The sequence below is a fragment of the Strongylocentrotus purpuratus genome, unplaced genomic scaffold (assembly GCF_000002235.5).
Source record: "Strongylocentrotus purpuratus isolate Spur 01 unplaced genomic scaffold, Spur_5.0 spur5_contig_844, whole genome shotgun sequence".
Taxonomy (NCBI): Eukaryota; Metazoa; Echinodermata; class Echinoidea; order Camarodonta; family Strongylocentrotidae; genus Strongylocentrotus; species Strongylocentrotus purpuratus.
The window spans coordinates 1,787,218-1,859,306 of NW_022145551.1; the positions used below are offsets into that span (position 1 = coordinate 1,787,218).

Here is a 72,089-nt window from a genome sequence, read left to right on the forward strand (position 1 = left end):
GAAATCAATAGGGTGGATTCACTATAAACAGTGCCCCCACTGGCATGCCATGAGAGGTTTTTATATATATTTAAACCGGTGCAGCGCAGCAAAACGCAAGCCACCGATCAAATTGACCAAAGTGATCCAAACTGTTTAAATTAATTCATTGAGATTGACATGTCCTGATATCAGTGGACTTTTCTGTATTGAATTTGGATTTTGAAAATTCCATCCAATTGATTCTGACTCAAATTTGGCCTGATTTTGGTAAAAATCAATACACATTTGCATTTTGGGCCAAAAAGTTACCAAAATTACTCCAAAATTCTTGTTGAGGGTGGTCAATTTGTCTATATTTTCAAGCATCAGGACAACTTCTCACAAAGAAAAAGCCCATCTAATCTCCTTAGATGATAATAATGATTGGAAAACTTTCCCCTGACCAAAGATGGCTGTAATGGGTTGGGCGAACTTGAAAAAGTCACCAAATTGGCCAAAATGTAGGTTCAGTAAGACAAATTTTTAAGCATTCAACATGGACAAATATGGATAATGTTAGGCCTCGGCCACAAATTCCATTATGAACACCGTAAGAATGATTATCAGACAATGGAAATTTGGGTAGACGATGGAAAAACGGAGATTCGTACGAAATTATCGTTCGTACAAACCTTTGTGACCGTAGCATTATTTTTCTCTTTTTCTTTTTTTTCCAGCTGCAGAAAACAGAAGATGTTCACATCCAAGTCCAGCCTGGGACATACGCCGTGACGGCCGGAGGCTGGGGCAGGGGCAAAGGTCAACAGACGCACGTCGTCCATGTCAACCAAGGTCAAAGTGTCAACCTTGATTTCACCATGTGACCTCGACTTGGTGAATCCACCAACGCCAGCTGATTGTATAGACTTTTTTTAGAAACTGATTGCGCTGGTGGTTTTATAAACTGATTATAATAATAATATCCCATGTTTATATAGCGCTCAATACATCGATCCAACGATGTGCCTAAGCACTTTACAGATATATTATTACCCCGGTCATCAGATTCAGGCTTACCCGCACACAATATTGCACATTTTCCACTCCCTGGGGAGCATTCCAGCCAGTTGCCATTTTACAAACGCACACTTGCTCGTCCAACCATATGAACTTCTGCATCCTACTGGGAGCCAGAAGAAAGCTTGTCTTATCGTCTTCCCCTGTCCCTGTATCTATCTGTGCATGTGATTAACCTAGCTGTGCAGTGTAAGAGGAAGGCTGCCATCTACTGTCGAACATCGTATTTGTGGTAGGGATAATCCTCTATGGAATTGAATTTCAATATGTGTGATACACACCTCTGGCATATAGTGGCGAAAATTAAGTATTGATGTTAATTTTGTAAAAGCTGTTTAAATCATGAATGAAATTCAGCAGTAATGTTTGTTCCACAAATAAGATTAGTAACCCTTATTCCTTCTGTTGTAATCCTATTTTTGCACAAAAGTAATGGTTTCCGACCCCTTAGTTGCAAAAATGTCTGATTTAAGAACAAAGTAGAGAACTTTTATTTGCAATCTTGTTTTCAATTAATCTTTTATCCACGTTTTTATAATCACCTCTATTAAAGTTTCTAGGCAGGAACTTGTTGTACCCTTTGTCAAAATTGAGTGAGTTGGTTCACTTTTGAATATATGTTATTTTAAGGCTACAAATGGCTCTCCATACTTTTTAAGTCAAACTTAGAGTTAAGTTCAACTTAGGATCTTTGTGAAACACCCCCCTGGTCATGCAATATTGTTGAGAAAAGAAACTGGCAGCAATCGGGAAACGCTGACTGTAAGCTTTTGGAATCATGCAAATTATCAGAATTTGACCCAATTGTGCTGAGAGTCCCATGTGCTCATGTACACAAACTTGTAGCCTGAAAGTTCAGTCCAAACATGTCAATTTTTTTCCTGTTATATAGAGTACCGAAGCTGTGACATACAAATCTATTTTTAGAATTTGTCAATGTTTGTCTTCATTTTCCGAAAGAGCATAACAAATAATGTCCGAATGTTGAAAAACAATTGAATATGTTAAGTATTGGCTGAGATATGACCATCTATATGGGAACTCAGTGTTATAGTGCTCTGGTTCCTAATGTTATGAATATGACTGCAGTTGAAGAGTCATCCTCTGCAGTGTTTTTGTTTTCTGTGAAATTCTTCCATGTTCAAATGAAAGGAATGGAAAAGCTTACACCATTTTCAATTTCCCACCTTTCCTAGAACTCACCCTTCTCTTGAATATATATTGGGTAACCTTGTTTGGGATTATTTCCCCTCGGTATTCTGTTTCTTAAAGGTAAAGACCAGTATTGGAAACGCCCACCTCTCAAAAAAAATGAAATGGAAGCTCTTATTACCAATCATGTGAAAGAATATGTTTTGATCCGAATTTTGCTGAGAAACCACTTACATTGATATATTTCGTAAATTATTATATCTATTTGGACCTGATATATATACATGTAACGCATGTGTCGCACACGTGTGCGTAGTCCCATATACATCTTTCTGTGTACAGTGCTTGTAACTTTACCAAGACTGGGCCAAATTTCTTATCATTTTGATGATTCCAGAACCTTGCAGTACTGTACACACCAACACTTATATGCTACATGATCAACCTTTTTTTACAATGCGATCGCATGACCATAACTGGTCTTTATCTTTAAGCCCTCCCTCCCCCCCCCCCCCCCCAATGCTTGCTTTAAGTGACAATGCACTCATGAGACACCATGCATGTGGGCATTGGAATTCAAGTGTAATGCAAGCATAACAATTTCAACAGAGATGGTGACATTTTCATGTTTTTCTTGAAAACAACAAGCCAAATAATAATAATATAGATCATTTAGGAGCGCTGAAAACAAAAAGTACTATATATACAAAAAGGACTTTTAAAGATAGTTAAATCGTAAGAAGTATGTTTTAAGGCCCCACTGTCCTACTTGTAGCTACTTGCTCCCTCTATATAGAAAACTTCCCAAATCGGTGCCTGTTGGTCCCCCATGATCCTCTCTTTCTTATGTTAGTTGAGAGCTGAGTTGATGAGATAGCCACCTGTCAGTGACCTGGCTGGATGGTCTAATCCCCTCTGGCCCAGTAGTATTGACAGTCTTTAAGGGGTCTTTATTGATAGAGGCAAGACAGCTCAATTCACCGATGGACAGTTAGATATTGTTCCATGAAGTTCAAGAACATGCTTTATACAAGCATAAGATTAACTTTTGTACAAAAAAAATGTAGATTTTAAAATGTGTATTAATTTTTAAAAATATATGCCTGTTTCTGTCTCGTTTGTTTATTTATTCATTCATTAATTGATTGATTTGTTTATTTGAATGAGATAGTGTTAATTTATATAATTGATACAATTGAATCAGTTTATACGAAGGCAAATGTGATTTTGTTTTGTTGTTGTTGAAACTCTGTTTGATTTGAGGTTGTTACTGAATGTGTTTTGAAGTTGATGCACCTACTAGTAGGTTAAGAGTGTTAAAATGTCAGTGAAAGTGAAAAGGAAAAGAGAGAGAGAGAGGGGAGGGCAGAGAAAGAGAGAGAGGAGGGCAGAGAGCGATAAAGAGAGCAAGATTTAGACGGAGAGGGGAGGAGAGAGAGAGAGAGAGAGGAAGAATGATAGATGGGGAGGGGGGGGGGTCTGGGGCTGAGGGGAATATATTACGGAGGCATTGGAGGAGTGGGAATAATAAACCGAAATATATTTTTGTTTTACGTTCATAGAGTTTAACAGAAAGAAACAATAGAGGCAAAGAGGTCGAATAAAAGATAAACGAAGAGAAAGGGAGCAATGTAAACAGAGAGAAGATCGAGTATGTTTCAAAAGATAAATACAAGAAGGCGAATTATTGAAATGGAGAATGAGAGAGATGCATGTAGAAAAACGGAAGAGGTGAGAGTGGGGCTTTCATATCAGAAAAACATTAGCATGATAAAGAGAGCAAAGAGTTGTTTTGCCTCAAAAATCCTTAAAGTTACTTTATTACAGTCTAGTGTTGCCACGATTAGATTAGATTATTGCTCTGTTGTATGGTCGAACAGATTTCATTCTCATACAACTAAGCTTCAAAAAATTCAAAAGAGGGCCGCAAGAATAATATTGAACAAGACATTATGACACACCGTCGGCTGATTTGTTCACAAGTCTTAAATGGATGACACTAGACAAGCGGTTTGAGCTAAATCGCGTTATGATGATATATAAATGCGTTCATAACTTAGCACCTTCTTACCTTCAGGTAGGCTTGTTAAATCCTAATGATGTACATGAGCATCATACAAGGCAAATAGACAGTGGATGTTTACGTGTGCCTAGATTTCACACTGATTGTTATAAGAGTAGCCCAATTGTTTCTTCTATATTTGAATGGAATAAGCTAGATAATTCGTTGAGAACGGCTTCCTCTGTCAATTCATTTTTATAAGAGATTGTTTAAACAAAGTTGTAATTTGTGAATGGCATGTGCATGTTCTGTAATATTTACATGACTTATTCACATAATTGCGACCTAATTAATATTTTCCTATTGACATTACTGTTTACTAGGTTAATGATATATGTTTATTTTGCAAACGAGTATTATTTGTGTAACTGTTCTGTATAAATGTTATAAACGATGTAAATATGTTCATTCAGGACCCCATAGAAGACCACTACTTGTTGGTGAATGGGCTACCCCGTCAAAAGATTAGAAATAAATAACTAAATAAATAAAATACCTCACTCTCTTTTTCTTTCTTTCTTCTTTCCTCTTCTGATACTCTCTCTCTCTCTCTCTACCCCCCCCCCTATCTCTTTCTTACACAGACGGACAGACACACAACCTAGTTATTTATTGATTATCTTCCGCTCATCCCCCTTTTTCATCTCTTTCTCTCTCTCTCTCTCTCTCTCTATCCCCCTCTCTCTATCTCACACAGATGGACAGTAGACACACACCCTAGTTATTTATATTTTATCTTCCGCTCACCCCCTTTTCCCCATCTCTCTCTCTCCCTCCCACTCTCTCTCTCTCTCTCTCTCTCTCACTCTCTCTCTATTTCAATGTTGATATAACCCCTCACTCTCATACACCCTCGCTCTCCTTCTCTCACATACACTCATACGCTCACACTCACACGCACCCACACAACAACAAGACAAACAAAAAACCAACGCAAACAAGCAAAACAACACAATAGATAACAATTTAAAGAAGATAAGATGTACCCCGACTTCAATAATTTGTCTAGGCGAACATATGGCTTTTGGCTTTGGGATATATTGAAGTTTTCCATTTGTCGAGTTCAAAAATCCCATAAATTTATGTTTTTGTCTTAAGCGCCTTCTACCTTGGGATATTACTCAAACAATAGGGACTTTTAGATTTGCACGTCGACAGCTTTGACTGCAACGTGTGACGTCATTTTAAGGCACTTCGCATGCGTTACGTCGTCTCAGTCGATGATCGAGAATGCGTCAACCTTGATTCTCCTAAATCTAGTACATACATAAATACATATTGATATTAATAGCGCCTTTACATGCTCAAGGTACTAGTATGCCGCGTGCGCATAACATATACAGTTCCTCAGGTAGACAAAGGAACATCCCTTCCCTGCTATTATGTAAAAATGTGTAGAACAGGTGTCACATGCATATTCACCTGTTCTACACATTTTTACATAATAGCAGTAAAGGGATGTTCTTTTGTTGAGGGTAGAATGAGGAACTGTATATTTTGTCTTCTTTCTTTGTCCGTGATGTTCATAGTGTTACTTCCTGCATGCATATATCGTCGAGTGCAATCTAAAAGATTTCTAATTGTAGTCAACATGGGCAGTTAAGTACGTTGACACGCATGATCAGTCGGCGTTCGTCGTGTTCTCGTCCACTCAATCTAAAAGTCCCTAATAAATTATGTTGACTTGCATACTACGAATGTCCTCTAAACAGAAAAGACGCTCCCGAGTCAAAGATGATGTTGGAAAGTTGTCCGGCGCTCCACCATTATAGTACCCATCCCTTTTAGTGAATACAACTTTCAACAATTCATTACTTTCTTACTTTTTGTCTTATTTCCTTCAAAATTTTCTTCGGTTTGCTTCTCTGATTTGTCTGCTTTTCACTTAGAATAGTTGTTAGGGTAGGATTTTTCTTTAAAAGTTGATACTTCTTTCTGAATAACAGTCTTAGCTGGCACTCATACTGTTTCCACACTGGCAATAATTTGCTTAACCCCGTACTATAGGTGGGGTTAAGGGGGGGGGGGTCTTAGCCCCACCTATAGTACGGGGTTAAGCCTATTCCACTTTCTGTTCAGACTGGTTTTTACCAAAGTGGGCTAAAGTTGGCTAACCCCACCTATAGTACGGGGTTAACTAACCCTGCAAAATAGCAGGGCTAACTCTGCAATTGTGGTGCTAACTCCTGCTAACCCCGCAATTGCGGTGCTAAGCAAATGAATGAGAACAGAAACGAAAAATAGTCCGGTACTATACGCAATGGAGCGTATCGCAGCTGGCCAGATGCGAAGTATGTCCAATCATAACATACACGATATCCGGGGTTAACGAAATGCAGTGAGAACAGCGGGAATTTTCTTATTCCGGAATAGGCGCTAGTACGGGACTAAAAACAGCGAGTGTGAAAAGCCAAAAAAATAGTCCGGGGTTAAGGATAGTACGGGGCTAAGCAAAGTACGGGGTTAAGCAAAACCAGTGTGAAAAGATAGCAACTGATACGTGTTTCCTCGAAATAACAGAACGAAACGTCATACATTGTACCATTTTCATAGGAAAACAATCGTTTCCGGTTATCTCTCTTTCTCTCTCTCCCCCCCCCCCCCCCCTCTCTCTCTCTCTCCCTCCCCCCCCCCCTCTCTCTCTCTCTCTCCCTCTCTACACAGGGTATTTTATCCCCTTTGCTTTTAAGAAATCCATTAACAAAAATTAATCATGAACTCTCTGATTGGACAATGATGTGTCATTCCTTCACGAGGGGCGGAGCCTAATAATATTTCCTCTGCAAATAGCATGTCCATACAATGAGAAATACGCATCCTTATAATAATGGAATGCTTCTAAACTCTTGGGAATAATCACATCGAGGTACTGAAGAGAGCACACTGCATGTGAACAAGGTGAAGCAGCATCATTGTTTTTTTCCAAAAAGGATTTGACAAAAGTTAATTTCCGCAGTACCATCCAGTAACAAGCTCAGGTAAACAAAATCTTTTAAATAACATCATATAATATATACAATTAACGACTAAATTATTCATTTCCTTATCGAGTGTTTTATAATTTTCTTTTAGTATGTGAAAATTGATTTGTCCCGATTTATGTTTCTTGATAATTTACATATACATGTATAAGGCCCTAATATAACCTGTCCACCCTTCATTCTTAAGTTAAGTCAAACCCACACAAATAAACATTATATTAACAATGGGTATGAGTATATTGTTTCTCTCTCTCTCTCTCTCTCTCTCTCTCTCTATATATATATATATGATACATAACACAAGTTGAAAATAAATAAATGATTCCGCCATGAAGCTGAATAAATGTCTTTGCGAAAATTCAAACATTCAGACGTTTCACGGAATGATTTATCTTCAACTGGTTAAACTGATTCATTTGTTGTTGTTGGAAGTATTCCGAAGCCCACTATTATTTTTTACTACAACATTATATATGATATATATATGTATGAATGTGTGTTCTGTGTATGGAGGTGTGTATCTGTGTGCAATTCGAAAGGAAATGAGGGAAGCGTCACATTTTCTTTCGCATTGTATTCATTTTCAGGAGAGTTGCCAAAACTGCCGTATATGTTGTTTTCGTACATTTACGTATATAATTTGGTATGGTATTTATTTCATTCCTCATAATAGATATATACAATACATACGTAGTATAGCCAATTGAAATTTGATATACACTGTCGCTCATAAAGGTGGAATATTTTGTTTAAATCCCAATTGATGGAATTATTTTAAAAATAATTTAAAAATAATAAATTTAGATAATAGTATACATTCTCGGATTGTATTGAATAATAATTTGCCAATGTGTGTTTTGCGTGACTGCTAAAGCATGTGTATGCTACTATGCTTATCAACTAGGGGACCTATGCCCTTAAGTCATAAATGACAGTAATGAGGATTAATGCCCCACAAAAGGGCACTAATATAGCACATCGACACGGTTTTGATCCTGGGGCCTCACAGTTACGAGGCCATTGCTTTGTCACTGAACCATGACTGTACGCAGCGGGGGCTAGGGTAGGGGGCAGTTTCCATAAATGAAAATAAAAACAGAAAATGCAATAAATTTTCAAAAAAATTTATTGCATTTTACCCCGGTTCCCAACATAAAAAATCTTCTGTGTGCCTATGCCTTGAGCCATAATGCATGGCCGTTCAGAGAATTTTTTTATGTTGGGGACCGGGGTAAAATGCAATAAATTATTGAAAATTTATTGCATTTTCTGTTTGTTTTTTTTAATTTATGGAAACTGCCCCCTACCCTAGCCCCCGCTGCGTACAGTCATGGTTCAGTGACACAACAATGGCCTCGTAACTGTGAGGCCCCAGGATCAAAACCGTGTCGATGTGCTATATTAGTGCCCCTTTGTGGGGCATTATCCTCATTACTGTCATTTATGACTTGAGGGCGTAGGTCACCTATTTAATAAGCATAGTAGCATACACATGATTTAGCAGTCCCGCAAAACACACATTGGCAAATTATTATTCAATAAAATCTGAGAATGTATACTATTATCTAGGTCTATTATTTCTAAATAATTTTTAAAATAATTCCATAAATTGGGGTAAAACTAAAATATTCCACCTTTATGAGCGACAGTGTATATAGGGACAGCGAATCTACATGTAGTTGTTCCAATATTATGACGTAAATTTTAAATCATTCCAACAGTATGACGCATATCATTCAAACACAATGATAAAATCTTTAAATTCATCGTGATTTAAAGTTTCAAGTTTATTTCAGTGAAAATATTTAAACGATAAACTGAGTGAGTCAGAAAAAATGTCTCACTTTTTAAAGTTGTATTGTTTGAAGTATGAATATTTAATCATGGGTTTCATGTAATGTTTTGATAGAGTTATCCTCCCAGTACATTTAGGTACCATTTTCATACTGGGAGGATAACTCTATCAAGAGATATCATGAAACCCATGATTAAATATTCATATTTCAAACGATACAACTTTTAAAAAGTGGGACATTTTTCTGACTCGTAGAACGTTATAACAACAAAAACGGCAGCAACTGAAAATTTTCTCCCGATGCTGGCATGTAACGGTTTATATCACAATATATATGTATTTTAAATTGTAATCTTGTATATGCCTGTGCATTTCAGATTATTGCTGCAAACCATGTTGTTTAATACATATGGAATTTTGAAAGTTGTAATCACTCTACATTCATTTTTTTAAATAACACAGTTTTTATAACATCATCCCCAAATCGGTTTAAAAAGAATGTCACAAGTAGCAATTATTATGGATGGATAACCTATTATACTAACCTTTTTGCAATTGAGCTTTTGAAATTATTTATTTAAGCTCGATTTGACAAATTATCATGCAATTTGTTCCACTTATTGTGGGAGGTATGTATTCATTATCGTGCACTGTGACGGCTTACATTAGAACCATGGGGGCAAGGTAAATACATAGATGTTTATTGATAATTAATTTCTGTCTGTGCGTGTATGTGCACGTGTCATGCGCATTGCTTTCGAGGTCGTATGAAGCGAGCCAAGGGTATTTTATTGGAATAAAAGATATTAGTTTTCCGAATTCATGAGTGAAGTACGTTTTAATGAGTAGTGATCATAATGCATGTCCGGGTTCACACAAAAGCGGTCTATTTTTATAGGTATATTAAAATTTGCCCGTGTACGGTTTATATCTCCAAATGCATAGTATACATGCTAAAGCTGTGAAATTGTCTTCAAACAGTTCGGGGGGAAGGGAAAAAACCCCAAATGAATTTTCTTTTCGTTTCTGTAGTTATGATGGACGTGACCGGCAACTTCTATATCCTGTTACAGTTTGCTCCGGACCGACATAGCCTTGGTCTAATTATGTTTTTGCCTATTCATTGCAACCAAAAGGTTGGAAATCAAATGCAAATAAAAGATAAAAAGCGATAAATAACAATGGTAGAAATAATTTAGGGGTGATATATACTGAATTTATATAGAGTAAACAAACTATGTGGCATATGAATAAATGAATTAATAACAACGTGGTTAGCTCGCTGCGAATGAATGAGTTCAGGTAGAGATGACAATTTTGAGGTTTCTCAGTGCATTTAATAACCGGAACAAATGACCTCATGTTCTAAATATGAATATTTTTATGCTATATTTCCATTATAATCATTTCAAAATCTTCAGGTACATGTTTACATCAGGTCATAAGTACTATATATGTACATGATCAGTCTTTTCTAAATGGCTCTAGGCACTTTTTTCATAGGTCGACTTTATCAACCTCCTAAATAATTCAAACAGTGTGAGTCCAAAAAAAATTTACACCTAGAAAATTGCTAATTATTTAAAAGATCATCTATGAACAGTAAATTATTATACATCTTATGAAAGAGTGTTTTATCCCAAATCATTTTGGTATTATTTTTGTGTGGTATGTGTTCACGCTTGGATGAACAGGGGGTATTGTTTGCGAGAGTGCAAAAATCGACTTGCGCCAAAGTTGCTTATATGATGTCTGAATAAAACAATTGGGATTTGGGTTTTAATTCGGTCTTTGCAGATCCAAATAACATCCCTTACAAAATTAATCATGCCACACATATCAAATATCTAATATCAAATATCAACGAACTTCTGTGCGCGTGTATGTGACTTTGCTTCTGCAAAAAAGCATATCCAATGCATTTTATTGGATACATTTTAATTCATTCCCTAACTCCGCTAATTCCAACAGAATACATACTGTATATAGGCATCACTTTGGCGCAAGTCGATTTTTGCACTCTCGCAAACAATGCCTCCTGTTCATCCAAGCGTGAACACATACCACACAAATATGATACCAAATGATTTGGGATAAAACACTCTTTCATAACATGTATAATAATTTACTGTTCAAAGAAGATTTTTTTAAATAATTAGCAATTTTCTAGGTGTAAACGTTTTTTGGACTAACATGGTATAGGCCTACAGTCTTCGAAATATATTAGACCAGATCCATGTTATGTACATCATTTGTCGAATTGGTAGAGTCCAACCAATTTACTATAAAAAGCCGATATGTCTTACAAGAAACCACTGTCACCATCTTAATCATTATCACCATCCTCATCAAAATCATCATCATCATCATCACCATCATCATCATCATCATCATCATCTAAAATTACCCGTCTCTTCATGTAGAGCTAGTTTGTGAAACATATCCTGCTCCGGATGTATCACTGTATGAACACGACACAGAATTAAAGTTAATCTTGGTCGAACCAAGTGTTACGAAGGTGTATGAACATAATATTCTTTCATAACGTATTGATTAAGATAGTTGTGACATGCGAAAGCGAGAACAGCTTTAGGTTAAATCATGGAGCTCCTAGGAGGTTTTCTCTCTTCCATAATTTATGTGGGCGAGGGAACTATTCGAGGTTTTATGAAATGATTGAACAATCAGGGGGCGTTTCACAAAACTTGTCATCAGTGACAAATGACAGTTTTTGTTATAAGCTACTAAAATCCTTGCTTCTGTTTGGCTATCAGCAGATTTGTCACTGATTTTTTTTTTTTTTTTTGTCATTGAAAAAAGGCTTTGTAAAACGCCCCCATCCCCCCCCCCCCCCCCTGGAGCTCGCTGACGTAATGATCTATCTGAAACTACCTTTATATAATTATATATACATATATTTTGTATACGTTTTTATCATATGGTTACTTACGCATTGGTAGATATGTCAACAAAAACTGCGGTATATAAATGCGTCATTAGAATATTTTGTTTTGTGAATATATGTTTCGATTCTGGTAACTTGTTTATTATGGATGGATAACCTATTATACTAACCTTTTTGCAATTGAGCTTTTGAAATTATTTATTTATGCTTGATCTGACAAATGATCATGCAATTTGTTCCACTTATTGTGGGAGGTATCTTGCACTGTGACGACTTACATTAGAACGTATTCGATTTATAAAAAATATGAAACCATTTAAACAAGAATTGGCAAAATGGCAAAAGACATCCACATTTTAATATGATTATGGTATGATATAACTCTTCTTTTTCTCCTCTTTTTATATATTTTATCATATCTTCTTCTTGTTTTCTCTTGTTGGTTTGTTATTGTGGTTATATGTTGCTGTTGTTGTTGTTGTTGTTGTTTTTTTTTTTTTTTTTAATAACTTTTTACTTTTTGCTTCAATAGGATATATGGCATTTACATATTTGTATCATATACATTTTACTAATTTCGTTATTCTCTATGTTCAAATCCTTTTATATAACCTGGTTTGCAATTTTAGTTTGTTAAAATCGTATTTTGTAACTTTCTATATTTATTTATATTTTTATATTTGTATCATATACATTTTAATCATTTCGTTATTCTTTATAATCAAATCCTTATTTATAACCTGGTTTGCAATTTTTTGTTTGTTAAAATCGAATTTTGTAATTTTCTATATTTATTTATATTTTGATATGTTGATGAAATGTATATACTTGTTTGTGTCATGAAGGGCCTCAACGAAAACCAGTATTTGTTTGCTGATTGGGCTACCCTTCTTTTTAAAGATGTGTTATAAATAAATAAATAAAAAAAAACCATGGGGACAAGGTAAATACATAGATGTTTATTGATATTAATTTCTGTCTGTGCGTGTATGTGCACGTGTCATGCGCATTGCTTTCGAGGTCGTATGAAGCGAGCCAAGGGTATTTTATTGGAATAAAAGATATTAGTTTTCCGAATTCATGAGTGAAGTACGTTTTAATGAGTAGTGATCATAATGCATGTCCGGGTTCACACAAAAGCGGTCTATTTTTATAGGTATATCAAAATTTGCCCGTGTACGGTTTATATCTCCAAATGCATAGTATACATGCTAAAGCTGTGAAATTGTCTTCAAACAGTTCGGGGGGAAGGGAAAAACCCCCAAATGAATTTTCTTTTCGTTTCTGTAGTTATGATGGACGTGACCGGCAACTTCTATATCCTGTTACAGTTTGCTCCGGACCGACATAGCCTTGGTCTAATTATGTTTTTGCCTATTCATTGCAACCAAAAGGTTGGAAATCAAATGCAAATAAAAGATAAAAAGCGATAAATAACAATGGTAGAAATAATTTAGGGGTGATATATACTGAATTTATATAGAGTAAACAAACTATGTGGCATATGAATAAATAATGAATAAATGAATTAAAAACAACGTGGTTAGCTCGCTGCGAATGAATGAGTTCAGGTAGAGATGAACATTTTGAGGTTTCTCAGTGCATTTAATAACCGGAACAAATGACCTCATATTCTAAATATGAATATTTTTATGCTATATTTCCATTATAATCATTTCAAAATCTTCAGGTACATGTTTACATCAGGTCATAAGTACTATATATGTACATGATCAGTCTTTTCTAAATGGCTCTAGGCACTTTTTTCACAGGTCGACTTTATCAAACCTCCTTAATAATTCAAACATTGTGAGTCCAAAAAAAATTACACTTAGAAAATTGCTAATTATTTAAAAGATCATCTATGAACAGTAAATTATTATTTGAATTATTTGAATTGAAACTAGAGTTAGGGTTAGGGTTAGGGTAATATACCGGTTTTTGATATGTCCTGTTAATGTATACATTTAGGGTTACATATAATATTTGATATGATTTTTTTGATTTTATTTCTGCATTTTTGCAATTTATATAATAACAAAATAACAAAGAACATATAAACGTAAAGTATAATACAAAATATACATACAATGATAACTTTTCATGTACATTTTTTTTTTTTTTTTTTTTTTTTTTTTTTACATATGTACATATAATAACGAAACTTAACATATTATTATGAATTTAAAGTATTATCCAAACTATCAGTTGAAAAAAGTGCAGGAGACCGCAATCATAAGCGAAGCTTGACTTGGATGGCGGCCTCAAAAAGAAAAAAAAATCTTAAGGTAAAACTTAAAATTAAAAAATGTTTAAACGTTCTTTGTGTTTGAGTTTGTGAGTTTGTGAGTGTGCTGTGCAAGTGTGTGTGTAAGCGTGTGTGTGTGTGTGTGTGTGTGTGCATATGCGCGCAAGCGTGCGTGTTGTTATGTGTAGCGAATAGTGTATGTGCACGTAACTCTCTGTTGGATAGTGGAATGGAAACAAAATGTAGCCTTTCCAATAAAGGAAACCAAGAATACGAAATAGAATACGAAATTTGCAAACATGAGTTGCAATTAATGTGACCAAAATTTGAGATATGTATGATAATTGCCTACAGCATGTTGAAATCAATTATGTAGGTACTTCGATATAAAAGATTTTTTAAGAGATGCTTTAAAAGAATAGAGAGATGAACAATGCCTTATTGAATTTGGTAAGGAGTTCCAAACATCTGGTCCATGATGTCTTACTGACTTTTGGGCTAAAATTATTTTAGGATTTTCTAAGTGATAATTTGTTGAACAACGGGTGGGATATGTGTGAATGTTTGAGTTCAAACTGTAAATGTTGTGAAATAAGGATGGTAGTTGATTATGAGAATATTTATACATGAAAATGTTTGTCTGAAAAATTTGAATATCTTGTACTTTTAATGTTTTTAAACGATGAAATAGGTAGTAATTATGCGAATCGCTCTCTTTTGAAGCAAAAATAAGGAATTAATTCTTGTTAAACTACAATTACCCCATACAATATTACAATATAGCACATGTGATAAGATTAGAGAATTGTATAATATAATCATAGATCTTTCAGAAAGAATTTTTTTTTTTTAACTTATACAGTATTCCGATATTCCTTGATAAGAAGTAAGAAATACTTGTATCATCAGCAAAAATGATAACATTTAAGAGTAAAGAGGTTTCAATAATATCATTTATATAAATAATAAATAACAATGGACCCAATATAGATCCTTGCGGTACTCTAATTTGTTTGATTCATGATTTTGGAAAGATACGTATTGTTGTCTGTCTTGTAAATAATTAGTAAACCATGAAAAAGCTTGACCTCTTACGCCATAGTATTGTAATTTATGAATTAATATTTTATGATCAATCGTATCAAAAGCTTTTGACAAGTCCATAAAAACTCCAATAATATGTTCAATGTTCGCAAAAGCCTTAATTATTCGGTAGAATGACCAGTTCGAAATCAGAACTGGTTAGGAATCAATGAATTATTTTTTAGTAAGAAAGTGTTGAGTCTTTTATATATTATTTTTTCAAGAATTTTAGAGATACTTGGTAATAATGATATTGGCCCATAATTACTTATTAGTGAGGAATCGTCCTTTTTATAAATAGGAATCACTTTAGCGATTTTAAGCAAATTTGGGCATACACCCGTTGAAATTGATAGGTTAAATATATATGTCAGGGGGGTTGCGATATTAAAGATTATTTGTTTCAATAAGTGAGCACTTATACAATCATGGCCACTAGATTTTGTAGAATTTAGGTGTTGAACCACATTAATAACTTCATAAACATTGGTTGGAGTAAGAAATAAGGAATTTTCACGTGGGAAATTCAAGGACTTACTGTAGTCCATGTCACCTGAATCAATATAGCTGCTAAATTAGGGCCTACATTTATATAGTACTCATTAAAAGCTTTTGAAATTTGTATTGGATCTGTTGTTTGTTGTTCATCAATTAAGAAACATTTATTACTTTCTGTATTTTTATTGCCTAAGAGTTCCTTTACAGTTTTCCATAATAGATTATTGTTAGTTTGATTACTTTCTATGTTGTTAGAGTAATATAACTTTTTGGACAATCGTATAAGAGATGTGAGATGATTCCTATACGTTTTATACTCCTTAAGCTTGTCGTTACATTGACTAGTAAGGGCTTCCTTATACAACTTATTACGAGCGACTATGGAGCGCAAAATACCCTTAGTTATCTATGGTTGTTTGGCCTTTTTTACTTTTTTTTATTTTGACAAAGGGTATATTCTTATGATAATATTATAATATAATTTTCAATTTTTTTTGCATATGCTACATTCACGTAAGATGCACATAATACATCAACCCATTCTTCTTGAGCTTAATCTAAGCTTAACGATTCAATATTTTGTTTTGTTTGTTTTCTATGCATTGCACAATTATTTTTAGTCATTTTTTAACAAAGTGAACTTTAGAAATAACAAATATCGGTAAATGGTCAGAAATATCGTAATACAACAGACCATTTATAAACTTATTATGAGCTACATTCGACAAATATTATCAATTAGAGTTTGAGAAGTACATGATATTCTGGTCAGTTTATCAATATGTGAGTTAAATGCGTAAGATTGCAGTGTAGTACTAAATTTCACAACGTGGTTATCATCAAAATTTAAAAGGTTAATGTTAAAATCGCCCATTATATAAACTTCTTTATTTTCTCGCGAAACATCAAGACATCTATCAAAATTATCCTATAAAATATCTATATTATGATTAGGGGGTCTGTACATTATGCCAACTATTATGTTTTTGGTTTTATCATTTAATATTTCAATAAACAAATCTTCAGCACCTTCGGTGTGTAAGTCAGACCTAACTTTAATTTTCAAATGATTATGTATGTATAGCGCTACTCCGCCTCCTCTACCATGGTCACGATCAAAGGGAAGCATTTGATAGTTTGGTATATTAAATAGACGTGGGGAATTGTTATGGAGCCAAGTTTGAGATAAGCCTATTATGGAAAATTGGAAGTTATTTAGTTGTAAAAAAAGTTCTTGCACGGACTCAAAATTCTTATTTAAACTTCTAGTATTAACATTAAATAGGCTAAAGTCAGGATTAGCTTGAAAATGCATGGAGTTTGAGTCATCGTACATTTGATCGCTATTATTAGATGAATTAAAACTAGAATTAAATTCTTCTACTGTATAATACTTGCTTTCAACATTTCTTAGACCTTGGTCAAAATTTGAGTTAGGAAAAATCATTCAGAATTTCGGAATATCTAAAATATACAAGAAGAGCCACAGAGAGCACGCTGTGTGAGTTTGTGTTCATGTGTGACAGTGTGAGTCTGTGCATGTAATTTTGTGAATGTGTGTATGTTCTTGTGTACATGGTTGTGCTAGTGCTGAAAATAAGAGTGTTGTAAGAAATCATAAGTGGAGGTAAAAATGGCAACATAATCATAATCACTTGCAGGTCTCAAAAGCAAAGTATTCGTAGCCCATGGGACATAAATATAGCTTCAGTTTCAAATATAGATTCAGATTAATCATGCAAGTATATCGAGTTATTTTTTATTATTTAAATAAAGGTAACTTTAATATCTTGAATTGTGAAGATAGAAATTACAATTTAAAAGAAAATGTATAGAATTAAAGCGCAATTTAATGCGTACTTTAAGCATGCATTATTGGTTATGTTTTTAAATATAACCTCATGTGACGCAATATGTAAAATTTCAACAACAACAGAAAGATGCTAAACTTAATCAAAGGAAAGGTTTAATTTGCACTCGTGATTAAACTACACAAATAATGGGAGACATTAACAAAAGTGAAGGTACGAGCAGCTGGTGAAATACGAGCCAGAACCTTGATGGCATAAAAAAACACACGAATGCACTCATTGGAATAAATTAAGTTTCACACGCTTTAGTTGGCCTTTCGAACAATACGTGTAGGTGATAAATGCCAGTGCTTGCACAAACATGGACGCTATGATATGCCACCCCCGCAACGCAACCGAAACCAATGCACGAACCCCAGGAGAGCGCCCCGCCACAAATATAGATGTCCTATTAATGTATTCATTTAGGGTTACATAATTATATAGATGTCCTGTTATAAATGCAACATAATGTATTCACAATTTTAAATGCACTATCTGAAGAAATAAAACTGAAACTGGTCAAAGTAAATATTAAAGTGAACTCTCAAGGATTTGTATTTCAATTATTTTGATCTGTTCTTGTATTTTACCGTGATGGAGGACTATCCCAATTCAATTGATTATTTTATATATAAACATACTACACTGTCGCTCATATTGGTGGAATATGTTTGTTTTACCCCAATTTATGGAATTATTTTAAAATAATTTAAAAATAATAGATCTAGATAAAAGTATACATTCTCAGATTTTATTGAATAATAATTTGCAAATGTGTGTTTTGCGTGACTGCTAAATCATGTGTATGCTTCTATGCTTATCAAATAGGGGACCTACGCCCTTAAGTCATAAAATGTCAGTAATGAGGATTAATGCCCCACAAAAGGGCACTAATATAGCACATCGACACGGTTTTGATCCTGGGGCCTCACAGTTACAAGGCCATTGCGTTGACACTGAACCATGACTGTACGCAGCGGGGGCTAGGGTAGGGGGCAGTTTCCATAACTTAAAAAAAAAACAGAAAATGCAATAATTTTCCAATAATTTATTGCATTTTACCCCGGTTCCCAACATAAACAAAATCCTCTGTGTGCCCATGCCTTGAGACATAATGCATGGCCACCAAGAAGATTTGTTTATGTTGGGGACCGGGGTAAAATGCAATAAATTGCATTTTCTGTGTTTTTTTATATTTATGGAAACTGCCCCCTACCCTAGCCCCCGCTGCGTACAATCATGGTTCAGTGACAAAGCAATGGCCTCGTAACTGTGAGGCTCCAGGATCAAAACCGTGTCGATGTGCTATATTAGTGCCCTTTTGTGGGGCATTAATCATCCTTTTAGCAGTCACGCAAAACACACATTTGCAAATTATTATTCAATAAAATCTGAGAATGTATACTTTTATCTAGATCTATTATTTTTAAATTATTTTAAAATAATTCCATAAATTGGGGTAAAACAAAAATATTCCACCTATATGAGCGACAGTGTATGAAAAGGTCGGAGGCTATCTTATTGATTGTTTGTATCGTCACTATGGTCAATCAAGATGGAATGAAGCATTATCTTTAGGCACCAGCACTGGAGTTTGTTCATTGCACCGATACCATTTAGTTCAGTCGGCAGGGTACACACATTCGGTATCATTTGACTATCATGCCATTGAACTGAAGGTAAAATAGAATAATAAGAGAGAAATCAAGAGGGAGAGAGAGAGAGGAAGAGAGAGGGAGAGAAGGGAAGCGAGAGAGAGAGAGAGAGAGAGAGGGGAAGAGAGAGAGAGAGAAGGGAAGAGAGAGAGAGAGAGAGAGAGATAGAGATAGTCCTCTTATGTTAATACTGAGAGAGCTTTCTCGTGTGGAGAGTGACAGTAAATGACAAATAAGTGCAATAATGTTTTGAAGTTACTAATCACTTTTCTGTCTTCTATGCGCTTTTTTTTAATTTCTTTTTTACAGAAATTAAGAATTCCGTTTTCGTACAAGAATTTTATGAAGTTATGAATCACTTTTATGTCCTGTACGCTATTTATTCTAATACAAACATTAATAAGTTCATTTTTGTATACGAAGTTAATAATTACTTTTCTGTCCTCTACGCCCTTTTTCTACAGAAACTAAGGATTTTATTTTCGTACAAGAATCACTTTTATGTCCTCTTCACTATTTATTTTAATGCATAAACTAAGGAGTTCATTTCCGTACAAGAATTGTATAAAGTTACTAATCACTTTTCTGTCCTCCGTGCCATTTTTTGTTTTATACAGATACTAAGGAGTTAATTTTCGTCAGAGAACATCACAGCGTTAGATCCAAGAGCTTGTCTACCATGAAGGCGTTTCTAACCGTCCTTGCGACCAATTTGCTGGTTGCCATAGTATCGGGTCAGAATACTACGCTACCTGCAACGGAAGATGAGCCATTCGTCAACCCAGGAGAGATCGTTCCTGGGCTTACAATCCCATATCTGATCAACGCTGCTGGCGGCATCTGGCAGCAGGATCGTGTCATTGATTCCATGGCCTATGCTTGCAGAGAGGTCCTACCTTATATAGGTTCGGTAATACCAGAGGTAGACCAGAGAAGTCTGTATTGGGGTCCGGTCTGTGATGACGTCATCGAAGCTTCTGATGATCTAGATGCCTTTGACGCAACGGGGTGGTGTGATGATGACATAATCCCTATGATAATGATCACCAACTTGACGTCCCAGGGCAGTGATGGAAGATATCGCAGACAAGCAGGACCAACCACGGAATACCCTGAATCCATGGATAATCCCCTGGATATCATTGAAATCCTGACCAACATCACCAGAGACCTCTATGGAATCGACATCAACATGATCATCAATGACCCATCTACAATCAACACCATCTGCACCAACGTCAAGGAGAATTTCTTGAGGCCATCTCTTCAAGATTTGACCTCTCAGTTCGCGGCTGAGTTGCTGAGTGCGTTGCTTCCCCGGGCAGCTCCACTGTGCCAAGACTGGGATGGTTTCCTCCAGGACTTCGGGATAAACTCTACCTCTCCAGAGTATCCTTTGATCCAGGATTTTGCTCGTATAGGATCTCAAGCTGTGGGGTACGACAACAGGGAGGAACTCTGTCAAGCTATCACTCAAACACTCTCCGTCCAAGGTAAGAGTTTCATTTAATGATAAATTTGGGTACTAGTCATGATATTATATTGCTTTAGAAGGAAGAGTTGATTTACTGACACGTTTTTTGGAATAATGAAAATGAAAGAAAAATGGCATAGAATTTCTACCCCCGCATCTCATGGGTACTCTTTACACCCAACCTGTGGCATTAGAATTTGGGGCCTAACTTTTTAACTCGTGTCATAATAGTGAATGTATATGAGAAGATAAACATCAGTCCATTTCAGGAGGGATTTCTACTTGATAAACTGCCAAACCGCTATCCAAATAACGATGAGGATTACAAAGTATTTTATATGGTCAATATCAGAAATCCAACCTTCGCTTTATTAGTTTGATCACAATTATGCAATATACAAGAGAAGCTAGTATAACGTGTGTTTGTGCTGTTAAGATTACTCCAAAAATTATTGATCTTATTTCCTGATGAGTTTTAAATGTCCTTTGCAACGATCAAAATCTTCTAAGGTCATATTTAACCACACCCAAATTATTGTTTAGTTTGTTTGTATATTTATTTTTGTTTTATTTATTTCGTCACAATACAGGTGACAATGGTGAAGCGAGACGGTCATTCTCAACGGATTTAATTCTCAGCCTTTTAGAAATCCCGACAAACTCCGCCAGGTGTTCAATGCTGGCCAATGGAATAGTCTATGACGTCATCGAACCAGTCATCAACATCGGCGACGAAATAATGATTACCGATGAACAGCTTTACCAGTACACGGGATTCCAAAGACCGAACCCCCTTGATTCGCTCTGCATCTTCGTAGAGAATGCTTTCACAAGTGAGCTTACCATCATGATTATCTATTTATTCACTTATTTATCAGGAGAGTGCATTTATCGTATCATTCAAAGAAAAAGAAAGGGCTACACATGCAGAGTTAAAGGGTCACTCTAACCAAAATGTGCTAAAAAATGGAGAGAAAAAGACATGTAGAATAAATTTTGACGGAGATTCCGAATATGACATTGATTTTCCTTAGAAATCATCAATAATTCTGGAATCCATTAAAAAAAATGACGACTCAAAACGCGCAGAAAAACAACCCAGTTTCAGTAATGACGCATTTGACGTCACTACAGGCGTCTTTCCGGTGAAAATGGGTGGTATTCCAGTAGCGCGTACTTTAATAGTTAGTTCACACTTTTATGGAGTGCCTGTTGCAAACTAATTTACCCCGTACAGATCATTTTAATCCTTCAATGAAAAGTGACCAAAAAATTAATTTTGCAATGAAATGGGAAGAAAAAGATAATATGAGTATGAACTAAATTTCAACAAAGTCTTTGGTAGATTATCTTTGTCATGAATATTGAAGGAGGAAGATGAAACCTAGCATTCCATAGAAGTGTGAACTAAAATTCTTGTTTAGTCTGGACTTAGTCCCGGCTTAACTTATGAGAATACCACCCATTGTCTTTAAAAAGCTAACTATGATGTTAATTGAAAACAAGACATTTATCCGAAACATAATATGCACTTGATAATCCCAGTACGTTTCTGGCAATTTCGTCATTCCTAATTATGAAATTATGAAATTATCAAATCGGACATGCCCGCAATGATGTCAAATGTGTCATCAAACCACGTGACCGTATTACCTTTTTTAGTGGGGCGTAGCCCAGCAAGCATGAAAACTGTGAAAATGGATGGCTGTCATCATTTTTTAGCCCTCTCTATGTCTGTCTTAAGGACCTCTCACTATGAACATGACTGACAATGAGAGCGGACAAAATATACAGTTCCTCAGGTAGACAAAGGAACATCCCTTACTGCTGTAAAAATGTGTAGAACAGGTGTCACATGCATATTCACCTTTTTACATAATAGCTGTGAAGGGATGTTCCTTTGTCTACCTGAGGAACTGTATATTTTGTCCGCTCTCATTGTCAGTCATGTTCATAGTGTCTAGTGGGTCTACGTAGCATGCAGGTTTGCGAATCCAGCTGCAAGGCCACCCAGCGAGAATTGCCTGGAGGAGCCAGAGCAGTGAGCATAAACAGTACACCGTGGAACTGCGATAACGATGAGCGTTTACGATGAGCGTTTCAAATCGGTCATTCTGCCTTCAAGATTGAGCTTAAACGCACCCTAAATCGTAGATCTGCCTCTTCCTAAATTAATAGACCGGTTTACTAACATATTCAAATCGAATGAATACTTTTTAAACAAATGTTGTTCTTGACAACTTGACAGCTTGCCCGAGGCTTGCCATACAAAGCAGCATCTAACGTATCCTGACTGGATTCCAAGTATTGTAGTTCATTCATAGATAAAAGGTTAATAAACAATTCGTCACTATTATATGTCCCCTAGGAAAGAAACATCCATAAATTTGAATATGTTAGTAAACCGATATATTGAGTTAGATTTATTTTCATGTGATAATTATTATTGTAATCTTTGCCAATGATCTATAGCCTGTGAATGTGGTACATTTTAAGTTAAGTTTTATCACGATTACAAATATTTTCGAAAAACAAATGTAGGCTCAAATTGAAATGCGCCAATTATAGTGACTAATTACGCAAACCAAACATGTTTCTAACGGCTCGTCCAGACAAGGCGCGGCAAAACTTTGGCTTAAAAAAAAAAGATTATGTTTACATAAGGTGCAATACGTTTCACATGTCTATATGTTATGACACAGAGCTCAGTTGCCCTTCATATACACGTAACCCCCCCCCCCCCCAAAAAAAAACAAAACAAAACAAAACAAAACAAAACAACAACAACAACAACAACAACAACAAAACAAAAACAAAACAACAACAACAACGTTAACAACAACAAAGCCCCATATCCGAATAAAAAGCCCTAAGGGTTTGTTTTGCTTGGTACGCGGCAATACACCGTTTTCCTCTTGTGGTCAAGTTTACTCATGCCTGCCCTAGGACAAGCTATGTAATCACCTGATAGCGAGCGGCCGCATCACAATGGTCGGAATGCGAATTGCATTCATTTGCGTTGCTAGCTGGGTTAAGCTTTTTAACTTGTCCCGGCTGGCAACAAGCACTGCGTACCTTCTATTGGGGTGCGATAGTTTGTTGTCAGGTGTGCGTATGGCATTTTTAATTAGCGTTTGATGATGGCGTGTGTATAAATTTTGGCCTCATAGGGAAAATCGTTTATTGACGTTTATAGTTGAGGATCGATTGTCGGATAGAGAATTAGACAACACAGTGGGCGGGTCTCTCGCGTGGGGTTTGGAATTACATGGTGTTATGCTGGGCGCGTCCGGGATCCGTGAATAAGGTAGCATATTTTGTACTTGTTCATTCACCTATTCAATTGCTTTGATTTCTTTCCCCGGACGCGCCAGGCGTTACATGTGCCTTCCACACGCTTTGCAAGAGAGTTCTTCTCCATTTCTCTTTCTCCCTTTCTCTCTCTCTCTCTCTCTCTATCTCTCTTTCTTGCAGTCGTTCCTCTTACTGATTCGCGCGTAGCGGGTTAATTATCCGCAAATCTCAGCAATTGTAAATGTATAGCCTTTTCTTGCTTTTAATTGTTTTGTTTCATTGGTTAACACGAAAGAGGACATGCAAGTGTTATGCTCAGCAGCTTGTGCATTATTTTTAAAATTTCTATTTACGTAATGTTTCTTTTAATTGTACCTGGACCCCCAGGAAGAACAGTGTCATATATTTTTATGACACTGAACGGGCAATCCAGCCAATCATTTTTAAGCAATCTATATACACATGTAATTTTTTTTTTTTTTAATTCTGTTATGTTTCATTTCGTTTTATGTCATATGTTATTTGTCTTTTTAATATGATTGGAAAATAAATACAATACAATACAATAAACAATAGGGTCTAGAACTTGCCATTGAGCTGATTTCTTGAAAATCCGAGCGATCGTTTTTGTTAATATTTATTGTTTCTCCTCCTTTCAAACCCCAGCTGTGGTGGATCTACCAGACCCAGTTCCATTCCGGTTCATCCCAGACACTAATCTGACTGTCGAGTTCTTTATCAACGCCGCAGGGGGAGTATGGATCCAGGAACGTACCATTGATTCTCTAGCCTTTGGATGCACTGAGATCCTGCCAGATTTTGAGTCCATGATACCCGATTTCCGCACGTTCTCTGCTTTTTATGAGCCAGTCTGCAGAGAGGTACTTGTAGCAGCCAACGACCTGGCAGTCTTCGACGCAGAGAGTTCCTGTACTGATTTAACAGCTGTTTTTACTGATTTGATATCCACGGACGACGGCAACAGGAAGCGGAGGCAAGCAGATATGGCGGAGGAAGATATGTTTGATTTCATCGGAATCCTAAGTAATACTACCAAAGACCTCTACGGCTTGAACATCTCCGACCAATCCACCGTATGTCCCAATATCAAGCAGTTTCTAGAACCATCATTACCCGAAGTGGCCACCAGATTTCTCACTGAGCTGACCAGCGCAGTGCTTCCTCAAGCAGCCCCCTACTTTTGTGAAGATTGGGAACAGTTCCTTTCAAGTGTCGGGATCTCCAAGACATCGCCCCACTATCCAATCATCTACGATTTGGCAGATATAGGATCTCAAATGCTTGGACATGACAGCAGGGATGCTATCTGCGAGGCCATTCAACAGGCTCTATCATATGGACGTAAGGCATTTAGGATCAATACGGACTTTACACTATCACCCCAATAGCATATTGATAATATTGGACCAGCCCCTTCCGACAGGGATCTTACACTCAGTATGGGAGTGGTTTTGTCTGTCCCGAAGCTTATCAAATATAAAGCCGTAACTTCTGCATTTGGATTTACAAAAATATGCTTCACATAGGACTAACAATAATGTCTTTCATATTATTATATAACATAATTCTTAAAATAATTCTGAAATACTGCATATAAGTTTTTACATATTCATCTTGTAGAGTCAAAGACATATTGTTGCATTGCGTCGCATGGAATTTCGTTTGGTATCTCTCTATATAAGTTGTCCGATTGTTCCATTCTTTAACATATTTTGTATTCTATTTCGTGTGTACACATAGGGGCAGAACGGAGGGCCTTTGGCAGGGATGCTCTTGAGAGTTTCCTCGATATCTTCACCGACGTAGAGAGATGTATGATGATTGGGAATGACGCAATTGATGACATCATCGAACCTCTCTTCGGGATCGATGTTCCTGGGTTTGAAGTCACGAGCTACCTGATCTCTCGATACACCGGTTACAATGGAGTTAAAGATATCTGCAATGCACTGGAAACGGCATTTACCGGTGAGTTTAAACGATTTCGTGCCTATGTTGGTCACTTCTACCCAATTAAATGGAATTTTAGATTTGCACGTCGACATAGTGGACTGCTACGTGTGACGTCCTGGCAGTCACATTTGACGTCCTTTTAAAGGCACTGGCAGTGCCTTAACCCTAAAAAGGCCGGACTATTTGAGGTCTTAGTACAGCCGGGGTGGGGGCCATTATGGCCCCCCTTAAGATCTCGGCCGTGAAACTGTCGATCTCCGCGAAAATTTGCACGCATGTCAAGTGAAGTGTATAGAATAATATGATAACTTTAATTTTTTGAAAAATTCACTCATTTGCATATTCATGGTAATTTATGCAAATAATTATACATTATCAAATGTCTATAAGTAATCAAAGCATTCAAGAAACAAAGGCATAATATTATCATAAATTAAGTCGGATCTTAAAGGACATTGAGAAATCAAGTTAAAAGCAGATCTTGTAGAGCATTGTGTGTCGGGATGGAGGCCTTTCCTCACTTTTTAACTTTGTTAATGTAGTAATAGCGTATATCCATAGGCTAATCATAATAATAATAATAATAATAATAATTTGTTAAAGTCCACTTCAATTTTTTTTTAAGTTAAACCAAAAATGGTAATTCTTTTTGCCCAATTGATCGTGAGCCCGGCAGCCACTGAGCAGCGCCAGATCGACGTTGCCTATCCTTTATTGTTGAACGCCAAACAAGGTAGTAGCAACCTCCCGTCTTTCAACGTCTTTTGGTATGACGCGGCCGAGAAAAAAAATCTGTATCAATATTTAATATATATATATATATAACTTTTGTTTTTCAGAGGTGGGCTGCGGAAAGAACTTGACTGCTGAAGAGATTCTTGAGATCTTAAGAAACGTCAGTATATTTTTGAATTTCAGGACCATCATTTTGAAACGACGTTGTTATCAAATAAACATTAAATCGGAAGTGGAATCAAATTGAAAAAGTAATGGAATTGGACTGACAAGGGAATTTAGATATAAATGAAACTGAAATTAAATTGAAATTTAAAAAAAAAAAACTTTATATTTAGTTATTGAGGAAAACCCAAGGTCTATGGTATAAACAAAACTTTCACATTTTATTATAAAAGTAAGTCCTATTTTGCTAGCCTTCTCTCTCTTTCTTTCTCTCTCTCTCTTTCTGTTCCTCTCTCTCTCTTATTATTTTCTCTCGCTCTCTCTCTCTCTCGTATTCCCTCTCTCTCTCTCTCTCTCTCTTCCTCTTTCTATCTCTCTTCCTCTTTCTATCTCTGTCTCTTCCTGTCTCTCTCTCTTATCTATCTCTCTCTTTGTTTCTCTCCCTCTCTCTCTGTCAATCTTCCTCTCTGTCTGTCTCTCTCTCTCTGTTTGATAAGTTCTGCATTTGATTTCGCAGGTAGAAATCACCTTAGATAACGTAGCAAATGTTGCTGAAGAGTTGGAAGACGTCACACGCATGGACCAGAACATCTTCCTAGAGGGTATCAATGTGGTTGCAGAACTTTTCGAGGATATAAATGAAATAAATTCTACAGAAACAAAGGTGGGTATTTGTTTCGAGTTCAATTGGATCTATTTATTAAATCATGGTTAAAGAAAAATACCTGTTTCTATCAGCTGAATGCTTGAACAACCGTATGGTTACTACGCTATACTTTCCGGTATTTAATACCTAGACGTGCTAATAAACAAGTTTACGGTCCCCTTTTCCACGTCTCATAAAGTGCTGTTCAGTAATTACTAGAGTTGTCAAGGTGATACTTACATAAGTCAATTACAAAGGGAGATCTCAGCATTATTCTGTCACGATTCAATCAGAACTATTTACTGGTACTCATACTATATTTCATTTTCTTGAACAATAGGTGACGAAATCTATGGTAGGAATTGTAAATAACATCGCAGCTTTACCTGACGAACTGCTTGGTATGGCCGAAGAAGAGAATAGCTCTCCAAGCCGTGTTGTCTCGGCTCTCGAAGCACAGCTTGCTGTCGTAGAAGTGGAAAATGGAAGTAGTCGGTTTGTGGAAACCAATGTTGCTGCTGAGGTAGGGCAGTCAGTCTGTAGTTTCAATCATTTTAGAAAAGGACACAGAAGTTTTGAAAATGTCCAATATATTTGACATTCTACTTTGGCTGTCATACCACTCAAATGAACGACTGAGGGATTAGGTGTTTGTACAAAATTATTATCAGCTCAATGAACCTTCCTGTATGCCATGCCTGATAAGAGTTTTGTGAATCTCAACCAATTTAAATAATCATTAAACTTTATCAAAATCGCTTTCAGTACCTGACAAAAGAAAAATTTATAAACGTCACACAGCCAACTATACATGGGAATCGATCCTTGACCGAAGTGCAAACGGGTACTGAAGAAAAGTGTCATATCGAGCAGGATCATCGAGGAATACGTACTACAAGTGTTTGTTCGATTGTCATTATATCCTTTCCCTTCACCACCAATAACAATATACCTAGCTCCCATACAAATTTAGGCTGACAGAACTTCTTTGATTTCGGAATGATTATTGTAGAGTCAGACTAGCTTCTAGGTCTAGTTGCTTTTCTGTCATACATCATAACTTTTCTTCGATATAAGTGCACGCTTTAACATTTCCATATTTTGTGCCCCACACATTTCTTATGTTATGTATGTTAAAATGTTTAACTAATTTTATTTTCTACATATTAGCTATACATAACTTCATCTGAGCAGTAGCGAATTAATTTCATTGGCCTATTTTCAGGCTCGTATTGCAGGGACGGTTTTTGTGACCAGCTGTCAATAATTATCTGTTCATACCTGAACTGGCTATTGTTCGCGATTCCACATTATATATTTAAAAAAAACACCCTCATTCGGTCTTTCCGTTTCAGGTACTTGATGTGACCACCGAGGACATCAGCCAGGGTTATACTGTCTTCATGGCTGTAACTGATGACGGTGAGAGCATCTCTGACGAAGACTTCAAGGTGGATAGAGGTGACCTAACGCAAGAGCCAGAAGCCGCCCAGGCACAGGCTACACTCTTCATCCCATCGGGTTTAGCGGACAAGTTTTCTGGACGCAGAGGGCGTCTCGTCATCACGACGTATCGCGTGCCATCTCTGTTCCAGGATACGGGGATTGCGCAGTTCAACCAAGATGTGGAAGAATTCAATCGAACCTTGAATTCAAGGATCATTTCGGCGTCTATCAATAACGAAAAGGTGGAGGATTTGAGCGAACCAGTCAGGATATCGTTCACTCCTCTAAATCCAGTAAGAAGATATGACAATTAATTTATTGAACTTATAGCGAATACAGAATTGTATCGCGTCACTCAACGAATATATTTACGTTTTAAAATGACACGAATTGATAAGCAGAGAATACTAAAAGTTGGCAGAAATGGATTGAGAAATTAATGGGTTCATGAGGATACACAAATAGTAAAGACCTATGGTGAAGAGAGAGAGAGAAAGAGAGAGAGAGAGAGAGAGAGAAGGAGGTAAGGAAATAGAGATGGAGAGGATATGTAAGACAAATCAAGAGAATCTGGTGTAAACCTTCGACTGTGATATCATAAACTGATTGGCATCAACAATAATTTGCAAATGCAACAAAGAACTTCATAGATCCATCAACAACAAAAAAAAACAATTTACAATAACAATGAACTATATTATACTTCATTTTAGAGAAAAATATTAATTAATCCGTTTAATTTGTACTTTATCTTTATTTTCAGAAGGGGACCGATGCTCAGTGTGTATTCTGGGACTTTGACGACAAATCCTGGTCCCAACGTGGATGTAACAAGACGAGTAATGACACCAGTGACAGGATTGAATGCGAGTGTAATCATCTGACTAACTTCGGAATTCTCATGGTACGTGTTAAACTCTTCGTCCGAAATATCTTCATGTAAACTGATTCATTCATAATCTGTTTACTGAATTGAACAGGCTAAATCTACCAGTCAAGATTTCATGCTAAAATATGTTAACAGGTCTTTGCCTCAAAGGTATAGTGACTAGTATATATGAAATGATTCCATCCATATCAGAAGCTTGCATAAACTATATTATATATTCTTTAAAACTACCCAAGGACAAAAAAATGTGAGGTACGGAGGCCAAGTCCTATGTAATTGATCAACCTATAACATCAACAACTCTGTATCACTCCAAAGCTTCAAAACAAATTTATTTAAAATAAAAAAATAAATATGATATGATTAGTTTGGTGATTTACCCCGACAAGCAACTGTGCATTTGTATCCCTTCCCTCCAAGTACTGGTTCATCATCTTATCTCCCCCTTTCTCACTTAATTGCTTTTTTTAAGGTATGTATTCTTTGTATTTTAATAATGTACATTATTTGTATTCAATTGTTTTTGGAATGGGGAAAAATAACTTAAATGAAAAAGACATGTTTGCCGTGTATGGTAAATAAATTATTAACCAAGATTCGAATAAGTCCCACGTATGAGTATGACTCATTTGATTAATTGGGCACGAATTTTTACAGCAGTTTTAAAGTTGTTATTATTTTACGGTTTATCAACTACATTTCAAAATGAAAATGTCGTGACCCAAAGTTTCGTGTCCTTATCAACATTTTACGAAGTGGGTATTTTTTCTTAAATATTTTTGGCGTTTGTTTGGTTTTGTCCGTATAAAAAACGTACATGCATACATAATTTCTATTAAAATAAAAAATAATGATAATTACTTAAGCATTTAATACGGATGGATCGCTCTATTCAGAGCCATTCATTTAATGGCTCTGTTCTTTCTAGAGGTCTGGATTCGTTCATTTCCATCAGGATTTTGTCCCAGTCTTTCATTAGTCTGAGAGCACTGTGGTCTATTAGTAGAGGCCCTTGACTCGCTAGTCAATAAAAGGCCGGTTCTTATTTCATACCTCTGTCGCCCACATTTCCTGCAAGCCGCTGAAGATGAGGGACTCAACGAACTCGGACGCCCAGGCTTTTCAGAAATCACGTCATCTTCGGCTTGCAGAATGTAGGCGAAGATCAAGGTGGTGGAGATTTAATATTAAAACTATTAAATTGTCTAGACTCTTGAATATTGACTCACATACGAGAGGTCGTATCCAAGATTCGATCCTTTCCTGTGCTTCCATCATTGGATAAGGTGCTCACATTGTCCCTCTAAACCCAGGGATTTTTCTTGAATACCGGGAAACACTGGGGTGATAATAATAGTTATTACACATACGAGGTTCTTTTTCCGTAGAATAAATCATGTATTTGATTCTATTTCTTTGATCTAGTGAAATACTGCTTTTCCTATGTTTAATTCCTCACTCCATGGACCTAATAACTTATTAGGTTATTAGGTCCATGCTCACTCCATCGGATAAAGAATCAGCGTGCAATACCAATGTGGCTACTCGGGGTAAATAAGACCCAATTATTGTTTAATCATTTTTCTTTATTACGCCTATAAGGTCAACGTGAGATTTGAAATTTGAATCCCATAATAGGGGCTCACCTTGTGTCTAAGTGGACGATTTCAGAATAGATAACAATGTCATGTTTTCTCAGTTAATTTCGAACCTTTATTTTCTTTTCGTTATAGGATATCTATGGAGGAGAACATTTATCGGTTGAGGCAGATTTCATCCTCAAGATCGTTAGCTATGTTGGTTGCCTGATTTCAATATCGGGCCTTGTTATGACAATCTTTACATATGCCACAAACAAGTGAGTACCATTATCAAGTGCCAAATTATTATACAACATTGTCTTCATAAATAATAAGAAACCATTTATGTTCAGCACATGGAGAAGAATTTGAATCCGCTTAAAATTTATATTCGTTTTTGTTTCATTTAATATAGACATCAACATTTAATAAAATAAATACATGTCTAAATTGAGGGGGCGCGATAGGTCAGTCGGTGGAGCAGTGGTCTCGTAATCCGGTGACCCGAGTTCGAAACCAAGGCGATGCGCTAGTGCCCTTTGGTAAGGCATTAATCCTCATTACCAGGTCCCTCGGAGAGGACCTAAAGCCGTCGGCCGTCTGGTTCCTTACGTACAAGCATTTATGCTTTCTTAGCAGTCAGGTAAAATAACAACCACCACATGTTAATACGATGATGATCGCCTCCAATGTAGATTGTTTCGGAATAAAGCTGTCAACGATATTAAACATAATGATAAAAGAATGTGATTATCCTAATCCTAACCTGAACCCTAACTGAAACAAATCAAATAATCCTCTCCTTCAAAAAAGTTATTTCAAGTCAGCTTGAGACTTCCACATGTTCAGTTAAAGGTCATTTTAGAGAATTTAAGGAAATGGTAAATTTGTTTATGAATTTTAGTTATTTTATTATGATAATGCAGCATTCACAGAGCATCTTCTGGTTTTCTTTCTCATCTCTCAGAAAGCTTCGAGACCGGAAACCCAACCAGATTCTCCTATCCCTCTGCTGTGCTTTGCTAGGACTCTATGTGGTCTTTATAGTCATGATATCAGTGGACACTAAACGGGATGTGACTGAGCTCTCCCCTCTCCCTTGCTCGATCCTGGCTGCATTCCTCCAATATTTCATCCTGGCAGCTATTTTCTGGATGGCCGTTGAGGGCTTCAACATGCATAATCTCCTCGCACTGGTCCGAAATTATTATTTGCCACGGTTTATGAAGAAAGCTTCGTTGATCGCATGGGGTAAGATTTCATCTGCTCCATGAATTAATACAGGGGCGTTACTAGAAGGAGAAGATTGGACATGGGATGTCCCCTCCCTTATTCCGTCGGCAAACATATGCAATAAATGTATCCACAGCATTATTTTTTTAATAGATATATTAACATCAATTGCCACACTTTGAGCGAGAGGGCAGAATATTCATTGTGCGTTATTCGCTGTTACCGATTATTTGGCTATACTCGGTTTTCCGAAGATGTGTATGCCCGTCGGGGCACCGATAAAGCGGTTATTATAACATGAATCCACCTACCGCCTCCCCTCGCCCGAAAAGTTAATGTAGGAAATTTATCTTTCACACTTATCATGATCATTGTTGGCAAGGGAATACAATTTAAAGAAGTGCTTGTTTGAAGCCCCTTATATGTAGTAGAACTGTTCTGGAGAAATTCCCGAACCCGTTCGCTTATTTCATCTCATTCTAGTTATTCCATTCATTTATATTTCTTCAGGGTTTCCTGTTCAACAAAAGTTGGTCTTTCATAGGGCCCTGACAATCCATTAAAACTATATGCATTAAAACAAGATAAAATCATACAATCAAGTAGCATAAACACATAACGTTATTACTACACCTTATAAACTAATTCAATGAAATTGTTCGAGCTTAAAAACATAATACAAAGTAAACATCAATAACAAAGCCTGAAAGGATGAGCAAATTTTCATTATATATGTAGGTCACTTGCTGAGAGACAAAAAGGAAAGAAATATAGAAAGAAAGAACCAAAAACAGAAAGGAATTAGAAATACAAAAATAAAGAAGAAAGAAGAGGGGAAAGACAGGGAGAGGAAGAAAAGGACTAATATGAACTTAAACACTCTCAATTTTTTTTTTTTTTTTGTAGGTTGCCCTTTGTTAATAGTCGGGATTACTGCAGCTGCTTCAAGACAATACTACGCACAGACAGATTTGTAAGTTTCGTCATGCAGAATATCTTTTGTTAACACATCGGGTTTTGTATTCCTCTGCCGTCAAAGGTAGTGCAGGGGGAATTACTTCTGCATTATGAAAACAATGGTGTTTTATATCTCAAATGCAATTTGTTGTGAACGTTATAAATAATGAAAGTTAGTTCTTAATATGGGCATGCGCAAAGAACTGAATGGTGAAATTATCGATTTCTTATCAAGAAACCTATAACATTCTGTATATGTACTTTGTTATTATTTTTTGTTATGATTTTACATGATTTTATAACCTAATATTACTTTGTTGATCCTCTCTCAAATTGGTAATCATCTCTCAAATCTCTCAATTTGACACCTTGTTGATGTACTCCGAAGATCAAGATACATTAATCTTGATCTAAGGAGACACGAACAAAGTTAACGTTGTTGTGACAGATCGAATTTTGTGTTCTTTGACACTCTGTAAGAGATAACATCCCATTATATTGGTATCATGACTTAACACGATCGCAAAGAACTTGAAAATCAAGTAAAGGCCATTTCAAGAGCCTGTTATATGTGCTTAGTATAAGGAAAGGCGCTTTCTCAATGTAACATTGGCATGCTTAATATTTGTATTAATATTAATAATATTTATGTCAGTGTAATGTTTGCACATTTCTAAAGGTGACACACATTTATCTCAAGTCTTGGTGATCTTCTTATACACTCAATTCAGAAATATAAATCCGTTAAGATGATGTTTTATTTCATTTAAATTTTGTGTTATAGTTGCTTCCTTGCATTCTGGCCTTTAATCGGTGGTCTCCTAATACCTATTGGTGTCGTCATGATCTTCAACTTGTTCATCTATGTTCGGGTCCTCATGCGACTGAACACTAAAACTATGAAAGGGAAACACCTTGATAAAACAGAGAAGCGCCTGCGGATTCGACGATTCCAGAACGCAGTTTGCATCCTGACTCTAATGGGTCTCACGTGGTCGCTTGGTTACCTGAGCATCATACAACCAGCCAGTGCGGTTGTGCAAGGAATCTTCACTGTACTGAACTCTCTTCAGGGGTATTTCATCTTCATGCTCTATTGTGTTATGCAGCCTCAGGTGCGCTTGACATGGCGTTCCCAGTTCAAATGCTGCTTACCTAAATATTTCACGACGCCCTCTGCGGTCAGTTCCGGTTCTGGACAACCCAGCTCAACGCTCCAGAACAGCTCAGCAGACCTGAAGGACGGCCCGTTTCCAACTCGGACTCCAGCGGAAATCCAGAGACAGGAGGCTAGCTCTACTGGAGAGACTTTCTAGAGCTTTGTATGATAATGCTGGTACAGAGTGGTGAAGATACCATGTAGAACTGATAGATTTTGGATTGGACCAAAGAGTTGTAAAAAAATCACACATTCGAGTATGTTTTCGATGCATTTATAGCAGTTCATTCCGAACGTTCTATGAATACATCACTTATTTCTTCTGTTACAGATCTCCTTGTAGTTGATTGAATTTCCGTTGATTTTCATTATTCGAACTGTTAGCGGTGGACTTCTAACTGGATGGTTTTTGTGTAATAGGATTATTTCCCTTTTAACGAGTGAGTGAAGAAGATGCATTTTTTAAACATGTTTATGATATACATTATGATTTTTTCGCATGGTATAATTGGTATGAAGGTAACCTATACGTATGCTGCAAATAAAACAGATAGTTTTATGTTTCACGTGGAAAACGAAAGCATTATTTGATTATATACAGATTAAATTGAGAATCTCACCAATTAATTTAACAAATATTATGAATGAAACATAAATAGTAATATGAGAATATAAGATTTATATATTGAATTATGGGAGGTGAAATTATAACCCCTTGGGAAACAATATTCTTGATGCTGCTACCAATGTGGTCCATATTTTCTACCAGGTATTCCCTTTCCCCTTCCATCCTTGATCGAATTATCGTTTCTTCTGCCAATGAGAATACGGATGCGCGATGGCTCCGTGGTAGAGCATCGGTCTCTTAACCGGGAAGTCCCAGGTTTGAAACCAAGTCGAGGCGCCAGTGCCCTTTGGTATTGGCATTAATCCTCATTACCAGGGTTTTCGGAGATTACTTAAAGCTGTCTTTTCTTTTCTTTTTACAATGCCATTGATTTCATAAATTTGCTTTCTCTTCTTCTTCTTCTTCTGCCTCTTCTTCTTCCACTTATTTTTCGTCTTCCTCTTCTTCTTCTTCCTTCATTATTTCCTATACTCATTATTCTATTTGTCTTTCCTTCTCACATTCACTCTTCGTGTATGTCATTACAATCTCATACTATACTACTCCGTTTTCGTCTCCTATAATACCTTTTTCACATACAAGCTATGCTTTTTATTTAGGCTCCCCACATGTTACATTGTTTTACCTTGCCTGACAAATCTATATATTTCGAAACTTCGTATATACTTATTTTCCGTACATTATACTTGATTTGAAATCTTTAATTTGGTTTGTGTGTGTAATCTACTCTGACTTAATATAAGCTTGTAAAAAAAAATTGAATTGTTTTTTTATGTAAATGTGGAATAAATAAACTTCAAACTTCAAACTACTACAAATGCTTTCTAAGTAGTCAGGTAAAACAAACAAACAAGAATGTTCCTTATTGTCAAATTTTGCATGTTTTTACATGATCTGATTGTCTTCATTGAGTAACTAATATAGCTGCGGTTAGAGTACAATCCTCCAGAATTTGCGTTATGAATTCAATTTCGGTAGGAAATTGATTGCAGGGAAAACTTCACAGGAGCACATTTAGCCTTTTGACAAGGCCTCGTGACTCTGGCTATGTCCACCCTAATTAGCCGCTGAGATGAGTCTAGAGACCCGGGGTGAACGCGCGATCGAGTGTCTTTACTTGGCTGGGCCACTCGCTCTGGCGTTCACTCGGGTTTTTCGCGATTAGTCTCTTTTAAGTCACTCCGCGTCTTTCAGACATGAGGCCTTGTCTAAAGGCTAGAGCGCATTTGACGTACAACCGTCAACAATGATTAAACAGAGAATGCTTTGATTTTCTTCCTTCTTCCGTTTTGGCTTGACTGTTGATATGAAGTAAATAAACCAACATGAAAAAAAATACTGTGATGTTTTTGTGTTTACTAAAATGAATGACCTTTCACCATTACGACGTATTGTCTGAGTCAATATGTTTATGGTAATAATGTCGGCCACACTCGCTCTCTGCAATGTTTTTTGTCAACCTTCACTATCCTTCTCTCTCTCTCTCTCTCTCTCTATCTATCTTTCTCTAATATACACTCACACTCACACGAACACGTGTGCGCGCACACACACACACACACACACACACGCACACACACAACAACATAACACACACAAAAGCCCAATGTAAACAAACAAACAGAGCACATCAAAAAACACTAACAACAACAATTTAAAGAAAACAAAAGTACCCCGACTTTAATAATTTGGTCAGGCGACAATCTGCCTTTGGAGTTAGGGATAAGTCTCCCATTTGTCGAGTACAAAAATGCCACAAATTTCTGTTATTCTCTTAGGCACTTTCTCGCTTGAGACATTACACAAACTATATTGTGGAGAGCATATTACGAATGTCCTCTAAACAGAAAGACTCTCCCGAGTCTTTAATCTTTAAAAAGAAAAAATTTTGCCATTATGTGTGTTGGAAGATGTGGGCAATTTGTCACGCGCTTTGTCATATAGTGCCCATTACCTTGTAGTGATTCAAACTTTCAGAAATTCATAACTTTCTAACTTTTTGTCCGATTTCCTTCCAAACTTTCACCAGTCTGCTTCTCTGGTTTTTCTGCTCTTCTTTTAGTCTAGAATAGTTTGCTGTTAGGGTAGGATTTATTGTTAAAAGTTCGTACTGCTTTCTGAATAGCAGTCAGGCACGTATACTTGATGCTTTCTGATGCATATAACAAGTTACGTGTTTTTATTTTTTAGAATGAAATTATGCCCGCTTTGATTTTCTTCCTTCTTCCGTCTTGGCTTGACTGTTGATATGAAGCTAATAAACCAACATGAAAAAAATACTGTGATGTTTCTGTGTTTACTAAAATGAATGTCCTTGGACCATTACGACGTATTGTCTGAGTCAATATGTTTTGGAAATGATGTCTCCCGAATTCTCTCTCTCTCTCTCTCTTTCTCTCTCTTTCTCCGTCTCTTTCTCTCTCTCTCTCTCTCTCTCTCTCTCTCTCTATCACTGTCCGTATGTCTATCTGTCTGTCTCCCTCTCTCTGCCTCTTTCTATCTCTGTATATTTCTCTCTCTCTATCTCTGTCTGTCCGTCTGTTTCTCTTTCTCTCCCTCTGTCTCTATCGTTGTCTGTCTTTCTTTTTCTTTCTCTCTCTTACTTTCTCTCCCCCCCCCCCCTCTCTCTCTCTCTCTCTCTCTTTCTCTCTCAATATTGTGCTTTTTGCCTGTGTCTTTGCCTCCCTCTATCTGTCCTGTAAACCTACTTTTCGGCCACATTACAGTATAAACATTGAAGATTTTGTTTGAGATTCGTCTCTTTTATTGGTTTCTTGTACACTTTATAATACTCGGTTATCCAAAATCTGCCCATGCAGAACGGTATTCATTCAAACACAAATGACCTTAGATTTCGGAATAAATGTAAGTGTGTTTACGTCCAAGTGTTTAAAGGAAACCTCAACCTAAGAAAAAACGTTTGCTTATTCTGGGAGATTTGTTTGTGCATTGTCTCGAAATATTTTGTTTTCATCAATTTTTTTTCCTCACTTTTTCTTCTAAAATTTGGTTTGTCCTCGGAAAAAAGGAAACCCCCACCCCTACATTTTCAAACCAAGGCTATTTAATGTAACAAATATTGACTGGCAGGGGGTATTATTTAGACCGCTCACCATATTCTCCCTCAGCGCTGCGCGCTTCGGGAAAATATAACCACTTCAGAAAATATAACTCCCTTCAGCGGTCCAAATAAAGTTATATTACACACCCCGCCAGTCAATATCTGTATAATATTTAAATGAATTAGTTACAAGAATTGTTCCCTTGATATATATTTCACCAAATGTTATTTCTTCTCAGCTGTGATATTTCCTCATTGAAAAGTAAAGGTTTTGTTATTGATTTAAAAAGTATTTAATAATAATAATAATATGAACAATTTATATAGCGCTTGTGACAAAAGTTTCAAAGCGCTGTACATGTTTGTACACAAATCAAAATTACTTCAAAAAAAAAATCAATATTACTAATGGAATTAACATTACTCAAATTACCAAGAAAATAAAATATTACTAACATAACTTAACATATTATCATTACTTAATAATAATAATAATAATAAATTATATTTCTATAGCGCATTATACAAGGTATGTCTCTATGCGCTTTACATTGTATTACAAGCTTAATTAATTACATACATCTACTATTGAACTATCCTCAAAAAATTCAAAAAATCTGACAAGATCTTAACTGAAATAGTATAACAGTAACTAGATAGATATTAAATTAACAAGAAGATCAAATATTACTAACAGCTAAAGACTGGTGTATCATACATAGGCCTATAAGAAAAACATGACGGAGCTGATGTCATGCCAAAAGGCATCACACCCTACCAAGAATATCTTTATTTATATATCTCTTGTACTTTTTCGTAAGGGATATTGTACATCAAAGGGCAGGAATACAGTTCATTTTGGGGGATGAGGTTTCCTTTAACTGTTACAGCATTGGACGTAGTCTGAATCGTGATTCAGTTCATATTAACGAGGAGGGCGTAATCAGACTCATGGCCTTTGTTTTTGTAGCTGTAGCCTTTGGACACGCCCCAAATGGTCACCATGGAAACGAGCGCCACGATGCCGACCACATACGCCCTCGTGCCGAACATTCCTCGAGATTCTATTTGAGAGAGGGGGAGGGGGGGAGAGAGAGAAAACAAAGGAAGGGGAGAAATAGAAAGAGAGAGAGAGAGAGAGAAAAGCGTTGGGGCAGATTTTTTTTTCAAAGATAACACAATTAATAACACGATAATCATGGTAGTTTATCTCGTAAAAAGGATGTATCTAACTGAGCGGTAAATGCTGAACGTTGCGAATTTTGGATTCGCAAATTTTACTGACGGAAGTTGGCGACTATAGTGACTGTAAGCAAATGTTAGCGACAGTTTTTGCGAAGATTAGCAACTATATACCAACCCTTTGCCACTATTTGTGAATGTTTGAGACCTTTTGCTAACTCCTGGTACTCAATGGGCCGATTTTATATAGGAACTACAACCTGTATAATGGAAACGTGGTCACTAGCATTGGCAAATCAAAAAGAACTTCAGCGACACCGTCTTAAAACCGTTTGCAAATGCTTACGACTGTTTGCGGAAGAATAAATTTGAAAATAAATTTTGAACATTTTCAGAAAAACTGTTTGCGGCAATGAAAGCTGTTTGCGAACTGGTTTGCAACCTTTTTACTACACTGGCGAAACCCCAAATTTGCTACGTTCGCAAGCATTTGCCGGTAAGTGAACGAAATTACATTTTGTTTGCTTCTTAAAGGCAGTGGCGGATCCCCCCCCCCCCCCTGAGAAAAAAATCATGTAAAATCACGTGATTTTTACCTTTTTTTTGGGGGGGGGGGGTTGGCCCCCCCCCCCCTGGCGCTCAAGGTGGGGGGGGGTGCAAATTGAAAAAATTTCGAGGACCAAAACAAAAAAAATGTGCTCCGCCGACAATTGTTCCGCCGACAATTGCTCCGCCGACAATTTCTCCGCCGACATTTGCTCCGCCGACATTTGCTCGGCCTGTCAATATTTCTTTCATAGGTTATTTTTATGTTTTGTGTGATTTGTTTTGTTGCTGTTATTCAGGGCCGTAGCCAGCATTCTGAGAAGGGGGATGCGTTTTAATTCCCGTATGTTTTATGCTGCGCAAAGATTCAATCAGTTTAATTTTGGCCCTTACAAGAAGTGGGTTATTGATGTAGACAAATAATGCTCATGTACCCTTTACAGCTCATTTTATATATGTTATTACCAAAGAAGAAGAAAAAGCCAGTTTGTCACTCAATAGTGTCTGACAGTGAAGTCTAGCAAATAAACAGGTTTCCTTCATAATTGGATATTAGGACACTGCTAACGTTTAACTTTCACATACATGACATATTCATAATTCCTGCAAATTTCTACAGAATTTGATGTTGGCTGCAAAAGGGGAATAGTATCTTTAAGGGGATGTTTTTTTGTTTGTTTTTGATTTGTTAATTTGGCGAACAAGGAAGGTAAAAATCATAGGTTATAATCTTGAATAGAATGTTTCTACATTACGCCCCTTAATTTGAATCAAATGGGCAAGTATTATTCCAGGATTTATTGTTTATTCCTTGTTGGCGAGCGAGGTTAACGAATGGTCGAAATTCTTAGGCTTGCCATTTCATATTAAAAAGCATCTGCGTGACCAGCATCGCTTGTTAATCACTGATGTACAAAATGTATTACGAACATATAAAGCGTAGCAAACAAGCGAATTTTCATCCTTTTCATATAATAACTGAAAACCATCTGCCTTAATCACTAATGATTATTTTACGAGCATGTAGTATACTTCATACTCTATTTTATTTCTAGTTTTTCCCCGACGTGTCCCGACGCCGCGCCGGCAAGATTTACCGTAATCTTCCTATATTCTATTTTGTGTCCCTTTTCCCTTGTCTTAAGCCTTTTCTTTTTCTCTTTTCTTGACCTTTTCTTTTCCATGTTTTCTTGTCCTTTTCTTTTCTTTTCCTTTCTTCCTCTCCTTTTTTCTCTGCAAAAGGGAGCATTTGTCTTCAACGGGGTACTTTAGGGGCGGAGCAAATGTCGGCGGAGCAAATGTCGGCGGAGCAATTGTCGGCGGAGCAAATGTCGGCGGAGCAATTGTCGGCGGAGCAAATGTCGGCGGAGCAATTGTCGGCGGAGCAAATGTCGGCGGAGCAATTGTCGGCGGAGCAAATGTCGTTGGAGCAATTGTCGGCGGAGCAAATGTCGGCGGAGCAAATGTCGGCGGAGCAATTGTCGGCGGAGCAAATGTCGGCGGAGCAAATGTCGGCGGAGCATGTGTCGGGTTACCCAACATCTATCATCATTACATGATAGCATCTTGTTCATTATGCATAATTACCGCCATCTAGCTGGTTGTTATCATTCATTAATCATGAAAATAGTATTTTGATCATCGATCGTGATAATTAGCTTGCTTCGATATGATTCCCATCGTGATCAGCATCTTTTTCATATGTGATGTCAGAGGGCGCTATGCACGAAATACGTGACCATTCATGTAAGATAACTGTTAGAGACAAATGTTAGAGGCCCCCCGTGGTACGCGTATGCATGTTCCCTATTTTTGACAACATCCCCTATCTCCGGTGTGAAATTCAATGGCGGGCCGGGCTTTGTCACGCGAAAAATTACCCCTTTACCATGAAATTTTGGAAACACGCAGACTACACAAACGTGTGTCATAAAAATAGGGCCTTACTTTTAAACTGTTACTTGTCATATTTAGAATATGGAGGCATTTGAAGAGCCATGGTTTTCAGTGAACATTTTTCTCTGATGTTCTTACACTCTTGCATAATAACAATGATAACGCTCACATATTTTTTCCTCTCCCACGAACTCAACCTTCTCTTTAAAAGGATTTTATATCACTAATCATTAATGGATTTCGAAGGTGATTGAACCAAAGCATTATTTACATCCCCAAAATCATACCAACAGCAAGTTGAATTTCCCCCGGATTTTTGGTACACACTGCCTTGCACTGAGCGATGGGGGCATTCTATTCACTGTGCGATAGCGTATTGAGAGAAATAGTTGCAACACGCGCACACGCATGCGATCAAAGGTCAATTCACGGAGCTCCAAACCACATGTCCCTCCCACATAGGGCTTATAATGTGAGAAGGAACTACTTGAAGCTCCATGAATAAAACTTCGATCGTCTGCATATGCGTGTGTCACAACTATCTCTCTCACAACGCTGTGCGGATTTGCGCTATTTTCGGTTTTCCGAACTTGTCTGACAAGTGATTTTTCGATTTGCACGTTCACTAGTGGACTGCGACGTATGCGGTCACTTTTGAAGCAGTGCGCATGCGCATCGACGAGCTCATCGTTCGTATATAGCAGAATTCTCGAACGCGTTCGCCCTTGTTTTGCCGTTGTTTCCAAACTGTGACGATTATGTTCGTAAGCAATCTTTTGTAGGAACGAAACATCAAACTGAAGTCACAAAATTGACCCAAGTGACCTAATTCTAGAATTAAGCGGAGAGTGGTGGAAGCGTGAATTCTCTTAAATTAACACATTTTCGTGTCTGTAATTTCTCTTAAATCAAAATTGTTGCAGAATAATTCATGAAATGAACACATTTTGTTTGTGCATCGCCAATCTTTTGCAGCATAATTTTCGAGATCAGTCCCATGCACCGAATTCGGTGTGATGAATATTTAGCTTTTCGATCGAATTTCGCGCTCACTAAGCAGAATAATTCATAAAATGAACACATTTTATTCATGCAACGCTAATCTGCTGCAGCATAATTTTTGAGAACAGTGCCATGCACCGAATTAGGTGTTATATTTTAGCTATTCGATCGCGTTTCGCGCTCACTAATTAGCGAGCGTCGTATATAGTTGTGTAAAATCGAAAAGGTAACGAACAACAATCAGCGTGCCTCGTCAACCCTGCTTAAAAATGACCGCATACGTCGCAGTCCACTTATGAAAGTGCAAATCGAAAAGTCTCTATGTCTGACTGTTATAGACGACACCTACCTTTGGAAGAGGCAGCATAACTGGCATCCGAACTGTAAACGGTTAATGGGCCATAGCTGATGGTGTGTCTGGTGCCTGAACTGACACTTCGACGTCGTACAGCAGACTCTGCGCCCTCACATTCTACACCTGACCTAGCAGCCTTAGCTTTGTCAGATCTGCATACTACAACGTCGCAATATATGTTAATCTGTGTATTCAAATTCAAATGGATATGTATCTTGCACATATCCTTTTCATTCATGTTTTACAAAATACTCAAATTACATAATGCATACAGAGTCATTATTAAATAATTGTTTGTTTTACCTGACTACTAAGAAAACACGTGCATGCTTGTAGGAAAGCAACCAGGGGACCACCGGCTTAAAGTCCTCTCCGAGGGACTAAATCTGATAATTTACGAGCACTTCAAGTGTATATATTGTCTAGGTATTCAAATTCAAAATAATTAATATTTTGCACGATGATTCTTTTAAATATTGTACATCAAATAACATCAAACCACGATTGCAAACGCTTTCGAAAATCAATCTTTTTCAAAGCCTTGTCCATTATTTATTTAAACGAGCGAACATTACAAGTATACACAGACGTTGTTTGTTCGTGTATCCGGACAGTTGATTTAAAACAGCCATTTGAAGAAGCTTACAAGCAATATTTTGAATAAATCTTCTAAGACTTATGTTGGACAATACTATAAAGGACAAAATATATGCATTATGTTTAGTGCTTTTTGTTGTTTAAGTTCCGTTAAATCAGAAGGTCAAATGAAAAATTTTATTTTTGTTATGTTTCCGGACACTCAACCCTTATTATACTTATTTCGTAGTCCATGCATTTTTTTTAAAGGATATACGATAGCGTATTGAAATTGCATTTCAGTTGGTTTTCCAAAGTCCAAGCGATCGTGATTAAATATACAAAGAGTAAACTAAACTTAAGTTAAGAGCATGAATTAGGGTGTACAACTAAAATGATTCACATTAAACAAAATGTACGATCATGTTACATGTCGCTTTCCCGAAGATTCAAGATTCCTAATGTTTGTTTACTCCAAAGCTAGGTTCATGATTCCTAGAATAACCATTCGGAATTATTGGAATTATGAAACTTCGGAGTAATGAACCCTTTTTCTTTTTCGGATTTCTGAACGTTGGTTTATTTCCAGAATTGCGAACCCTTTTAAAATTTTCAGTAGTGTCTACTTTACGTTCGGAGTTATAAACCCCTGGTATGGAAAACTGTGTTTTGGGATTTTGAACTTTCGGAAAAACGATGACCCCCCCCCCCCCCCCTTCCCTAAAAAAAGGGGGGGGGGTGCATATGGAATATAGGATGTACGAACTATGGGACCAAGTGTATACAAGGAGATCATTTAAAAGGATAATAACAGCAATGAGAAAAAGGACGTAGAATGGTAATTAGAAAATAGTATGGTCGGCTTAAAGAGATCATAAGGACATAAAGTATACAACTTTGAGGTAATTGGGAAATGTTTAAAATTGGACGGATAGTAATTCTTTAAGATTTTGATATATTTGGATGCCCTTGTGGATGTATTATAAGCGTTAGAAAATTTAGCCCCTAAAACATATGCTAACGTGAAATTGAATAATCAAATTGACCGGTTAATTTCAATTATTTTAAATAGCGCCTAAAGCCATTCTATGGTAGCTGCGACCATGAAAATATCAGAATATGCAATTCTGATATATAGTTCCCAAACGGAAATATCAAATCGGTCGATTGTAGTTAAGAAACATTGTTTTAGAGCTAAAGTAATATCAGTCTTGAGAGGGAGATATACAACATAAAGGGTTTATTATTTAACAATTTCATCCCTCTAGACTTGATTTCAACCACTACAGCGATCATTGAATTTTGTACAATCGCATATGCTTCCAATATGTTCATTTGAACCGTATTCATGACCCCATACCAAAACTTTATATCACCTGTAAGGACGTATGGGGTCAAAGAGATATTAGATAAACGATCAAAGAAATGCAGAACGTAAAGAGGTTTTTTTAGGAAATAATATATACATTTATTTACCTTAGTGACGCCAGAGATTTCGTTTATAAAGCGGAACGCATCAAAAGAAAACCCTTCACGATCCAGTGTCAGATTGTGGAACACTGTAACTGTCTTTTCTGCAGAACACCTAGAAAGATAACAATCAATATTGGCCTTAAGTGTGATACAGGGGTACATAGCATGGCATTCTAAAATCCAGTTTAATGGTGTAGCGTATGCCTAGTTATTGAGGTAAAACGTGTGGCATGGGGGAGGGCACCTGACGTCAGCCTCGTTCTGATGTGACACGGCAAAACCGCGGCGGTGTTTGTTTATAAAGACGTTAAGTGAAATTCGCTTAACACTTTCTATTTGATAACACAGAACTCAGTTAAAGGTCCTATGTCCCATTTGCAGGCCAAAAAAATGAAAAAGTTAAATTCCAACTGCATTTGAAAGATAATACTAATTTAGAACTTCCCTAAAAAAAGGTAGGGCTTGAAAGTAGTGGGAAAATAATGACTATTAGTTGTCAAATCGATTTTAGGGCTATAGAGCCCAAAAGTAATAGTCTTGATTTTCAGACAATTGTACCGAATGGTCATACGTTTTATGCTGCGCAAAGATTCAATCAGTTTAATCTTGGCCATCACAAGAAGTGGGTTATTGATGTAGACAAATGCTCATGTACCCTTTACAACTCTGTTCATGTATGTTATTACCAAAGAAGAAAAAAGGCCAGTCAGTCTCTCAATAGTGTCTGACAGTGAAATTTAGCAAGTAAACGGGTTTCCTTGCATAATTTGAATATGAGGACACTGCTAACGTTTAAATTTCACAGATAGGACATACATGACATATTTATAATTCCTGCAAAGTTCTGCAGAATTTGAGGTTGGCTGCAAAAGGGACATACATGTAGTACCTTTAACTCTCAAAAAGGCCGGGCTATTTGAGGTCTTACTACGTGCTACGTTTGAGGGCTTACTACGGCCGTGAAGCGGCCGATCTCCGCGAAAATGTGCACGCATATCAAGTGAAGTGTATAAAATAATATGATAATTTCAATTTTTTGAAAAATACACCTATTTGCATATTTATGGTAATTCATGCAAATAAGGTCATAAAATCACATTTTTACCAATAAATCATAATTATTCATACCTAAGCATTCTTTTTCACTACATATATTCATTAGACCATTTGGAATAAAAAAATACGACAAATTGTTTTTGGAAGATCCAGCTTATTCCTTATGTTATCTCTTGTTTTGATAATTTCTTATGTATTTCACTGTTTTTTTAACTTATGTATTTTATTGTTTTTGTTGTTTTATTTCATTTTTTTTTTACTACAATTCAACTATTTTGACTAAAAAAAAAACACCTAAACATCAAAAAAGTCCCAATAACCAATGTTTAATCTATTTTTAGGAAAAATGACATTTCCTTATGTTTTGTACACAAAGCGCAAAATTGAGCGATTTTCGGGCTGACATGCAAAGACAAAAGGTCACGTGACCTTGTAACTGTAGGTCCGATTTTCATTTTTTTTTTTTTAAAGATCCGCAAGACTCGAAAGAAAAAAGTCATCGAGCGGCGGGGCACCATTCAAATGCGTTCCCGAGCAATTGATAAAATCGTGGGCCTTATTAGGGTTAAAATGTGCGGGTCCTTAATCGCGCTCGCAGTTGGCCTAAATTTACGAACGCCTCGCCTTTTTTAAATATTGTTTTATTTTGCGGTTTACCGCGTCATATATAAACGAGATTTTACTGAGATTTACTGATGATGGAAAATGCGAGGAACTAGGTCATATTGTGGGAGGAAGGTGGTGAAGACGGAAGTTTATACTATTTTCACGTTTCCTTCCCTCTATATGGTACATTCCGGCCCAGTATATTTTCGCCATATAGAAGGAGCGTATAGGTCTACCCTGAACCCCGTATCATACATAAACCTTGTGGAAAATGAACTGTTTCACATTGTATTGAATTTCTGGCGTATGGGCTGATTGCCGTCGGATATTTTATCTCGATTTACTAAATCGAAATAACGCCTCGTCTGAGCGGGCATAATTTGGACGTCCTGAGTAAGACTTACTGGCCTTTGATGAGATCTTGTTGGGGTTCATCATGACCCTCCTCTGAAGCCCAGCAGAACTTGATGAAGACACCGACAACGGGTGTGGAGTCTAACACAACTCCGAAATAGAGCTTGGTGCCCAGCATCACCCGACCATCGGCGACCATGCCCCCGTCATCAACGATCTCCTCGGTTTCAAAGTCATCAGCAGTAAAGCGGGAAATCTTGAGACTGAACTTGCCTAGCTCTTTATCATTGATGTCGATTTTGCCGATTTGGGGCTGGAAATTTCCGGTCAGTACTGAAACCTTATTCAAACAGCATTCGACTTTGATTTGTTGTTGGTATTCCCGGGTGATGATTGCGCCGTTATCACCCGCCCCTGGCTTGGCAAAGGTGATATAGTTCTGAAAGATTATGTTGTCATCATCTTCCTGCAGTGTAGATAAACAGAAAGGGACTTAAGAATAACATGATAGTGTTTTAGGGGGACAGGGAGAGGGGGGGGGGGTCGACCCAGGCTCCTTTGAGAAACCTTAATGACATACATGTACCTCTAGTACACAAGTCCAATAAATTAATGTGCCCACCATTTTTGAGAGAGCGGAGGCACAAAAAGATATCGAAAAAGAAAGATATCTAAAAAATAAAAAATAAAAAAACTTTTGTCGAAGATGGGACTCCAAGTGACCGGGAGTCACTTGGTTACCTTTCAAAAAGTATAATAAAACTAACAATTTGGCACTTTCTTTGAACTTTTGTCGAAAACAACATAGTAATCTAGCACAATGTCGTCTCTTTTTGTGTTGAAGAAGATCAACATGGCGAGTTTCAATTACACTTCGGCAGCTCTCGCAAGCTGTGGTCAGGCGGCTTAGGGATGGGCGGCTAATGAATATAATAATGGTTAGCTTTCTTCTGGCATTGAACTTGTTTTGATTGGTTGTAACTTGTTGTCGGAATAAAGGAAACCTAAACGATTGACCAAAAACCGTCAGCGTCTTAATTGATTTTTTGACCTGGAATTCCCGGATGCACGCGCACTACTTTCCCGATGAAGCCATTTTCCCGTGACCCCTGCACCCAACACTGTGTGAGAGTTAGTTTGTGGTCAATATATTTTTATGAGATAAATTCAGGCAAACGTTTCCAAATGTCATGTAAAAGAAACCATAAAACCCAAACCAGTGAATATTATTGTTCACCAAACCGTAATCTTCCACAAACCTCGGTAGTAGTGCCGCACTTTTCGTATCCTGTGGCCATCTCGATGTGGGACGGATCAGAGTCAGTGGCAAGACAGTCCTCTGCTTGGGAGCGAAAATGGACATCTGACGCGTCACTGCCATCTGGTAATAGACGTTTATCCAGAACCACAGTCATTGAGGTACTGTCACATCTAACGTATGATACTGTAGATAGCAAATATAAAACATACATACATACATTTACGGTTGACACTATCAACAACAACGACGAATAGTATTCTACTACTGCTACTACCACTACTACTACTACTACTACTACTACTACTACTACTACTAACACTACTACTACTACTACTACTACTACCACTACTACTACTACTACTACTACTACTACTTTTTCTACTACTAACTACTACTACATGTACTTCTACTACTAATTATTTTAATACTACTACTACTACAACTGCTACTACTACTTTCACTACTACTTCAAGTTGTTAATATCTGTTGTCCTGGAAACACTTTCTTAAATCAACTGAAAGACAACCTCAAATGACTTTCTCACAAGGGATGTATTCAATTTTAATAAGTATGTCTGATGTATTAAAAAAAGTGGCCCTGTTTCATGAAACTTGTGATCAACTGCCAAAGGTCTATGACAAATCTGCTCACAGCCAATCGAATGCAATTATTCCAGTAGCTTATACACCGATTCGGGCGACTTCTGGTGGAAGTGCGCCCTCATAAGGTGACGCCATAACTGGGGGGCGTCTGACTGTCAGCTGGATCGGAGAAGCCCCCCAGTTATAGCGCCGCCACCGGCGGGCAGGTACATAAAACTCCCAAACCGAATCGGTGTATACCAAGTATCGTAACTTGTGATTGATAAAAGTTTAAAGGCTAAGTCCACTCCAAAAACAAAATTGCTTTTAATAGATGCAGAAAAACAAGAGAATTAGAGCCAACAAACAATCGAGTACAATCGGATAACAAATAAGGACGTTACGATTTTTTTGTAAAGTATGAACAACTATGGAACTTAGAAAATCACTACATAAATTGCCAATTTGGTAATCAGTTTGTTACGTCGTTCCCTCATTGTTTATCAATTGCTTTATACATGTTTATCCCCCTAATTTCCCCATTTATCCCCCAAAACTTGATTTCCCCATGTCTTTGCCCAGGTTATATGATTTGTATCATTGTGCGTGCATGACATTTCACCAAATCTTTCATGAACTTTGAAAAAATTATACTATTTTCTGAATATTGTATATTCATAATCATTGATTTATATATAATTAGTTTTTCGAAATTCACATTTTCACGAGTTAGCTGAAACAAATTATTATATTTAGTGCATCCCCACAAAAAACATGTTACTATCATTATAATTTGGGTCCCGGTGTCAGGAAACATGATTTAGAGGGGGAAAATAGAAATGTATATTATCAGTATAAATAACACAATTAGTGGATAGTCAGGCAATAACGTCACAGACTCATGAGTGGTTTACCAATTCGTCTAGTGATTTTTCAAAGTTTTTCATGTCATTAAAAGCTCATAACTTTCTTATTACTAATCATATTTTGCATAAACTTTTATTGATTGGTTTGTCTCTATTGAAAGTAATTTTGTTTGGAGTGGACTTGCCTTTAATTGAAACGGGGCCGTTACGTGCATATGGATGGAATTCAAAAGACAATAATTGAGACAAATAATTTGGGACTTGACCTTTCAATGCTTTGTAAACAAGCAAAGGTATTTTGAAAGCAATTCTCTGCTTTATTGGCAACTATTGCAATTTAATTAAAACAAATGTAATCTGGGAACATTTCGACGAATTAGAATTAGATCAGAATGCATACTCACAGTCGTCTTCGCAAGTCGCGCCTCCTTTACCAATAGGGCAAGTACATCGTCCATATTCACACGTTCCTTCATTCTTACATTGATTCGGTTTGCAGAGACCTGCCGGATAAATAAAGGTCCTCGTTAGCGAGTATCCTATTTTTACCACGATTAAAGCCAGTACAAAATATGTATCCATTTTTTAGATATTGGATGGAATATTTGTTGCACATGGGCTTCTCTTACTTTCGAGTCTTTCACTAAACCACCTTAATAATGATTTTGTTTTTCTTTCTTGAGGGTACTTTAAAGCAAAATCCTTCTTAAAGTGTTGTTCGGATACGACATTTTCATTTTCTTAATCAAAACGTTAAGTGGAAGGCCGAAAGAAAGGATTAAATAATGGCCTGAAAAGACATAATGGCGCCTGAAGGTTCACGCATGAGAATAGTAAGGTGACCTCGCTGGCATGTCGGAGATTATGCCTACGAATTTTGAAAGAAATCGGGATCGAGCAAGGGACCTATATAGATAGGGCTCGCAAGCACTGTGTATAAAACCAATAAGATTTGGGTGCATGAAGAAGACGTGATGATGCGTGCTGTGGCACAAACAGTTGTCCATGCTAACACAATCATGCAGAGTATAAAATGGATGATCATTGGAGTGTGAATTTCAGTAAAGATCTGTGCTATGTTAAGGTAAAAATACCTTACAAATTTAAGACAAAATAGAATTGGTATGAGAAAGGTATGGCAATTTACGGTCTCTAGAGGTCAATTTTTTAAGGATTAAGAGATTTTTGACCGATTCGATTTCGGATTTAAGTTTCGAGTATGAAGATGGCATTTTAAAGGGCAGATTACGCATCGCAGATGAAAGAACACCTCTTGGACTATCAAGATGAATTTGATGGAAGTCTGTAGGATCTAGGATAGTGAGGGGAGATACGAAGGAAGACAGAAAGGCCTTAAAACGATCCAGAAACGGACAAAATAGCGCCTGGACGGTTACACATGAGTGATTTTAGAAACGGAAGAGTCAGGTGACCTAGATTAAATGACAAAGATTACGCCTACGAAATTTGATAGGAAATTAACTATAAGGAAGTGACCTATATACATTAGAATAACAAGCACTTCGTACAAAATGAAAAGGACTTTGGGCATAACATCAAGAAGAAGACAAAGAAGAAGAAGAATACGAATTCAGAACTCGAACAAGAACAAGACATCGACGAAAGTCGTCCATGCAAAGAATCAGAATCAGAATTCAGAACGCGAACAAGAACAAGACATTGACGAAAGTCGTCTATGCAACAAAGAAGAAGAAGAATAAGAATTCAGAACGCGAACAAGAACAAGACATTGACGATATTAGTCGTCAATGCAATATCAATGATGATAATAATTATAGTAGTATGGGGTGATAACTGACCACTTTGCACTGTCACCGAAAATACGCAAACATCTGTATTTCCTGCCGCATCATTAGCATGATAGGCCAGATCGGTTTTGCCGAAAGAGAAATTGCCTCCATTAGTTCCTGATCCTTGAAAGATCATTGTGGGACAGCTGGACCAACTGTTGTTGAGTACGGGCTCGGTCCATGAGACCGATGGCGCATTCGAAGCGTTTTCGTCGATGTTGACAACGATGTTGTCAGGGCAACCATGGATGACAACGGGTTCATCGTATGTAGCTGTTTAATACAAAAAACATGGCTTTAATATCAATTCTCGAATCTAATCAATAATTAGATATATAAGTATATAATATATAATTATATTTGTATACTAAAATTTGTGTTGTTTGTATATCAAGAGAAAAATGGTTATATATATTATATATATATATGTGTTTGAGCAGCGTGCATTTTACGCTGAACGCTGCATGCAAAAGGAGAGAGATCGCAAATATCCATAACCTTGAAATGCAAACATTGACTGCACATAGCTGTTGACAAAATAATTAATTTACTCCCTTTATAAACAGATTGGACACATCTATAAAAAAAAATGAATAATTTGATCTATATATTGAGAAAAAATTAATTAGTATCTAAATGTAAAACATATAACTTGAATACTAGGCTTATTCTAGTAATCAGGAAATCATATTCTTTGGAAAAAAACTTGTTAATTTGTCTCATAAAAAGGTATTTATTGGTAAGTAGTGATTTACACGTTTTTACCCTGGTTTGTCATATGTGGACAAAATGAAGTATCCTTAAAAAGGGAGCCCCCAAGTTTACGCGTGAATTACTCAATAATCCCACGTTATATTTAGGTAAATGTTTACATGATTGGCATATTTCATATTCATCAGATGACATCAAAAACCTGAGCAATAAGTCACGTATTATCAATTTTATGCAGCATGACGTGACAGTGTCAGAAACCCATCGTCCAAAATAAGTGGATGGCTGCTACGTTAGGCTCATTTTGGTTTTGAAAACATATGAAATGATTTTGAACAAACGATTGCTTAAAATACCATCATTTCAAAGCTCTCGTCTTGTACTTGCATATGAAATCATATGATGATGATGGAAGGATCACACATAACTAAGCAGGCATCACCATTTTGAACTGATCATAGGCACATTGACACGTTCTTGTAAGAAGTGATTTAGGCAACTGAACAAATGTCAATGTGCATTACCAATGACAAATTGTGCCTTCTTATTATGAATGATCCTTTCATCATACTCATGGTATCATACCAGACTAGAACTATGAGCTTTTGAATTATGTGTATTTGAAGAAAAAATTATCGTCTCCAGAATTGTACTTTCAAATATCATAGTGAACTAAATAAATCAGCTATTCGCCTTTTTTTTTACAATTTGATTTCCGACACCGCCTCTATATAGTTTAGTCTGAAATAGGTCATGCGTGATTCATTGATCACATTTTTGGTGTAATATGAAAGAAGAAAAGTCAAGCTTTTTAATTATGTATTCAGTAATAAAAAAGTAATTTGGAATCATTGAGTAATTTACCATTAAACTTTACTCTCTTTTTTTTAGGGATATCCTGTATAATAGTTATCCGATTTCACTATTTAAACATAAATCTGTCTGCTTTTTATGTATTTATTGAGACCAGGTAATACGCGTCTTCGCGTTCAAGTACGCCACTGCCGGTGTCACAAGCGAGACTCCTGAAATAGCCTAAACCCTAACCCTAACACTAACCCTACCCCTAACCCCATCCCTGAAACTAACCGTATCTGATGCACACTGTATTGTAAGATAATGGATGCAAATTATAGCTAAATTCCGCTGGGCTATTTTTTCTTTACAGAAACAACTGATTAATTAATGCCTCCTGGCTGCGAATAGATTTGACATTGTGCACATTCAGATGTGTTCTCAATAAACAGACTCACTTGAGAACATATCTTTTTTTCAACATGTTATCTTTCGTGTGTTTCTTTAAAATAACATAGATAAAGATGAAATAACAAATTGATTTGCAAAACACGAGAGTTATAATTATGGCTCTCAAAAATTGTGTCGTTTGTATATTCATGTTTTATCAAGAGATCTGACTCGGCCTGAGACAAGGGCGTCTTACTGTTTGATATGATCCGAATCGTCGAAGGGTCGATGAGAAGCTCGCTGCCGCCCTTCAATGTTACCGTCCTGCCGTGAACCGTGCGCGTGGATAACTTCATATCATACACGACGATCACGTGATAAATGCCTTCTCGACCGTCTATAAATTCCCACTCTCTCCAGAACAGCCTGCTGCCGTACTTGCTGAGAGAAAAAGTCTGCTGATGGTTGTAAAATATGGTTCTATCCCCACTCCCGTCTAAATTTGTGACGCCTAATATACTCGGCCTCTTAAAGTAAAACAAGCGGGCTGGTATAAGAAATAGCGAGAAAAAAATATTATAAATGTAGGCTACACACAATTTGTGAATAAGACTATTAATCTTGTTTGTATTCAACGGTTCTTTTTGGCATTTTTGACCGAGATAAAAGACTAAAAATTACACACCCCTCCAAATGAAATATATATATAATCATAGACATAATTATGCCATAGACATGGCAAATGGTTTGTAGTAAATAATTGCCATGCTCATATAGGGTAGGTGTGGGAATTGGAGACCCTTAAGCACATTTGCATAATTTACATAAACATGGAAAATGTTACACATACAGAAAGGTTTGTATTCTCTTCGGTATCTATTCTCTTTATTTGGTAACAAAATTGTGGTTATTATGTAACTGATTAATGAGATAACAATGATTAATGACGTCATCATTACCTACATGTATAGGTAATAAGGGACAGTTACAAATCAAGACATTTTAAATACAACTTGAATGAAAATGGGATTGTTATAGTAAGTTCAAACACTTTTTGAAAGAGATACATGCAGCCAATGAACTTACTGTAATTTTGAACCGATTTTAAAACAATGTGACCTAAAATATTTCCATACATGGGCAATTAAAGGTAATACACAGTTTTGGGAAATTTTGACAATTGGGTGGATAGTGGCTCTTCACAATTTTGATATATTTGGATGCCCATGTGGATGTATTATAAGTACTGGAAAATTTAGCCCCTAATGACTTCTGCTTTTGAGAAAAATGGAATATAAAAATTTACCGGTGCTCCTGGTAAATTTTGATAAATTTCACATAGCGCCTACGGCCGTACAATGGTAGCTGCGACCATGAAAATCTCAGAATATGTAGTTGTGATATATAATTTCCAAACGGGAATAGCTAATCGGTAGATTTTAGTCAAGAAACATTGTTTTATAGCTCAATTAATATCTTGACTTTGAGGGGTAGCTTTACAACATAAAGAGTTTATTATTTACAGTTTCATAACTTTAGACTCGATTTCAACCGCGACAACGATCACTGAATATTGTAGGATCGCATACTTTTGCTTCCAAAATGTGCATTTGAACCAAATTCACGACCCTATACCAAAACTGTGTAATACCTTTAACCAACCAGCATCGGGTCATTGACTGTCCTCGGCATACTCGACATTCACAACGAACGACCCCCATCTTGGACATGGTGTCCCCCATTGCATACACACATTTCTGATCAGACACCATTCATAATGTGCATTGCAACACCCATTCATAACACACAACGGCCATAAGTTTTCTGTGATGGTTGGCACACTTCATAAACTTCCTTTTAAAACTACTATTAAAAAGCCACCTCTAAACTTTGTATCTTCATACACCACAACATTCAAGTGAAAATTGTGTTTTTATATCAGAGCAACATTTTACGATCAAAATTGCTTCCCTTGGTCAATTTTGCCAATCTACTCGGAGAAAGAACGCATTGTAGTCTTCGAAATGAATTGTATATATGCAGTAGTGTTGTTGAAGGCCTCATATGGCGCTATAGCAATATTTGAGCCAACACGGACAGACAGTGATGAGTACAAGCTTGGTGGTCTCCAATTCCCTTCACCTACCCTACTCTATAAAAGTGTACTCAATTTATTTAGAATAAAGGGGACATTCATGTTTATGAGGTAAACTATTTATATAATATGGACTGGCCTTGAGGGAGATATCACATATATTTCCTAAACTAGACTCATATTGCCCCGAGTCAAAGACGAGGGCAATATGGGTATTGTGAGGGCAATATATGTATCTCCCGAAAGTTAAGCCAGTCAATATTGTTATTGTTATCCAAATCAGACATCTAGAGCAAATACATATATCAACCATGACAATCTCATAGAACTGAGAAATGTTTGTCAAACCAGCACTGTGCATCCAGAGCTTGACGAAATGTTCTATACACTGCGAACAGTGTACCTAATTTGGTGTGATTATTACGTCACAGTAGAGTGCGCGTAAAGTTTTTGTTTCGATTTTTTTTCCCCAATTTTTTTTTTTTTCCTAGAATTATCTCGGAAAATTATTTTTCAGTCAATTTGTTTTTTGGCACTTCTTTATCTAAAATGTTGATTGTCCCCGAAATAAAATTGAACAAATTCAGTGGGGCAAAAAAAAATATGGACCCCCTCCCCCCCCCCCCCCCCAAAAAAAAATAAAAAAATAAAAGAATTAAAAAAAATAATTAAAAAAAAATCAATCAAAATCAAAATCAAACCAAGGCTATCTAATATAGCAGTTACTGACTGGCAGGGGGTATACAACATTCTTTGGACCTGAAGGGAGTTATATTTTCTCTTGTGACCATATTTTCCCTCAGCGCTGCGCGCTTTGGAAAAATATAACCACTTGGGAAATATAACTCCCTTCAGCAGTCCAAACAATGTTATATTACACCCCCTGTCAGTCAATAACTGTATAATATTAAATTTCCTATATCGATACTGATGTGTGATTGTGAAACGGGCATTATGTGAAACACAATAATAATGAAGTATGTATCTCACTTGTTTCATCAGCACATTCCTCAGTGACCATGGTATGAGCATAAAAGCTTCTCACAACCTTAAGGTTAGTGCCGTTTAGTGTTGTCTTGACAATTTCATTGACGAAGCGTGTTGACCAGACAAGATACCTTTCAAGTAAAATAATCATAACTTCGAAATTAGAGGTGTTGCGGTCTGGATTAACTGATACCTGGTTCGAATCATGTAATGATACTAATATTCCTTGGTAAGGCATTGACCTTTACTTTCCGCCCTTACTCCGGTGGGTTAAGAGGGTCCAGGAAGGAAGAAAGGGAAGGAATCCCTTGGATTCTTATTCTTAACTTGCAGTGGCAGATTAGCTAAAGTCCGCATATCTTAAATACGATACTCACGAAATCGCAGTAGAGTTATTTTTAAAGAAGCTATGCTAAATAAATGAACATACTGTTGATTACAGTGAGCTTGTCTTTCATTCGAACCAGTTGATTCATCCAACCACTTAAGAATGGTATTTAGAGAAAATCGGCTGCAATTCGCAATGTGAACGATAAGGAGATTATGTAAAACTTCACTAATATTAACATGAAACTTAGGCTCTTATCTACACTACAATTCGTATAGTAGCCAAGGTTTTATTCTTTAATGTGTACTTTCTGAAGCCAAGTGCTTTTTCAAACATGCCGAATCTTGCTGTTTGCTGCCTCAAGATCATCAAAACGAAGATATGTCAACGTGGATAATGAGAGGTGAAGGATTGGCATCTACTGGGCCCCGTAACACAAAGGTATGTAACCACTTACAAATTTGAAACAACGATTCTGATGGGTTTGAACAATATGCGTATTAAACGATGATTTTGTTTGGCCATTGCCATCCTATAATAATGAGAATAATACTTTTGTTTATCCAGGGAAGCCTCACCAGATTAATGTCTTGCCGAAAGACGCTAGTTCCTGGATTGGATTCGAACCCCCAACTCTCGGTTCGATAGTCAAGTGAATGAATCACTATATGCTTCGCACTTCCATTTTGCAATTGATTCCTACTTTTTGTGTTATGGGGCCCAGATTATCCCCAACCAATGAACATTTCTGTCTTAACTTAACTAATATTTACCCCTTGACGGGGTCCAACAACATTCTAACAGCTTGACGAGGTTTCGAATTGCTCGGATAAGCATATATTTCCTCTACCAAACTACCGTTGAGATTGGCACGTGAGATAGACGCAATATAATAATTCGACCAGTAGATCTTCCCGTTCACCAGATCGAGGGCGATAGAAGAAGGACCTGAAAATGAATTTAACAATAGATACGTACATTTATAAGGATGCTAGTAATAATAATAATGATAATAATAACAATATTTAACATCGCTACTATGTAATTGCCAATGAAACGTTGCGGTTTATCAGGAGGCATTTTTACTTCTTGTTAACACGTTGTATCGTATTTGCATCTGGTTTATATGCGCCAACTTTAAATTTCAAATTAACAATGACACAAAGTATCCGCAAAGTATATTGCGTAATTACCTTACTATGATATATGATAACAAGATAATGACAATTCATTGAAAAATGAAGGGAAAGTTGCTCTTGCAAAGTAAGCCTATTCGCTCACCGTCCGTAGATACAATGACATCTCGGTTCGTGCCGTCAAGTTGGATTCGACTTATCTTATCCCTCCTGAATTCATTCCAGTACACCATTTCATTCCCGGGATCATAGTCAATTCCGTGTATTTTAGTATTGTCTGGGAGACGTATCAGGGTATAGTGGGTGTCCATGAAGTTGGTATCATCTCGTGGTTCCGGCAGGGAAGCGTAGAGGATTCCAGGGGTAATTTCATCACCAATAAATATCAGAGCAGTATCTGTATAACAAGACGAGTGTGAAGTATAAACAAAGATAGGAAGTTAAACATGGGAGCCAGGATTGCATTGCTTAATAAAAAGCTTATTAAAAAGGCGTGAATATTAAAGCGACATGGCAACATGGTTCAGATGAGAGAAAATGGTGCTAAGGTAGTGACTTCAATGCTGGATGTACAATAAAAGATAATCTGAAAGTTTGAGTGAAGTGTTTGATCTGATCAATTCCTTAATTCTCCCAACCATATTATTACAATTTGATTACATTTTAGGTGAATGTAAATCGTCACAAAGCAATGCATTTGCAATATATACAGACATTTAAGTATTGAAAGACTTTAAAAATCCTGTCTTATGTCTTTTTTTGTTCATGGAAAAACGGTTGGGAAAATTCAAAAATGGTCGGGGGAATTTAATGTTAGAAGGTGTTACACAGTAATGCCTTCAAAGAAAACCATAAATATCTTAGTGGTTTGAGGAAAAAAAATCAGGATTTTTTTGCATGTTAGAGGGTTAGTACAGTATAAGGAATATGATAAGTAACATTTCATACACAAATTACGTATTTTGTTCATCAACCTTCAACAATGCTACCGAGTCCCTTTAAAGCCTTTCTTTCTTTCTTTTCTGAAGTAGGTCACCCTTGCAAATAATCGAGCGAGTTAGTTCAACCTCACCTGGTAACATTAAACCCAGACGTTGTGTGTCCGGACAGGTTGTGTAACCGGACAGTTGATTTAAAACAGCAATTTGAAGAAGTATACATGCCATATTTCATAAATCATTTAAGGCTTATGTTGTACTAAGCTATAAAGGACAAATATCAATGATGCTTTATAGAGCTATTTGGTGAATATTTCTCGTTGAATTCGAAGGCAAAAGAGAGGGCTTTTTGTTTGTTAAGTGTCCGGACACCCCCCCCCCCCCCCCCCCCCATCGTAGTGACACGAACTGACTTGATGATTAAATAAATAAAAAAATGCTACTTATTCTAATACTAATTCTACTATGAAGAAGAACAACAGCAATAATAACAACAACAGCAACAGCAACAACAAGAAAGAGTAATATCTAGCGTAAACAGCAACTGAAAATTAGTTTTTACAAGAAACTGGTTACACTATCCAAACGTTACTACAACAGTAGAGTTACCTTTGTCTTTCTGTTTACTGAATGAAAGTACGTCATTTTAATGACGTAACAATATATCGATGATAACATTTTTAATCAAGACTCATTCACATTTGCAACGGGAAAAACAGCTGCGCGCAACAAGGTACAAAAACATCATAAAGCAGAACACTATCATATAAGTAAAGAAAACCATAAGCGATGTCAGACACAATTTTCCCAATCCATCTTGAATTACTTAGATGAAAGATAAATAATTCACTTACGTCGGTGACAGTCAGGTAACAGACATAAATTTCCTACGAAAATCCCTTTGAATTTCTCGATAAGGGAGATTATATTTGTGGTCGTTGCAGGATTTCGCGGGATTTTTCGCGAGATAATTGATGACAGACAGCGAATTATCGAGCTGGCTATTCTCTAGATAGTTATTTTCTAGATAATTGGCTTCTGTCTGACACCGCCCATTATGGGGAACCTTGGTATAGCATATATTGCCGGGTTGGGATTTGAACCATCATGGCCCGGAGTGAGATGCAATCAAACGAACCATTTAACGACGACACCTCACACGAATAGGCTGAATATGCAAAATAGGGGAAAATACATTTCATTAATAGCCTCCAAGCATTAAAAACAATCACAGTATTAAACTACAATCGTATCAGAGCGATGTGCATGCATAACTGCAATCGTTTCAGAGCGATGTTGATACCCGTATTTTTACGTGACAGAAGAAAGAGCCTCTCTCGGAATAGCCAGTGTAATTTGATAAAGAAGTTGATCTATAGAATATAGGAAAGTAAAGATAGGTAGGCCGACAGAAAGGCTTTAAAAATGGCATGAAAAGACAAAATGGCGCCTGGACGGTCACGCATAAGAGATTTCGGCGAACGATGAGTCAGGTGACCCCGATTGGATGACTTTTAAATCGGACAAGAGAAAGGGACCAAGATTGGAATAACATGCACTGCGTGCTAAACGAATGGGATGTTGGAGTAAGATCAAGAAAAAAAAAGACGACAAAGTAGAAAAAGAAGAATTCAGAACGCGAACAAGGCATTGACAAGAAGTCGTCAGTGCAATAAGACTGCAAAACGCAAACGGAAACAAGACATTGACGATATGTCGTAAGGCAATGTAATTACCGGGATTCGAAGCCACTAATACTGACCTTACCGATTGAGCCAACGACGGGTTGATGATAAGATCTAGGATACTTGGTCAAGGTTTTAAAAAAAGACGCAGTCCGCTTATTGAGAGGGCTTGATATTCTGTCTAGAAAATGATATTGAGCTCATTGCTCATTGTATAAATATATTATAAAAAAGTGAAATCAATTTTATCTTTGAGCATGTTTAAAGGTAATAAAAAGTTTTGGTACGGGGTCATGAATTTGGTTCAAATGAACATATTGGAAGCATATGCGATCCTACAATATTCAGTAATCGTTGTCTCAGTTGAAATTGAGTCTCAAGTTATGAAATTATAATTGGCGTTCAACAATAAGGGATAGAGCAACGTCGATCTGGCGCTGCTCAGTGGCTGCCGGGCTCACGATCAATTGGGCAAAAAGAATTTCCGTTTCGGTTTAATAAAATTTGGAGTGGACTATTAGGTTATTATTATAATTATTATTAATAATAAACTTTTTATGTTGTATAGCTTCCTCTCCAGGGTCAAGATATTAATTAAGCTCTAAAACAATGTTTCTTGACTAAAATCGACCGATTAGCTATTTCCGTTTGAAAATCAAATATCACGACTACAATTTATTCTGAGATTTTCATGGTCGCAGCTACCATTGTACGGCCGAAGGCGCTATTTAAAATTTGACAAAATTCACCGGGAGCACCGTTAAATTGTTATTTTCAATTTTTCTCGAAAGCAGAAGTGTTTAGTAGCTAAATGTTTTAGTGCTTATCATACATCTACAGGGGCATCCAAATATATCAAAATTGTAAAGAATCACTATCCACCCAATTTTCAAAATTTCCCAAAACTTTGTATTACCTTTAATCTTGTTCTTGGAATATCGACACAAACTTGAAGACATGTTCAACATTAAATCATTATTCGTTTATCATTAGGCCTTGATACAGACTACGCCGGGTGCATATTATGTACCCTCCATCTTCAAGCACCCGTAATGGGGCTTTCACATATACACTCCGGGGCCTGGACGTCGAGTAAAAACAGACATTTGGGGGAATTTTTGGCCGGTGTCTTGGAGGCTGCCGTAAAGCTCCTACGGGCACCGGGACAGTTATTTAAGCCGTGTGGGGGACGTGGTGCTGAGTTGCCTGCTCCCAATTCTCCCGGCGTTTTTATCTGCCCGTTAGGCCGTAGAAAGCCCGTAAAGGGTCCATAGGGCACCTTACGGGTCCCGTGCGGGCTCCGGACGGTGCCCGGACGATCCCCTCACGATTTGTATTTGGTCAATTCTCATGAAAAATCTTTACGGGCGCCTTACGGTGTTCAAGGGTGCCGTACGTGTACCCTACGGCTTCATCACGGGCCCCACAAGAGCCCCGGGTGATACGCACAACACCGGGCGTATGCCGTTATCATACAAGAGGGTCCGGGCTCAATACTCGCTTCGGTGCTTCCATCCCTTGACAAGGTGTTTTGCCTAACTTATTTTGCCCTCCTCTACCTGTTTTAATTAGTTAGGCCTACATGGTTATGATGGTGTCATGACATTTGTAGGGCCCGACATAAGAGCGCTATTAATACTGATGTGGCTACCCTGGGTATTTAAGACTAGAATATCAATAGCATTATAATTATAACTTTACTTTTAAAGATGAAATAAAAAAATAAAAAACATTTTAAAAATTACCCGAATTTTGTGCCAGAGTACCAGAGACCCAGAGGACCAGGAGAAGGATCTTTACCACCCCGAGACGGTGGGGCGTAAACCAAAGAAGAACAGGCGATGACATCCTGATCATAATCGGTGTTCGATCACGCAGTTGTATGTCTGCAACCACCTGTATACAGAACAATTATCGACTGAATGAATATTATACTCAACCAAAAAGTTATGTTCCCCGGACAACTTTTGATATAAATCGGGGAAAATTGGATGAAACTTGTTTATAAACATACAGTATTTTATTTACATTTTGACTGCCTATAAGTATTTGTGACGAAATTCATCATAAAATCTTGATCTTTATGGCAGAAAAAAGGATTTGCTTCTAATAGCGTAATGCATGATTTACGAGCAGTTTCAAAAATCCGAATTAGAGTTATGCACCTGTACTTGAACTAAACAAACGAAGTGTCTGTACACGTACAGCGTGACACGTACATTACGAAACACAAAATCCAACAAGTACCGACTGCGATAACAAGCAGAATTTCATCGACATAATCAGTAGTTTACACATCACAAATCAAAATCTGGCTACGAAACTTTTGCACACTTTGGATATATTTTATTTATGTTATTGTATTGAAATATATTTATTCAGGATAACTAGAATCAGATATACATTGTAGATACAAAATCTATTTTACATCATGGTCCTGAACAGGATAAAAATGTAGTACACGGAAATATAAATAATGAATATAACCAAAGCTCACAAGCAAAGGTATTAAGAACAGTATAAAACTAACATATACAAATAATACGCATTATAAGTAGTAAAAAGCACAAAACAAAAAACAAAAACGACAATGTAATAATTGAAATAAACAGCGGAAAAAACATCAAATCACTTTAATAAAATAAATTAAAATATCACCAATAAATATCAAGGAACTTACTTGTTTGGTTGAGCTCAGACTAGTAGTACAACAAAGCGACTTCAGTTGGTGGCTACCTTATTCGATATGACAACACACAATTGCAACTCTTGATACTGGGACTGAAAATTGATATTGCGATGTTTTTCTGTTTATCCCTTGAAACAGGCCAAAATTATCAATAATTCCACACAAACATAATTTATTGTTAATACAACAATATTAAGAGAACGCTCCATCTGTTGGTTATTGAACTTTTAGTTCGTATTACTAAACAATTAAATCGCACCGTACTGTCTGGGTACGATAGAAATGTCCTTCATGATGAAAAGGCTTCTAATCGAAAGAGACACCTTCCGGTCTATTGTAAGTAAAAACGGCAACAATTTGCAGGAAAATCAGGTACACCACTTTCCCACGCCACAGGAGTCTGACGTTTGTTACAGACAATATAATTGTTTATACTGATGCATAGTTTTGTCATCATAAAGTTTATGTCCAACCTAGTCTTGATGCTGATTAAAACAATTGAAATGCAAATCCTTGAAACTAACTTGTTTGCTACGTCCGCGGTTTCATAAAATAAGATGGTTTTGAATTTTGCAGAAATCTAAGGTCGGAAGAATATTTTGAAAGAAAGAAAGAATATCGAAGACGAAACAGAAATCCAACCCCAGGGAAATACATTGATTTCCTAGATACTTTTAGTTGCTGTCATCCCTTTTCGGGATTAATTGCGAATCGAACAAGAGTCACTGGCTAAGAACGCCAATGTCTTGACCACTGGACCAAGGACTCGGAGACGGGCCTGAATATAACAGGAATAAATACATATTTCAAAATTATAAATGTGAGATATAATTACGGCAACACTTAGTACAGTAAAAATGAACACTTCAAATTAACACTTTACCGGCACAATCTTATATATAAAGTAGATATGATCGACATGATTGATATTACATAACATAATATCATCAGGATAAAAATATGATATCTTTATGTTATTGCATTCATGTGATATCACCTGACTTAACATTGCACGAAATGATAACAAATATTTATTATAAGATACGATATCATGTGATGCAAAATTGCTAAGTTAATGTTTTATATGAAAAGATATGATATGAATATGATATAATTATTATTATGATATGATATCATATGAAAAGATACGATGTGATATAGTAATGATGTGACAAGGTATGATTATGATAACAACAATATGATATTACTATGAGAGTTATACGATATGGATAGATTATGATATCATATCATATTAAATATATATACTATGATATCAAGTATATATGATGTAGTTTATAGATATGATAATTATGATAAGAAATGACATGATATAGATTGTTGATCAAGTTAGCTCAATCGGTAACATTTTAGTTTTTAAAACGAGAAAAGGTCGAATTCTCGCCGGTTTTTAAAAATATAAATTGTGTGTTATACTGTGTTCGTTATTTTATTTTCTGGTATGCGTATCAGCTTGGGGAAAAAGAGAAAAAAAGAAAATTAAAAAAAGGGGGAGATGATGATGATAATGATGATGATGATGATGATGAAGGTGATGGTAGTGATGATAATGATAATGATAATTTACACTTGTTATATGGCGACATATTTCTGAGTAATATTTCTGATCCAATGAAGAGAGTATTTTTCGCACTTGCCGAAATAGATATTTTTGAGGCATTATTTGACATGTTCTAGATTGTAGTCTCAAGAAGCCAGAAAGGTATTTAGTCCCACAAAGGCTGAGGAATGGAAGAAAAGTCACAGTCCCCATATCATCCCTCCATGCGTGGTGTGGGTACATGGGGAGTGAGCCCAGAATGAGCGCAACCCAGGGCAAAGAAGAGATGGAAAAGAAAGACCTCCAAACTCTCTAAACCCCTCTCGCATCATTTTACATTATGTAAATAGAACCAAAGACGTCATTACTACCTATATTCTATCGGCTGTACCAAACTTATATGCAAATGAAGATTGCGCCCTTCCGCACCTCATGAATGCTTTTATTTGACAAAGTTGTAAAATACGTAAATGAGGATAAAGCTTTTTCCTGTTTGCTGCCTACTTGTATTACACACAGCTGAAAATATATGATAGTGGGTTTTTTATCATTGCCTCTTATATGGATGTTAATATTCAAAATAGAACCAATACAGATTTCTGGAGCGCACTTTTTTACTCTACTAACATCACGAAAAGCGCTACCAAATATGGAGATGAATGTTATGCTTATTCCTCTTCGTTGCCTGTTTTTATTGGATAAAGCTGTCGAATATTAAATTTGTGCAACACCTTTGTCTATTTCGATGCGTGCTTTTTTCGATATAGCTGGAAATGATGGTGTATGTGTTACGCCCTTTCCTAGTATACTTATGCTATTGGCTGCACCTGTCCAACTGGAAACACAGTGGTTACGCCCCCCCCCCCCCCCCAGTATGAACTCATTTGCATACAGCCAATCATCTCATCTTGTCAATAAGAAGCTTTACGATCGATAACGAGGGATGCAAAGCTCTTTACACATAGACAGCGCCTTGTCTATGTCAGCATGGTGTGCGTGCATAGTCATATGGCATAGACTTGCCAATGCTTGTTACAAGTTTCAAGTTTATTTATCTTTCTTTCATAACACATATTACAAATATGACATGAATATAAAGGAGTGAACAGAATATGGCGTTACAATAGAAAGATGAGGCGACCTTGGTTGAAAGCAAGGCTTGTGGAATTAAGGTCCCTCATGAGTAGTTTATGAGTATGTCCTAAAAGAACAAACTCATCAGATAAGAATAATGCGTACATTTAAATGCTTACAAAATAAACTAACTAAACAACTGAGAAAATATTAAACATAAATAAGTACAATAAAATCTACTGACTACTAAATAATGGCTATAAACAACAGGGATATACTATGAGCAACAGGACTGAAACACAGACAAAAACTAAACATGACAGACAGATGAATAGATGTGAGAAACGGGAGTAGAATTATGCTGACCTATATAGCAAATAATTTTCTTAAATATTGATCACAACTATAAATCTAGACGATATCGACTCAAATACATTAACTTCAGTTTGCGCTTAAATACATAAATACTGACCGATTGCGCTATTCTTGGTTCAAGGGAATTCCCAAACCTAGGTCCAGTGGACCCCAGAGTAGTAAGGGCGAATTGCGTTCTGATATAGGACGATAATTATTCAAGATAAGGGCATCACCCTTTTTAAAAATGGGCACAACATTTGCAATCTTCATTTTCATGGGTACAACACCAGTGGTCATTGATAGATTAAATATATGTACGAGGGGTTGTACAATACCAATAATTACATTTGTTATCAACTCATTTGTTATATAGTCACAACCTGGAATTTTCTTATTCTTTAAAGAATGTACAATATCAAATAATTCGTCGCTGTTTTCACGAAGTGACGGTAGTGAAAAAAAATTGCATTCACTTTGCGTTACGATTTTCCTCACTACCGTCACTTCGTGAAAACAAGGACGAATTCTGCTACAGTCGTTGGCAATAAAAATAAACTATTATGATTAGGTTTTCTAAAAAAAGATTGAAATATTTTTTGAGAATCTGGAATGACACGCGACAAATTCTGGCCAATATTCCAAAAATATTCATTGAATTTATCTACAATAACTTCTGGATCATCAACTACATTCCCATCATTTTTTAATTGACTTACATCAGACGCTTTCTGCTTTGGCTTAAAAACATTCCTAATCACTTTCCATGTCCCTTTTATATCATTATGTGTCGCCTGAAACTGAGCACAATAATACTGCTTCTTAGCAGCACGTATAATTGAAGTAAGAGTATTCCGATAAATAGTATATTTCCTATGAGAAGACTGAGATTTACTTATCTTATACTTATAGTACAACTTATTTTTCCTGTTTATTGACCTCAATATAGAATTAGTAATCCATGGCAATCGAGGGGTTGTTCTACGATTTCTACTATTACATTTACGTAAACGTAATTTTTATCATACAGCAAAAAGAATGTATTTAAGAATTTATCATATGAGCTATCAACATCATAATCACGTAATACTTCTCTCCAATCACTTGCTATTAAACAACTCATCTCTAAATTTAGCAATACTGGTAGAATTCCTATTTCGAACATATCTATTACTAGAAATATTACGGATATTCCTACCAAAAGACATCCTCGCATATACTGGAAAGTGGTCAGACAAATCAGAAATTATAATACCCGCATCTGGTAAAGGTCGTACATTACTAAAAATGTTATCAATGAGAGTAGAAGACGTGTCTGTAACTCTGGTAGGTTTAGTAATTAAGGGCAAGGGTGTCGATTTGTATCCGTGGTTGGGGGGATGATAGGTGCCAAAATATTTTCGGCAATGGATCAAAGCAATCAAGAGGTAGAAGCTTGTGGCAGGTTGCACCCCTCCCCAAGGGCGTAGCCAGGAGAGTTACAGAGCGCGCGTAGCGCGCTCCCTTGGGGGTGGGTGCAGGGAGGGCCCTCCCCACGAAGCGCGGAAGCTTTGACGTTTCATTAACTTATTAAAGAAAGAAGGTGATTCGATGTACCATCAAATGTTTGAATCAACTTCCCCTTCCTCCGCGCGTAGCGCGGAAGCTCTGACGTTTCATCAGATTATTGAAGAAAGAAGACGATTTCATGTACCATTCTCGAATCTTAATCCTTAATGTTTGAAACAAGCACCACTTTCTCCGCGCATAGCGCGGAAGCTCTGACGTTTCATTTGATTATTAAAGAAAGAAGACGATTCGATGTACCATTCTCGACTGTTAATCCTTGTCTGAATTCAGTTTCCCCCCTCCCGCGCGAAGCGCGGAAGCTTTGACGTTTCATTAAATGATTAGAGAAAGAAGACGATTCGTTGTACCGTGTCCTTGTCTGAGTGCAATTCGCTTCCGCGCAAAGCGCAAAGCGCGGAAGCTTTGACGTTTCAATAAATTATTAGAGAAGGAAGACGATTAGTTGTATCGTGTCCTTGTCTGAATCCAGTTTTTCCCCTCCCGCAGACGATTAGTTGTATCGTGTCCTTGTCTGAATTCAGTGTTTCCCCTCCCGCGCAAATTAAATTATTAGAAAAAGAAAATGATTCGTTGTATCGTGTTCTTTGACGTTTCATTTAATTATAACTTTTAATCATAGTCTAAATTCAGTTGCCCCCCTCCCGCGCAAAGCGCGGAAGCTTTGCCGTTTCACTAAATTATTAGAGAAAGAAGACGGCTCATTGTACCATTCTCTATATTAATCCTTGTCTGATTTCAGTTTCCCCACATGATGTACGTATGGAACATTCGTTCGCAAATCTTTGCATGCACAGCCCGAGTGGTGGGTAGCATGTTATCTCCCGGCAGTGCTTGTCGCAATATCTTCTGGAAAGGAATTGTATACTACCGTTAGGGTTAACGGCCACTATTTAGGCTTATTAGTGACTATACAAAAGATATGCTCTTCCTGGCTTTTTGGTAATGTGTCAGTTTGCAACAGAAATGGAGAAACGCGAATTTGTTGAAAATCATGTGATATCACCAACATTTATAAATCACTTGTATGAAATACGCCAGTGACGTTGGCCTACATCAGCTTTTCAATAAAACAAAAATAAGTTGTGACATAATAATATTTCTCCAAAAATGAATTTTTTAAAGGAAATATCAGGAAATAAAATGAGTGAAAAAAATAAAAATAAAGATACAATGACGTGAATTTTAAAAAGGGTGAACGGAAACAAAATAACAACTAGTGAACTATCTTATAAGTCATACTAATGTCCGAAAATCTTTCTCCTTGTCTCCGATCTCATCACAAATTTGTCACAGAGTTCATTTATGTTTACATTGTCCAGGATTGTCTGATGTTTCAGATTGCTACTTTTGCGCTTCGCGCTTAACATTTAGCTTGTTGCTTTTTAACGCTGCGTCTTTGCGTCTGGCGCACTGCATTTCTATGATGCTGTTGATTGAACAAAGTTAATAAATTCATCAATTCCTGATGAAGCCTTATGAACGAGAATTCAATTTATTCTTGTCTCATATACGGTCGTCTCATTTACTTCGTATATATGTATGTATTATGAAAATGAGATAACAAAATGTGTATAATTGACGGTCATCTTGCGAGTAATAACCATTAACTACTCTCATCGGGCTCTCATCATTACTTTATCTCTTTTTTTTTTCTTTTTTTTTTAGGGTGAATTATTGGGGGGGATGATTGTACAGGCCATCCCCCCCACCTGAAATATTGGGGGGATATATCCCCCCCATCCCCCCCCCCCGGGATCGACACCCATGATTAAGGGCAATAAAGAGAAATATATAAACATGTTCAAAAAGTCACAAACGTATGCATTCACATCGTGCTGAAGAAGATTAGCATTATAATCACCCATGACAAAGACTGTTTTATGTAAAAATATTGAATTTGATAACACAGTTTGCATTTCATTTATAAACAAATTCACATTACCTTGTGGTGGTCTATAAACGACCCCAATTATAACATTTCGTCTGCCCGGAAAAAACAATTCTACAAAGACACTTTCCATTAAAACATTCCTTACATTAACTTCATTTAAAACTCGGTAATTCAACTGCGTGGGGACATACAATGCGACACCTCCTCCCCACCTATCTTGTCGATTATTCATAATTATATTACTTCCTGGAAGAGAAAATACATTTCCTTCAATTTCACTTGATAACCAAGTTTCAGAGATTCCTATAACCATAGAACTGTAGCACATGTTCCGCAAAAATACATTTAATTTATCAAATTTTGCTTGCATACTACGAACATTAAAATGAAGAAAAGAAAGCTCGTTATCACCAGAATTACCTATCTTTTGAGAGAATTGGCTTTCTGTACAATAACTACAGTGACTCGTGACAGCGTCATTGCCTTTACCAAGATCATACTCTAACGAGTATGCACTAGATTCAAAATAGTTGCGTATATCATCATCATTTGTGATCATCATTTAAAGATTCATACATGTATAGAGTGCAATATGATTGACAATGATTGACATAGAAAGGCAGCCTACTAAGTGCAACAGAAAAGGACATAAAATGTACAACAAAAACTGTTGAGTATACTTAAACATATGCATTATAGGCATAGGAAGAACAGGATAAAACATGGAAAAGGTGAGAGAAAAATTGGTAAGAGAAAGAAAAACAGCGGAAGAGGGATAGAGAGTGAAAAAGATAAACAAAAATGAAACAAGCAGTAGAACACTGGAACATGTTTAATGCCAGCCAGAATTTGCCATGAGAAATGTGATATGGAACAATGTTGTATCGGAAGGAGAGAAAAGAGAAGTGCGTAAAAGACAGAGCAAATTATAGATCTACACCTCTAATAATATCAGCTTATGAATTGCTGTGAAAAATAATTACTTAGCACTATACATTAAAATTACTCTAGCTTTCAAAGATAGGCCTTATAGTCATTGCGAAACCACTATATAGAATATAATAGAATAGAATATAATTTATTGACTCTTTCGATCCCCACCGTGGTATGAGATTATAAAACATTTACATGTCATGATACTGATACGTAATAAAGAATACAAACATAGCTCAGGAAGTAAACTTACAACTCCCTGCATAGATTAATATAACAAAGAATACAGAATACAACAATACTAATGTATAACAATAAATAGGAATGCTCTACGTACCTAGGATTTGCTACAAAACATAAATACAATAGTACGTGCAAAATGACAAGCATACATAAAAAGTGAAGAATATCACATGAACAAAATAAATGCAAACAAAAAAAAACTACATAATTGTCCTAACTATCTAACAAATTATAAGTTTCAAGATTTTTGTACACATGAGGAAGTTCTTAGAAGAGCTGGAGTGCAAAGGAAAATGATACGTGAGATGTTGATTAGGCAGTTGAAGTTCATGTGTCACATTACACGTAAAGAAGGCCTACATAATCTTGCTTTGACAGGGAATATTGTGGGAAGGAGGAGGACACTTTGGATGGACAATCTACAGAAATTGTTGGAAGAGAGAGGAGTGAAAGAACTGGGAGTAGTGTTAATACCGAAAAATGTCTGATTGGAAGAGGGCAGCCTCCTCAAATGGTTCATTTCTAATTCGATTTCAGTGATTTACAAATGTTGTGAAATGACATAATTTTTAGTAAATTATACTATTTTATAAGTTTGTTGGAGAATGTCGAATTTCCAAATTTCCAAAGCGAGAAA

General features: G+C 36.6%; 6 protein-coding genes across 6 annotated transcripts in view; 3 read left to right on the forward strand and 3 right to left on the reverse strand.

Annotated features, from left to right (window-relative positions):
* Positions 1 to 1,022, forward strand: part of LOC593674 (A-kinase-interacting protein 1) — an 8,680-nt gene extending 7,658 nt beyond the window's left edge. Inside the window, exon 6 of the mRNA XM_030990913.1 lies at positions 699 to 1,022. Coding sequence (XP_030846773.1) covers positions 699 to 845 — 147 coding nt within the window. The 3' untranslated portion in view covers positions 846 to 1,022. The remainder of the gene's footprint in view (positions 1 to 698) is intronic.
* An 18,868-nt stretch (positions 1,023 to 19,890) lies between these two features.
* On the forward strand, positions 19,891 to 25,447 carry LOC115926083. Its single transcript, XM_030990483.1, has 3 exons — positions 19,891 to 20,763; positions 21,335 to 21,577; positions 24,705 to 25,447. The coding sequence occupies exons 1-3, from the start codon at positions 19,950 to 19,952 to the stop codon at positions 25,445 to 25,447; spliced, it is 1,800 nt and encodes a 599-aa protein (XP_030846343.1). The 5' UTR covers positions 19,891 to 19,949.
* A 429-nt stretch (positions 25,448 to 25,876) lies between these two features.
* Positions 25,877 to 35,863, forward strand: LOC115926087 (adhesion G-protein coupled receptor G6-like). Its single transcript, XM_030990497.1, has 10 exons — positions 25,877 to 26,027; positions 26,852 to 26,907; positions 27,430 to 27,576; positions 27,899 to 28,081; positions 28,914 to 29,297; positions 29,768 to 29,908; positions 31,627 to 31,751; positions 32,441 to 32,724; positions 33,613 to 33,679; positions 34,448 to 35,863. The coding sequence occupies exons 1-10, from the start codon at positions 25,877 to 25,879 to the stop codon at positions 34,977 to 34,979; spliced, it is 2,070 nt and encodes a 689-aa protein (XP_030846357.1). The 3' UTR covers positions 34,980 to 35,863.
* Positions 35,864 to 39,337: 3,474 nt separating this feature from the next.
* On the reverse strand, positions 39,338 to 45,715 carry LOC115926232. The gene is made up of 3 exons (XM_030990924.1): positions 45,545 to 45,715; positions 43,487 to 43,676; positions 39,338 to 39,575 (listed from the first exon to the last, which is right to left on the reverse strand). The coding sequence occupies exons 1-3, from the start codon at positions 45,701 to 45,703 to the stop codon at positions 39,427 to 39,429; spliced, it is 498 nt and encodes a 165-aa protein (XP_030846784.1). The 5' UTR covers positions 45,704 to 45,715; the 3' UTR covers positions 39,338 to 39,426.
* Positions 45,716 to 47,603: 1,888 nt separating this feature from the next.
* On the reverse strand, positions 47,604 to 55,702 carry LOC100890353. Its single transcript, XM_030990506.1, has 5 exons — positions 55,624 to 55,702; positions 52,086 to 52,349; positions 50,670 to 50,768; positions 48,817 to 49,001; positions 47,604 to 48,023 (listed from the first exon to the last, which is right to left on the reverse strand). Exons 1-5 carry the CDS (start codon positions 55,700 to 55,702, stop codon positions 47,604 to 47,606), a joined length of 1,047 nt encoding a protein of 348 aa, XP_030846366.1.
* A 1,251-nt stretch (positions 55,703 to 56,953) lies between these two features.
* On the reverse strand, positions 56,954 to 62,989 carry LOC115926091 (low-density lipoprotein receptor-related protein 6-like). Its single transcript, XM_030990511.1, has 4 exons — positions 62,887 to 62,989; positions 58,664 to 58,915; positions 58,156 to 58,330; positions 56,954 to 57,185 (listed from the first exon to the last, which is right to left on the reverse strand). The coding sequence occupies exons 1-4, from the start codon at positions 62,987 to 62,989 to the stop codon at positions 57,020 to 57,022; spliced, it is 696 nt and encodes a 231-aa protein (XP_030846371.1). The 3' UTR covers positions 56,954 to 57,019.
* Between the last annotated feature and the right edge of the window lie 9,100 nt (positions 62,990 to 72,089).

What these genes read in the sequence shown, in the direction of transcription:
- LOC115926083 (XM_030990483.1), top strand. Translation starts at nt 19,950, where the DNA reads ATGAAGGCGTTTCTAACCGTCCTTGCGACCAATTTGCTGGTTGCCATA. An exon ending in TCAAACACTCTCCGTCCAAG is followed by an intron (nt 20,764 to 21,334) that starts GTAAGAGTTTCA and finishes GTCACAATACAG; the next exon opens with GTGACAATGGTGAAGCGAGA. An exon ending in CGTAGAGAATGCTTTCACAA is followed by an intron (nt 21,578 to 24,704) that starts GTGAGCTTACCA and finishes TTCAAACCCCAG; the next exon opens with CTGTGGTGGATCTACCAGAC.
- LOC115926087 (XM_030990497.1), top strand. Translation starts at nt 25,877, where the DNA reads ATGATTGGGAATGACGCAATTGATGACATCATCGAACCTCTCTTCGGG. An exon ending in ACTGGAAACGGCATTTACCG is followed by an intron (nt 26,028 to 26,851) that starts GTGAGTTTAAAC and finishes TTTGTTTTTCAG; the next exon opens with AGGTGGGCTGCGGAAAGAAC. An exon ending in TTCTTGAGATCTTAAGAAAC is followed by an intron (nt 26,908 to 27,429) that starts GTCAGTATATTT and finishes TTGATTTCGCAG; the next exon opens with GTAGAAATCACCTTAGATAA.
- LOC115926232 (XM_030990924.1), bottom strand. Translation starts at nt 45,703, where the DNA reads ATGTACCCCTGTATCACACTTAAGGCCAATATTGATTGTTATCTTTCT. An exon ending in AAATCTCTGGCGTCACTAAG is followed by an intron (nt 43,677 to 45,544) that starts GTAAATAAATGT and finishes TTGAATACACAG; the next exon opens with ATTAACATATATTGCGACGT. An exon ending in TTATGCTGCCTCTTCCAAAG is followed by an intron (nt 39,576 to 43,486) that starts GTAGGTGTCGTC and finishes TCTCTCAAATAG; the next exon opens with AATCTCGAGGAATGTTCGGC.
- LOC100890353 (XM_030990506.1), bottom strand. Translation starts at nt 55,702, where the DNA reads ATGTCCAAGATGGGGGTCGTTCGTTGTGAATGTCGAGTATGCCGAGGA. An exon ending in CCGATGCTGGTTGGTTAAAG is followed by an intron (nt 52,350 to 55,623) that starts GTATTACACAGT and finishes TGTATTAAACAG; the next exon opens with CTACATACGATGAACCCGTT. An exon ending in CGCGACTTGCGAAGACGACT is followed by an intron (nt 49,002 to 50,669) that starts GTGAGTATGCAT and finishes TGCTATCTACAG; the next exon opens with TATCATACGTTAGATGTGAC.
- LOC115926091 (XM_030990511.1), bottom strand. Translation starts at nt 62,989, where the DNA reads ATGTCATCGCCTGTTCTTCTTTGGTTTACGCCCCACCGTCTCGGGGTG. An exon ending in TGTCATTGTATCTACGGACG is followed by an intron (nt 58,331 to 58,663) that starts GTGAGCGAATAG and finishes ATTCATTTTCAG; the next exon opens with GTCCTTCTTCTATCGCCCTC. An exon ending in TTGTTGGACCCCGTCAAGGG is followed by an intron (nt 57,186 to 58,155) that starts GTAAATATTAGT and finishes TTTACTTGAAAG; the next exon opens with GTATCTTGTCTGGTCAACAC.